Below are 69348 nucleotides of genomic sequence, written 5' to 3' on the forward strand. Positions count from 1 at the left end.
GAGCGCCTGTGCCTCCCGCGGCCAGGGACCCCTCCCGGGACAGGGACCCTGCGGTGGGGGGAGGGTGCTGCCTGAGGACCCCGGGCATCGCCGAGGTTGGGGGGCTGCAAACCTAGAGGTGGGATCAGCTATTTCGGGGGACACTGAGCAGGAGAGCAACTTTTGAAGGAAACTAGAAACCTCGCGAGCGGACCCTCGCCAGCCCGCCGGCCCGCCCGCCGGCCCGCCGGCCCGCCGGCCCGCCGGCCGCGGGACGCCCGCACTCACCTCTCGGGGCCAGGAAGTCCCGCCGCCCCGGGGCCACCGTCCGTCCCGCGCCCCCAGCCGGCCCCCGACAGCGATGCGCCCCGGCCCCTCCCGTTCTGCGGGGCCGGCTCCACCCGCCACGCTGCGATTGGCAGGCCCGGGCCGTCCCGGGTTCCCATTGGCCGCCGTGCCTGCCGGTTCTCGGCCGCGCCCCGCCCCCGCGCCCGCGCATTCCTGCGAGGCCACGTGGCCGCCCGCGCCCCCCTTCCTCGGCCCAACGCCCCGCCCGGGCTGCGCACGCGTGGGAGGGGCTCGGGGCAGGGGCGCCCGGGTCTGCGGAGCATCGCCTGCACCCTCGTGACGCGTCGGGGTGCTCCCTGGGGTGGGGGCGCTGGGTAGACAACCCACCCCGGCCCCCCGCACCGGCGAGTCCGCCCCCACAGGCTGCGCTCACCCGGGCTCGGGCGTCCGCGGCGCCCCTCTGAGTCCCGGGCGTCGGGGAGCGCGGCCGGACCGTCCCTGCCCTGGGCAGTTTGGCCGCTGGGAGCTGGGCAGCCGCAGTCCGTCGCAGGACCCCCGCAGAGCTGCGCCCTGGGGACCCTGGCCTGGGGCACCTGGGAGGCCGCAGGTGCGGGGCCTGGCGCGGGGACTTCCCATGCTGTGTGCGGGCTCCCCGTATCCACTAGGCTGCACTGGAGAAGCGGCGAGGGAGGAGGCTGTGCCACCCGGTGCGGGTGCCGGCAGCCTAGTCCTGACCTCTGCTCCCTGGAGTCCCCGAGCGATGCGCAGCTGGGCTTCTAGACCTGGGGCAGCAAGCTTGTCCCTGCGCAGGTGGCGGGGAGCCTGCGTGCGCTGGCGCGGCGGCCTGCAAGTGGACGAGTGGTGTCCGGGCAGTGGGGGCTCGTGGCACTGCGAGTACAGGGCGTGTGTCCCTCAAGGCGGCTCCCCTCCCCTGCAGGGTGCTCCGACTTCCGCAGGGACAGTGGAGGGTGAGGCGTAACCATGGTGAGAAGTCCAGCTCTCAGTCCTTGTCCACCCCACGCCCCCGGGAGCCTGGCACTCAGCACCTTTCCTGGTCCAGGGGACCAGAGGCAGGAAATCGGAACAAACTGCATTTCCTCGCGAGGTCAGGCAGCTGGGGTGGGACCACAGGGCAGTGCCCGCCGCAGCTGGCAGAGGACCCTGCTGGGGCGCGAGAACCCCGTCAGCTGCCACACTCTCCCCATAGGGGCCGCTGCTTCCGGAAGCGCTACGTGGAGAAGCTGGGATCCTCTTGGGGTTCCCTCTTTAACTCAGGGTGTTGTGAAAAGGTTCTAACATGTAAGGCCAGTCAGTTCTTGCTGCTCAACTAAAGCTTAATTCCACTGCAGCTGAGAAAGAAAAAACTGGGATTTCAGTCTTAAAATTCACAGACTGGGGCTGGCACCACGGCTTAGTGGGTTAAGCCGCTGCCTGCAATGCCAGCATCTCATATGGGCGCTGGTTCAAGTCCTGGCTGCTCCACTTCTCACCAGGTGCTAATGCGCCTGGGAAAGCAGCAGGTGGCCCAAGTGCTTGGTTCCTGCCACCCACAAGGGAGACCTGGATGGAGCTCCTGGCTCCTGGCTTCAGCCTGGCCCAGCCCTGGCTGTTGCAGCCATTTGGGAAGTGAACCAGTGGAGGGAAGAGCCCTGTCTCTCCCCACCCCCATGGCTCTGCCTTTTAAATAAATAAATAAAATCTTTGAAGCAGTTCTTTATCCGTCCATGCAGTGTTAGCACTTGTCATTTATCTAGTGCTTTAAGACAAGGCAGCAGGGACTGGCGCTGTGGCTCAGCAGGTTAAGCCACTGTCTACAGTGCTGGCATCTCCCAGGGGCGCTGGTTCCAGTCCCAGCTGCCCCACTTCTGATCCAGCTCTCTGCTGTGGCCTGGGAAAGCAGCAGAGGATGGCCCAAGTCCTCAGGTCCCTGCACCCACAGGGGAGACCCAGAAAAAGCTCCTGGCTCTGGCCTGGCCCAGCCCAGGATGTTGCAGGTATTTGGAGAGTGAACCAGCAGTTGAAAGATTCTCTCTCTCTCTCTCTCTCTCTCTCTCTCTCTCTCTCTCCTCTCTCAACTTGCCTTTCAAATAAAATAAATAAATTAATATTTTTTAAAAGATAAGGGAATAGAGGTAGAAGGACCCAGCATGGGGGAGTGTACAACTTCAGAGACGACATGAGTGTGTACATAGAAAACCCCAAATAGCGTACAACTAACCATGAGAACCAAAACTGGAGTGTGGGAGTTTGAGATGGATCAGAGTCCCTGGAGAGAAGCCAGCAAACGAGCCGCAGAGCTTCAGGACACGGAGCACACCAGCCGCTCAGGAAGGACTGAGTGGCACGCGGCTGAGGCTGAGTGGGGTCCCCTCCTCTCATAATGTGGTCGAGGAAGAAGGCGAACCTCAGGCTGGGAGCGGACAGCGGGCGCCTTCCCTGCCCCGTGCTGTGCGGCCAGAACAGAGTGCCTAGACCCGGCCATTTACAATGAACGGAAACTGACGGCCGCGTCCTGGAGTCCGCTGGCTCCTACTGGGGACTTCCTGCAGGCCATCCGTGCAGAAGGCAGAGCGGGGGGGGGGGGGGGGGGGGCAGAGCGGGGAAGCAGGGGAAGCCTTCCGTGCATCTGGGAAGACCCACTGCTGGCCAGGGAGAACAGGAATCAGAGCTCAGTGTTCTTACGTCCAGGAAAATCCACGCTAAAATCACGATGCGATGCCACAGCTCCCACACGGAGGAACTGGAATCAGGGCCCGAGAGAACACACGTGGGCGGGGCTGTGGTGCACCTGCAGCTGCTACGTGGTGCTGATGGGATGAGGCATGCACACCACACATGTAGAACTGGCTGGCTTGCTCTCAGAGATCAAGATCATGGAAACTCAAGCCCCTAAAGAGACTCTTGGGGGGAATTTTCTATCGGATCAACTGTCCAGAAGAGGCCAGAACTACTGGAGAGAACCCAAATTCCACACACAGGCGAGAGCATCAACAAAGGGCCGCCCATCCAGCAGCGGGGTGGAGGGTGCTCGGAGGCAGGGCTCAATCTCCAAAGCATGGAGCTTATGGACCGAGAGAGAGAGTGCACTTCCCCTGCCATCCATGGGTTCACTCCCCAGCTGCCTGGGGCCTCACCCGGTTTCCCCTGTGGGTGGCAAGGACCCAAGACTGGGGCTGTCACCTCGAATCCCAGGGTCTGACCAGTGGACTGAACCCAGGACTGACAGCAGGCGTCCTGACCAGTGGGTGAACCCAGGACTGACAGCAGGGGTCCTACCAGTGGGTGAAACCAGGAGTGACTGCAGGGGTCCTACCAGTGGGTGAACCCAGGAATGACAGCAGGGGTCCTACCAGTGGGTGAACCCAGGAGTGACTGCAGGGGTCCTACCAGTGGGTGAACCCAGGACTGACAGCAGGGGTCCTGTCCAGTGGGTGAACCCAGGAGTGACAGCAGGCGTCTTGACCAGTGGGTGAACCCAGGACTGACAGCAGGGGTCCTGTCCAGTGGGTGAACCCAGGAGTGACAGCAGGGGTCCTACCAGTGGGTGAACCCAGGAGTGACAGCAGGGGTCCTACCAGTGGGTGAACCCAGGACTGACAGCAGGGGTCCTACCAGTGGGTGAACCCAGGAGTGACAGCAGGGGTCCTACCAGTGGGTGAACCCAGGAGTGACTGCAGGGGTCCTACCAGTGGGTGAACCCAGGAGTGACTGCAGGGGTCCTACCAGTGGGTGAACCCAGGACTGACAGCAGGGGTCCTACCAGTGGGTGAACCCAGGAGTGACTGCAGGGGTCCTACCAGTGGGTGAACCCAGGAGTGACAGCAGGCATCCTACCAGTGGGTGAACCCAGGAGTGACTGCAGGCGTCTTGACCAGTGGGTGAACCCAGGAGTGACAGCAGGCGTCCTACCAGTGGGTGAACCCAGGAGTGACAGCAGGGGTCCTACCAGTGGGTGAACCCAGGACTGACAGCAGGGGTCCTACCAGTGGGTGAACCCAGGAGTGACAGCAGGGGTCCTACCAGTAGGTGAACCCAGGACTGACAGCAGGGGTCCTACCAGTGGGTGAACCCAGGAGTGACAGCAGGGGTCCTACCAGTGGGTGAACCCAGGACTGACAGCAGGCGTCCTGTCCAGTGGGTGAACCCAGGACTGACAGCAGGGGTCCTACCAGTGGGTAAACCCAGGACTGACAGCAGGTACCAGTGGGTGAACCCAGGAGTGACTGCAGGGGTCCTACCAGTGGGTGAACCCAGGAGTGACAGCAGGCGTCCTACCAGTGGGTGAACCCAGGAGTGACAGCAGGGGTCCTGACCAGTGGGTGAACCCAGGAGTGACTGCAGGGGTCCTACCACTGGGTGAACCCAGGACTGACAGCAGGCGTCCTGTCCAGTGGGTGAACCCAGGAGTGACAGCAGGGGTCCTACCAGTGGGTGAACCCAGGACTGACAGCAGGGGTCCTACCAGTGGGTGAACCCAGGAGTGACAGCAGGGGTCCTGACCAGTGGGTGAACCCAGGAGTGACTGCAGGCGTCTTGACCAGTGGGTGAACCCAGGACTGACAGCAGGGGTCCTACCAGTGGGTGAACCCAGGACTGACAGCAGGGGTCCTACCAGTGGGTGAACCCAGGACTGACAGCAGGGGTCCTACCAGTGGGTGAACCCAGGAGTGACAGCAGGCGTCCTGAACAGTGGGTGAACCCAGGAGTGACAGCAGGGGTCCTGACCAGTGGGTGAACCCAGGAGTGACTGCAGGCGTCTTGACCAGTGGGTGAACCCAGGAGTGACTGCAGGGGTCCTACCAGTGGGTGAACCCAGGAGTGACAGCAGGGGTCCTACCAGTAGGTGAACCCAGGAGTGACAGCAGGCGTCCTGTCCAGTGGGTGAACCCAGGAGTGACTGCAGGGGTCCTACCAGTGGGTGAACCCAGGAGTGACAGCAGGGGTCCTACCAGTAGGTGAACCCAGGACTGACAGCAGGGGTCCTGTCCAGTGGGTGAACCCAGGACTGACAGCAGGGGTCCTACCAGTGGGTGAACCCAGGAGTGACAGCAGGCGTCCTGTCCAGTGGGTGAACCCAGGAGTGACAGCAGGGGTCCTACCAGTGGGTGAACCCAGGACTGACAGCAGGGGTCCTACCAGTGGGTGAACCCAGGACTGACAGCAGGGGTCCTACCAGTGGGTGAACCCAGGAGTGACTGCAGGGGTCCTACCAGTGGGTGAACCCAGGACTGACAGCAGGCGTCCTGTCCAGTGGGTGAACCTAGGACTGACAGCAGGGGTCCTACCAGTGGGTGAACCCAGGACTGACAGCAGGGGTCCTACCAGTGGGTGAACCCAGGACTGACAGCAGGCGTCCTGACCAGTGGGTGAACCCAGGACTGACAGCAGGGGTCCTACCAGTGGGTGAACCCAGGAGTGACAGCAGGGGTCCTACCAGTGGGTGAACCCAGGAGTGACAGCAGGCGTCCTGACCAGTGGGTGAACCCAGGAGTGACAGCAGGCGTCCTACCAGTGGGTGAACCCAGGAGTGACAGCAGGGGTCCTACCAGTGGGTGAACCCAGGAGTGACAGCAGGGGTCCTGACCAGTGGGTGAACCCAGGAGTGACAGCAGGGGTCCTACCAGTAGGTGAACCCAGGAGGGACAGCAGGTGTCCTGTCCAGTGGGTGAACCCAGGAGTGACTGCAGGGGTCCTACCAGTGGGTGAACCCAGGACTGACAGCAGGGGTCCTGACCAGTGGGTGAACCCAGGAGTGACTGCAGGGTCCTACCAGTGGGTGAACCCAGGAGTGACAGCAGGCGTCCTACCAGTGGGTGAACCCAGGAGTGACAGCAGGGGTCCTACCAGTGGGTGAACCCAGGAGTGACTGCAGGGGTCCTACCAGTGGGTGAACCCAGGACTGACAGCAGGCGTCCTGTCCAGTGGGTGAACCCAGGACTGACAGCAGGGGTCCTACCAGTGGGTGAACCCAGGACTGACAGCAGGGGTCCTACCAGTGGGTGAACCCAGGAGTGACAGCAGGGGTCCTACCAGTGGGTGAACCCAGGAGTGACAGCAGGCGTCCTGACCAGTGGGTGAACCCAGGAGTGACAGCAGGGGTCCTGACCAGTGGGTGAACCCAGGAGTGACTGCAGGCGTCTTGACCAGTGGGTGAACCCAGGACTGACAGCAGGGGTCCTACCAGTGGGTGAACCCAGGACTGACAGCAGGCGTCCTGACCAGTGGGTGAACCCAGGAGTGACTGCAGGGGTCCTACCAGTGGGTGAACCCAGGAGTGACAGCAGGCGTCCTACCAGTGGGTGAACCCAGGAGTGACAGCAGGGGTCCTGACCAGTGGGTGAACCCAGGAGTGACTGCAGGGGTCCTACCAGTGGGTGAACCCAGGACTGACAGCAGGCGTCCTGTCCAGTGGGTGAACCCAGGACTGACAGCAGGGGTCCTACCAGTGGGTGAAGCCAGGAGTGACTGCAGGCGTCTTGACCAGTGGGTGAACCCAGGACTGACAGCAGGGGTCCTACCAGTGGGTGAACCCAGGAGTGACAGCAGGCGTCCTGACCAGTGGGTGAACCCAGGAGTGACAGCAGGGGTCCTGACCAGTGGGTGAACCCAGGAGTGACTGCAGGCGTCTTGACCAGTGGGTGAACCCAGGAGTGACTGCAGGGGTCCTACCAGTGGGTGAACCCAGGAGTGACAGCAGGGGTCCTACCAGTGGGTGAACCCAGGAGTGACAGCAGGGGTCCTACCAGTAGGTGAACCCAGGAGTGACTGCAGGGGTCCTACCAGTGGGTGAACCCAGGAGTGACAGCAGGCGTCCTGTCCAGTGGGTGAACCCAGGAGTGACTGCAGGGGTCCTACCAGTGGGTGAACCCAGGACTGACAGCAGGCGTCCTGTCCAGTGGGTGAACCCAGGAGTGACAGCAGGGGTCCTGACCAGTGGGTGAACCCAGGAGTGACAGCAGGGGTCCTACCAGTGAGTGAACCCAGGACTGACAGCAGGGGTCCTACCAGTGGGTGAACCCAGGACTGACAGCAGGGGTCCTACCAGTGGGTGAACCCAGGAGTGACTGCAGGCGTCTTGACCAGTGGGTGAACCCAGGAGTGACTGCAGGGGTCCTACCAGTGGGTGAACCCAGGACTGACAGCAGGGGTCCTGACCAGTGGGTGAACCCAGGACTGACAGCAGGGGTCCTACCAGTGGGTGAACCCAGGAGTGACTGCAGGGGTCCTACCAGTGGGTGAACCCAGGAGTGACTGCAGGGGTCCTACCAGTGGGTGAACCCAGGACTGACAGCAGGCGTCCTGACCAGTGGGTGAACCCAGGAGTGACAGCAGGGGTCCTACCAGTGGGTGAACCCGGGAGTGACAGCAGGGGTCCTACCAGTGGGTGAACCCAGGAGTGACAGCAGGCGTCCTGACCAGTGGGTGAACCCAGGAGTGACAGCAGGCGTCCTACCAGTGGGTGAACCTAGGACTGACAGCAGGGGTCCTACCAGTGGGTGAACCCAGGACTGACAGCAGGCGTCCTACCAGTGGGTGAACCCAGGACTGACAGCAGGGGTCCTACCAGTGGGTGAACCCAGGACTGACAGCAGGGGTCCTACCAGTGGGTGAACCCAGGACTGACAGCAGGCGTCCTGACCAGTGGGTGAACCCAGGAGTGACAGCAGGCGTCCTACCAGTGGGTGAACCCGGGAGTGACAGCAGGGGTCCTACCAGTGGGTGAACCCAGGAGTGACAGCAGGCGTCCTGACCAGTGGGTGAACCCAGGAGTGACAGCAGGCGTCCTACCAGTGGGTGAACCTAGGACTGACAGCAGGGGTCCTACCAGTGGGTGAACCCAGGACTGACAGCAGGCGTCCTGTCCAGTGGGTGAACCCAGGGCTGACAGCAGGGGTCCTACCAGTGGGTGAACCCAGGACTGACAGCAGGGGTCCTACCAGTGGGTGAACCCAGGAATGACAGCAGGGGTCCTACCAGTGGGTGAACCCAGGACTGACAGCAGGCGTCCTGTCCAGTGGGTGAACCCAGGACTGACAGCAGGCGTCCTGTCCAGTGGGTGAACCCAGGACTGACAGCAGGGGTCCTACCAGTGGGTGAACCCAGGACTGACAGCAGGGGTCTTACCAGTGGGTGAACCCAGGACTGACAGCAGGGGTCCTACCAGTGGGTGAACCCAGGACTGACAGCAGGGGTCCTGACCAGTGGGTGAACCCAGGAGTGACTGCAGGCGTCCTACCAGTGGGTGAACCCAGGAGTGACAGCAGGCGTCCTACCAGTGGGTGAACCCAGGAGTGACAGCAGGGGTCCTACCAGTAGGTGAACCCAGGAGTGACAGCAGGCGTCCTGACCAGTGGGTGAACCCAGGAGTGACAGCAGGCGTCCTACCAGTGGGTGAACCCAGAGGTGACTGCAGGGGTCCTACCAGTGGGTGAACCCAGGAGTGACAGCAGGGGTCCTACCTGTGGGTGAACCCAGGAGTGACAGCAGGCGTCCTGACCAGTGGGTGAACCCAGGAGTGACAGCAGGGGTCCTACCAGTGGGTGAACCCAGGAGTGACTGCAGGCGTCCTGACCAGTGGGTGAACCCAGGAGTGACAGCAGGCGTCCTGACCAGTGGGTGAACCCAGGAGTGACAGCAGGGGTCCTACCAGTAGGTGAACCCAGGACTGACAGCAGGGGTCCTACCAGTGGGTGAACCCAGGAGTGACAGCAGGCGTCCTGACCAGTGGGTGAACCCAGGACTGACAGCAGGGGTCCTACCAGTGGGTGAACCCAGGACTGACAGCAGGTACCAGTGGGTGAACCCAGGAGTGACTGCAGGGGTCCTACCAGTGGGTGAACCCAGGACTGACAGCAGGCGTCCTGACCAGTGGGTGAACCCAGGAGTGACTGCAGGCGTCCTGACCAGTGGGTGAACCCAGGAGTGACTGCAGGGGTCCTGACCAGTGGGTGAACCCAGGACTGACTGCAGGGGTCCTACCAGTGGGTGAACCCAGGACTGACAGCAGGGGTCCTACCAGTGGGTGAACCCAGGAGTGACAGCAGGGGTCCTACCAGTGGGTGAACCCAGGACTGACAGCAGGCGTCCTGTCCAGTGGGTGAACCCAGGAGTGACAGCAGGGGTCCTGACCAGTGGGTGAACCCAGGACTGACAGCAGGCGTCCTACCAGTGGGTGAACCCAGGAGTGACTGCAGGGGTCCTACCAGTGGGTGAACCCAGGAGTGACAGCAGGGGTCCTACCAGTGGGTGAACCCAGGACTGACAGCAGGCGTCCTGTCCAGTGGGTGAACCCAGGAGTGACAGCAGGCGTCCTACCAGTGGGTGAACCCAGGAGTGACAGCAGGGGTCCTGACCAGTGGGTGAACCCAGGACTGACAGCAGGGGTCCTACCAGTGGGTGAACCCAGGAGTGACTGCAGGGGTCCTACCAGTGGGTGAACCCAGGAGTGACTGCAGGGGTCCTACCAGTGGGTGAACCCAGGAGTGACAGCAGGCGTCCTGACCAGTGGGTGAACCCAGGAGTGACAGCAGGCGTCCTACCAGTGGGTGAACCCAGGAGTGACTGCAGGCGTCCTGACCAGTGGGTGAACCCAGGACTGACAGCAGGGGTCCTGACCAGTGGGTGAACCCAGGAGTGACAGCAGGCGTCCTGACCAGTGGGTGAACCCAGGAGTGACAGCAGGGGTCCTACCAGTAGGTGAACCCAGGACTGACAGCAGGCGTCCTGACCAGTGGGTGAACCCAGGAGTGACTGCAGGGGTCCTGACCAGTGGGTGAACCCAGGAGTGACAGCAGGGGTCCTACCAGTAGGTGAACCCAGGACTGACAGCAGGCGTCCTGACCAGTGGGTGAACCCAGGACTGACAGCAGGGGTCCTACCAGTGGGTGAACCCAGGACTGACAGCAGGGGTCCTACCAGTGGGTGAACCCAGGAGTGACAGCAGGCGTCCTGACCAGTGGGTGAACCCAGGACTGACAGCAGGGGTCCTACCAGTGGGTGAACCCAGGACTGACAGCAGGTACCAGTGGGTGAACCCAGGAGTGACTGCAGGGGTCCTACCAGTGGGTGAACCCAGGACTGACAGCAGGCGTCCTGACCAGTGGGTGAACCCAGGAGTGACTGCAGGGGTCCTGACCAGTGGGTGAACCCAGGACTGACTGCAGGGGTCCTACCAGTGGGTGAACCCAGGAGTGACAGCAGGGGTCCTACCAGTGGGTGAACCCAGGACTGACAGCAGGGGTCCTACCAGTGGGTGAACCCAGGAGTGACAGCAGGGGTCCTACCAGTGGGTGAACCCAGGACTGACTGCAGGGGTCCTACCAGTGGGTGAACCCAGGACTGACAGCAGGGGTCCTGTCCAGTGGGTGAACCCAGGAGTGACAGCAGGGGTCCTACCAGTGGGTGAACCCAGGAGTGACAGCAGGGGTCCTACCAGTGGGTGAACCCAGGACTGACAGCAGGGGTCCTACCAGTGGGTGAACCCAGGAGTGACAGCAGGCGTCCTGTCCAGTGGGTGAACCCCACCCTGAGGATGAATCAAACCAACCTGTGTGATGAGACCAGGGGATGACCAACTAGGAAGGGACACAGAGGGATTTGGGGAGCTGATGAAAATACCGGAGACGTAGACACGGACGTGTTCCCTTTGGAAGAGAGGACCAGAGGCTTGATGGACAGGAGGTGGAGGAGGGTGGGGGGAGGGAGGAGGCAGCTTGGAGCCTCTTTGTGTGCAGAGGCGCCTGTCCTGGCCCCGCCCTCGCTGCACCACAGGGGAGCCCCTGGCACACTGTGGGGAGGGCATGGGATGGGGCTCCCTCCCACGCGGCCCTCTCCTGCCCTCGCCCTCCTGGCCATGGACAGCGGCTCTCTCTGCTCCGAGCTTGCTCTCTGCCTCCTGTTTGGCATTGAGCAAAGCAAGAAAGCAGGCTCAGTTGTTGCAAGAGCTGTGGAGACAAAACGGCCACTGTTCCCCTCCCGGAACAATGCTTCCCTCTGCCGTCCTCCTGACCCTCGGGACAGCGGCCTTATCGCCGAGGCCGCCCACCCCCAGCCCCTGCGCGGCTGCTCCTCGCTCCGTCCTGTCCTCCCCCACCCGCCGCTTCCACGGAGGGCCCGGCTGGCGGGCAGCCGGGAAGGACAGCGAGCACAGGGACGGGCCATGCCAGGGTCCCCGTTCTGCTCCCTCCACGCCAGCACTGTGGCCTGGAGCTGAGGGGCGCAGGGGCTCCTCGGGAGGCACAACAGCTTCCTTGGGCAAAGAGTCTGCACCGGCGCTTGTGCAGCTGCCAGGCCCAGCCGGCCATCGGCCATCGGGTGCCTGGTGGGGGCCCAGAGCTGGATGCCGCCACCAGGCCCCTCCTCCCTCAGAAAGGGAGGATCGCGCTCCACCCCAGAACCCTGCGTTTCTCCGAGCTGGGTGTCCTGTGATACGGCTCAGCCCTGCATCCCACTCAGATGGTCACAGTGTGCCCAAGGCTAGGGGAAGGCCAGGCCGGGGAGCAGCAGCCGCCCACACAAAGACCGACACACGGAAGACCCAGCCAGTGTCACCAGCTGGCCGTCCTGGAGAGCGCAGGACACACAAGGGCTGAGCCGGAAGTGAGGCTAGCAGAGACTCAGGGAGAGGTCCGCACGGCAGAGAGGCCCTGAGAATGGGTGGCCACTGCCACCTTTCCTGCCCAGCACGTCCCCCCAACGCAAAGGCCAACACGGGGACAGCGCGCTGTGCCTCAGGGTCAGGGCCCTCACCCGGGGGCGTGGAAAACACAGAGACCTTCACGCTCGAGCACGCAAACTCCCCTCAGCAGCACCCAAGGCAACTTCTGGGAGGACTGGGGCCCAGGATCTCAACAGTACTCGACCAGAACTAGATATGGTGCGTCCCTCCTGCAGAGGGCACTCCTTGTCCATTCCAGGGTCCCCACAGCCCCCGGGTCCCTCCTCCAGGGGCTCTTCCTGTCCCCCAGGGTCCCCACAGCCCCGTGTCCTCCTCCAGGGGCTCCTCCTGTCCCCCAGGGCCCCCACAGCCCCGTGTCCCTGCAGAGGGTCCTCTTCCTGTCCCCCAGGGTCCCCTCGGCCCCGTGTCCTCCTCCAGGGGGCGCTCCTCCCATATCTCGGCATCCTCTGTATCTGTCTCCTGGTGTGGATGCTCCTCTGGTTTCAGGATCCTCTCCCTTTTTCTGGTCACCACTTCCAAGTTGTATTTTCCTTTTTTTCTAAAGATCTTCAACCACTGCCTGTCCCGGGTCGGGGGGCCTGTGTCTGAACACCCTCTTAGGTGTGTGTGTGGCCCCCAGTCTGTTGCACCCAGGCCATCCCAGTGTGGCTGAGAGCCGCTTGGGAGACGCTGGCCGGGACCCCTCCAGCTGCTGAACGCTGCTCCGGCCTCGGCCTCTTGCTGGTGTCACTTGCGGCTCCTGCTGAGGTCTGGGTGGGAATGTGAGAAACCAGACCGACCCAGACACACGCAGACCGACCCCTCTCCTCTGATTCCTGCTTCTCTCTGCTCCTCCTCCTGGCCTGGCCTCACTGCACTGCTGACCCCTCTCAGTGTGCCACGGTGGGGTCTGGGGGTGGGGCACAGCAGTAGGCGCCCTCCCCCCTCCCCCACCTAGGATTCTGCACTGAGAAGCCTTGGCCGGCACTGTGCCGGGGCTTGCCTGGTCACGGTCTGCCCAGAGCAGCCCGTCTCTCTCCCCACATTCCCACTGGAGCCCCCTCTTCCCTCTCAGAGTCTGTTTCCCAAGCATTTGCTGCACAGACGCCGGCCCGTCCAGCAGGCATGTCAGACGGGCACTCAGAATCTAGAGGCTGCCAGGGCCCTGCGCACTGCCATGAGGACACAGCCCAGGCTCTGCCTTTTGGTGACGCGGCTTCCGTTAGGAGTAGCTGCAGCGAGTGGGTCCTAGTGGTTCCCTTTTGTTCGTCTGTCTCCATCTTGTATCCGTGGCTGCAGCAGTGGAGCACATCAAACCGTGGCCTTCGCGTGCCTCTCCCACGGCAGCGTCTGCAGATCCCGCCACATTTCGGCGGTAATGACACAGAGGCCTGCAGGTTTCAGATTCCTAGGGTGCGTGCAGTTGGGAGGAGAAAGGCCAGCAGCGGATGAAGCTGGGGTCACGGCGTCCCCGTGGGCGTGCGTGTTCCAGCCTCCGATGTGCCCGGGATGCCATGGCCAGGGCTCCTGCTGGACAGGAGCAGAGGAAGCCGGCTGGTGCCCTCCCCCACGGGGCACAATGGGCCACTGTCCTTCCTTTTTCTTAATCATCTTTCTTTTCTTGTTTTGCCCAAGTCACACATTGTTCCCTTTGGAATCCTCCACAATGGCCCTACTCCGCGTTTATCTGAGGCGCGACCCTAGGGCTGTGAGGTTAGACTCCCCAGCCCCGCTGCGGCAGGGCCGTGGAGCAGCGGGCATTCTGACTGCGTGGGAGTGGAGCCAACGCACCTCGTTCTTCTACTGGGAAAACGGCCTGCGCTCCACGTGACTAAGCACACGCTCAGCACACACACAGCAGTTCCACGCAGGACACGCGACACTTGCACCGGAAGCGTTCACAGCAGCTTTGTCGTCCTACCCCAGCGGGACACAGCCCATCAGCAGGTGAAGGGCATACGGCCCAGCGACAGGAACGGACAGGATTGATAATCCCAAAGAGCCACACACAGGCCACGGGGCTGCCTGGAGGCGGGGTCTGAGGGGAGGGTGTGCCTCTGGGTAGGGGTACACACCCCTGTGAACACGCCCCTGAGAACACCATGTGAGCACCCCTGTGAACACCATGTGAGCACCCCTGTGAGCACCCATGTGTACACCCAGTGAGCACCCTGTGTACACCCCTGTGAGCACCCCTGTGTACACCCCTGTGACCACTCTGTGAGTACCCTGTAAGCACCCTGTGAGCACCCCTGTGAGCACCCTGTGAGCACCCCTGTGTACACCCCTGTGAGCACCCCTGTGAGTACCCTGTGAGCACCCTGTGTACACCCCTGTGACCACTCTGTGAGTACCCTGTGAGCACCCCTGTGTACACCCCTGTGACCACTCTGTGTGCACCCTGTGAGCACCCCTGTGAGCACCCTGTGAGCACCCCTGTGTACACCCTGTGAGCACCCATGTGTACACCCAGTGAGCACCCCTGTGTACACCCCTGTGACCACTCTGTGAGTACCCTGTGAGCACCCCTGTGTACACCCCTGTGACCACTCTGTGTGCACCCTGTGAGCACCCCTGTGAGCACCCTGTGAGCACCCCTGTGTACACCCTGTGAGCACCCATGTGTACACCCAGTGAGCACCCTGTGTACACCCCTGTGAGCACCCCTGTGTACACCCTGTGAGCACCCCTGTGAGCACCCTGTGAGCACCCCTGTGTACACCCCTGTGAGCACCCCTGTGAGCACCCCTGTGAGCACCCCTGTGACCACTCTGTGAGTACCCTGTGAGCACCCCTGTGGACACCCTGTGAGCACCCTGTGAGCACCCCTGTGTACACCCCTGTGAGCACCCATATGTACACCCAATGAGCACCCTGTGTACACCCCTGTGAGCACCCCTATGTATACCCCTATGACCACTCTGAGCAGCCCTGTGAGCACCCCTGTGAACATGCCCCTGAGAACACCATGTGAGCACCCCTGTGGACACCACTGTGTGCACCCCTGTGAGCACCCATGTGTACAACCCTGTGACCACTCTGAGTACCCTGTGAGCACCCCTGTTTACACCCTGTGAGCACCCCTGTGGACACCCCTTGGACACCCCTGTGAGCACCCTGTGAGCACCCTGTGGACACCCCTGTGTACACCCTGTGGACACCCCTGTGAGCACCCCTGTGTATACCCTGTGAGCACCCTTTGTACACCCTGTGAGCACCCTGTGGACACCCCTGTGAGCACCCCTGTGGACACCCTGTGAGCACCCCTGTGAGTACCCTGTGAGCACCCTGTGTATACCCTGTGGACACCCTGTGAGCACCCCTGTGGACACCCTGTGAGCACCCTGTGAGCACCCTGTGTAACCCCTGTGAGCACCCCTGTGGACACCCTGTGAGCACCCCTGTGGACACCCCTGTGGACACCCTGTGAGCACCCCTGTGGACACCCCTGTGGACACCCTGTGAGCACCCCTGTGGACACCCCTGTGGACACCCTGTGAGCACCCTGTGTATACCCTGTGGACACCCCTATGAGCACCCTGTGTATACCCTGTGGACACCCTGTGAGCACCCCTGTGAGCACCCTGTGTATACCCTGTGAGCACACTGTGAGCACCCTGTGTATACCCTGTGGACACCCCTGTGAGCACCCTGTGTATACCCTGTGGACACCCCTGTGGACACCCTGTGAGCACCCTGTATATACCCTGTGAGCACCCTGTGAGCACCCCTGTGAGCACCCTGTGTATACCCTGTGGACACCCCTGTGGACACCCTGTGAGCACCCCTGTGGACACCCTGTGAGCACCCTGTGTACACCCTGTGAACACGTCCCTGGCTGTGGGGTCCTGGGGACCCCTGGCCATCCCTGGGTGAGTTCCTTTCATGTGAGGTGCAGCCGTGACTCCCGGATGCCAGGCGCAGGTGACCTCACCACAACAGAAGCTCTGTGCGTGACGACGGCTGTGACGCCTGTGACGCCCCTGCCTCCCTCCAGACCCCTAACAACTTTCTTCCCATGGCCCCTAATTAAACTTACCTTCTCCGACACCAACATTTAATTTAAATTTAAAATAACTTGTGATTCAATTGTTGCTTTCTGTTGCTTTTGTCTTTGCCTTACGTGTAAGAATCATTTTTTTTATATATTTCTTGCAATTTCAAATGTATGAGATTATAGCTTTGTTAGGTTTGTGTGCCCGCCCAGGAAGAAGACAGTTGGAGCAGGGCTGCACGGGAAACTCACGGCTCACCAACGCCTGGACCAGAGGCCTGCGGGCAGCCCCGTGTGGTGCCGGGAGCCCAGCGCCCCGGTGCTCCCCTGCAGGCGCCACTGCTGCGGGCATCAGCTCCGGCTCAGGCCTGGTGCGTCCATGTCGCAGCTGCAGCTTCTGCCTTCTGGTTTCCACCTCGTGGTACTCAGACTAACGCTGACCCAGCTGACATCCAGCAGACGGCCCTCCGGGAAGAACGGAGGGCAAACCTGGCCGCCCTGCCCAGCTGCAGCCGGAGACTTGCAGAACCACCGTGACTGCCTCCGTGCTGTCCACAGCTGTGTGGCCTTAGCCCCTTCTCCTACCTCCTTGCCAAGCAAAACTCAGACAGGAGCTTCCTGGTGCATTGCGGAAGGAGAAATGTATCATCGCTGGGGTAATTTTTGGCGGGGAGGGGGTGGAGAATGGTTCCATTTCTAAAACCTCCTGCACTGCCTCTTCTACAGACATGGTCGTCTGAATTGAAATAAGGGCCAATTAAACAGGATTTCCTGTTGTGATAAATGTGCACTTGGTTGAAAACAAGGCTTACACATCTCAGCCATGTGCCAACAGCCTGGACAAAAGCAGATAAAGCATCTACCTTCTTGGGGCCGGCATGATGGCGTGGTGGGCAAAGCCGCCACCTGCAGCACGAGCATCCCATATGGGCACCGGTTCTCGTCCCGGCTGCTCCACTGCCAATCCAGCTCCATGATCATGCGCCTAGGAAAGCAGCAGAAGACGATCCAAGTGCTTGGGCCTCTATACCCACATGGAGAGCTGGAAAAAGCCCCTGGCTCCTGGCTGCAGCCTGGCCCAGCCCTGGCCATTGTGGCCATTTGGGCAGTGAACCAGAGGATGGAAGACCTCTGTCTCTCTCTGTGTAACTCTGCCTTTCAAATAAACAAATAAATCTTTATTTAAAAGTACCTGGCGTCTTAGGCCTGCAAGCTCCCACCGAGCCGACACTTCTGTAGCACGTCTGTCACCGTCCCCTGCACTGACAACCAAAGCCTCATCTCGGATGATACCAGCACGACACAGGGACGTATGATGCATTCCACACGTGCAGAAAACTGGACAGGGTACGTGCACAGGGCAGGACGCGCCGCCTGATGCATGCCCGCCCACTCCCAGGGCCTGTGAAGCAGGACCTGGCGGCGCATCACCAACCCAGCTGCACCCCTGCTGGAACCCCGTTGTGTGATTGCTGCCCCCGTGCCTCCGTCGAGGGCCCCTGTGCTCCCAGCCCGCCCCCGCCCCGGCCGGCCTCTCGTCCATGCCCGTGTTGCAGGTCCTGGCACCACACCACAGCAGGGTGCGTTTTCTGAGATCCGGCTGCTCCTCCGTTTTCCCCCATCCCCATAACAACAAAACCCGCTGACTCCCCCTCCACGCCACGGGCAGCTCGGCCCTAGCTCGGCGTCTGCGTGAGCCTCCGCGTCCCAGCAGTGTGGATCTCCGAGGGCCTGGGGACACAGCTGTGCACACCCGCGCTCCGTTCCCGGTCCTTACTGCCGTCCATGCGAGGGTGGACGCTCTTCACCAGGTTCGAGACGTAGGGAAGCTCCATTGTTCACGGAGTTCTTTCTTCAAGTCTACTTTCTGCAGTTTAATGAACAAACACACTTCTACCTTGGGTGATGACGGGGATTTGCAGTAACAGACTTTCTGAGCTTAGCCGGCCTGGATTCCCACAGCACGTTACCTTTCTAAGGGATCGCTGCGTGTGACCGGCTGCTTTGTGGGGTTTGCTCCATCTGCGCTCACGGGTGAGCGGGTCTGCAAGTCCCTTCATACTGCCCTAGTGAAGTCGGGGTGACCGCACACAGCTGCGTTTAGCTAAGGCTAAACTCTCTTCCTTGACTTCGATGTACGTAACCATAAAACCACCTGAAGGCGGTATCTTGGGAAACTGTTATCTGCTCAGTTTTAAATAAAGATTTGTTTACTTGAAAGTCAGAGTTCCACAGAGAAACACAGACAGAGAGAGGTCTTCCATCTGCTGGTTCACTCCCTAAACGCCACAATGCTAGGGGCTGTGCCACACTGCAGCCAGGAGCCAGGAGCTTCCTCCAGGCCTCACACATGGGCGCAGGGGCCGGACTTGGGCCGTCGTCCACTGCTTTCCCAGGTACATTAGAGGGAGCTGGATTGGAAACGGTGAACATACTATTTTCCCTAAAATCCCTTGAAGTTACACTCTTAGGTGTCGTGTGTGAGCACACATGGGAGTCACGGGTGTCTTAGGTGTCGTGTGTGTGAGCACACGTGGGAGTCACGGGTGTCTTAGGTGTCCCGTGTGAGCACACATGGGAGTCACGGGTGTCTTAGGTGTCCCGTGTGAGCACACATGGGAGTCACGGGTGTCTTAGATGTCCCGTGTGAGCACACATGGGAGTCACGGGTGTCTTAGATGTCCCGTGTGAGCACACATGGGAGTCACGGGTGTCTTAGATGTCCCGTGTGAGCACACATGGGAGTGCACGGGGGCCTCAGGTGTCCCTGTGTATGTACACACAGGAGTGCACGGGGGCCTCAGGTGTCCCGTGTGAGCACACATGGGAGTCACGGGTGTCAAACGTTCTCAGAGCAAAGAACTGCAGACGCATCATGATCCCCTCCCGGCAGCCCCAGCCTCGTGCTCGTGGGGGCACAGCAGTCCCCACCCTCCTAGCAGGTGCCAGGGCACCACCCCGTGGCAAGGCAGGAGGGGTGGCGTGGGCGGGAGGCCCACGGGCTAGGAGTGGCCTGTCCACTATCTTGGGGTCCGAATGCCAGGGTCTTGGGAGAAAGGTGGACCCGGCACTGTGGCAGGGGGCAGTGCCTCTTCTCTACCCCAGGGGCTGCAGCAGGCCCCAGCCAGCAAGCCTGGGAGGAGTTCAGCATAGACACATGTGAGGACAGCATGAGCTGGGAGCTACCAGACCAGAGAGAAGGCACAGGGAAGCCGTGAGCCCGCTGTTGTAACTGCAAACAGACAGGCAGCGAAGCTCCTGATATAGGCACTGCTGTGGCGGACACCGGGCCGGGCGGAGGGGGCGCGGGGGCGCAGGACTGAGGCACGATGCAGCTGGTGGTCAGTCGGGCGACCAGGCAGCACCTTCTGCTCGTGAGCGATGTGGCCACCGCCAGCAAGGGGCAGAAGACAGACCAACGCCCCAGCGTGAGAAGTCTCCAACAGGACAACACACACAGTCCCAGGCTTCTAACTCGAATCCCACCTGGACCGAGGAGAGAGGCCCGGCTCCCACCCGGACCGTGCTGCAGGCCGGGCGGAGAGAGGCCCAGCTCCCACCCAGACTGAGGAGAGAGGCCCGGCTCCCACCCAGACCGAGGAGAGAGACCCGGCTCCCACCCGGGCCGAGGAGAGAGGCCCGGCTCCCGCCTGGACCGAGCCGCAGGCCGGCCTGGACAGACGCATGTTCCGTAACAGCTGCTGGTATTTCTCAGGGAAGGTACAGCCGGGCAGAGAAACCGAGGCAAAGTCGATGTCAAAGCGGAGCAATTACTGACTAGTCTGTGGCCGTGAGCAGTCCTGGGCTGGGGAGAGAGAGCTGGAAGAAGTGTCCGGTCGGAACGTAGACTCTGCGAGAATGGAGGCCCGACTCCTGCACTGGTGACTGCTGTGGCTACACAGGGGGCGTCTTTCACGCGGGAAGCAAACACCAAGGCCCTGATGGGCACAGGGCAAGCAGAGAAGGGGGGAGACAGGGATGGGGAGAGACAGGGGGAGGGGTGGCGGAGAGATGGAAGAGAGAGGGAGGGAGGGAGAGAGGGAAAGGGAAAGGGGGAGAGGGGGAGGGGGAGAAAGGGGGGAGATGGGGAAGGGGAGGGAGGTGGGGGAGGGAGGGAAGGGGAGAGAGAGAGAGAGAGAGAGAGAGAGAGAGAGATGGAAAACCTGGGCAGAGAGCATGGGAAGTGTGGGGTTGGAACGACCACTCTCCCAGTTTTCTGTAAGTTTAAGTCGGTTCACAGTAAACACAAAACAGAACGGAGCAGAGCAACTCAGTGTCACAGTGGCGCGGCTCCTGAGACCCCAGGGAAGACCGCCAAGGCTGCAGGTCCCCCTGGTGCTGCCCCGAGGGCGCTCCGACCCTGGGCCAAGGCTGCAGGTCCCCCTGGTGCTGCCCCGAGGGCGCTCCGACCCTGGGCCAAGGCTGCAGGTCCCCCTGGTGCTGCCCCGAGGGCGCTCCGACCCTGGGCCAAGGCTGCAGGTCCCCCTGGTGCTGCCCCGAGGGCGCTCCGACCCTGGGCCAAGGCTGCAGGTCCCCCTGGTGCTGCCCCGAGGGCGCTCCGACCCTGGGCCAAGGCTGCAGGTCCCCCTGGTGCTGCCCCGAGGGCGCTCCGACCCTGGGCCAAGGCTGCAGGTCCCCCTGGTGCTGCCCCGAGGGCGCTCCGACCCTGGGCCAAGGCTGCAGGTCCCCCTGGTGCTGCCCCGAGGGCGCTCCGACCCTGGGCCAAGGCTGCAGGTCCCCCTGGTGCTGCCCCGAGGGCGCTCCGACCCTGGGCCAAGGCTGCAGGTCCCCCTGGTGCTGCCCCGAGGGCGCTCCGACCCTGGGCCAAGGCTGCAGGTCCCCCTGGTGCTGCCCCGAGGGCGCTCCGACCCTGGGCCAAGGCTGCAGGTCCCCCTGGTGCTGCCCCGAGGGCGCTCCGACCCTGGGCCAAGGCTGCAGGTCCCCCTGGTGCTGCCCCGAGGGCGCTCCGACCCTGGGCCAAGGCTGCAGGTCCCCCTGGTGCTGCCCCGAGGGCGCTCCGACCCTGGGCCAAGGCTGCAGGTCCCCCTGGTGCTGCCCCGAGGGCGCTCTGACCCTGCACGCTGCTGTCGCTGCTGTCGGGCCCCAGCAAGGGCTGAAGTGGGATTGGTGGGTGGCTGAGACAGGAGGGTCTTCTCTGGGACCAGGGACTGGGAGGCCGGCCAGGGCGGAGCTGTGTGATGCTGGGCTGTGGCCGTGTCCCCAGGAGTTCCCTCAGGAGGCTGGCAGGTGTCTGCAGCCCTCAGGACTGCATCTTAGGCAGAAAGGAGACAGGAAGGCAGCAGGGGGCCCTGCCCTCCGAGCCCACTTTCATCTGCAACGGAAATGGCACTACCCAGGGGTCCCCATCCTGTCTAGCCAGAAACCCCATGGCCGGGGAGCTGAGCAACCAGAGTCCCTGGAACACGCGCAGGGTGCAAGGTGAGACGCCCTCGCTGCCGATGGCTCTGAGCTCTGGGGCGCAGGTAAGCAGGACACCACTCAGGAGGCACGGTGGGCGCTGGCACGGCAGCCTGGCCCTCCCAGGCCTGCTCGCTCTGTCCAGGCGCTGCCTCCAGCTCCCCTCTGGGTGGAAGCAAAGTCCCCAGGGCAGAGCAGATCTGAGACAGAAGCACCTGCCGCCCCGTGCCGGTGCCCGGGGATGTGACGGTCCAGGTGTCGTTTCTGACGGCTGCTCAGCCTCCCCTGCAAACGCCCCAAGGGCCCAGACACAGCACCTGTGGCGACAACGTGGGGCCCCTCGGCTGGTTTGGGGTTCCAGGTGTAAGGGCTGGGAGCACCCTGAAACCGACACAAACAAAACGCTGTGGGCTCGAGGCGGGGAAGGCTGGAGCATCCTGAATCGTCTGAGAATGCCTGGCCGGTTTTCCGGAAGCACGGGTGTGGCCGAAGGCAGGGCGGCAGGCCCCGGACACCCCGCAGCCGGCAGCCGGCTGCGGACCCGGGGCTGTCAGCAGAGCGAGGACAGACACGCCACACCCTGACACACACTGATACAGCAGTTTGAGAAGTGAGAACACCCCGCATTCTGACACGCACAGGCAGGGTGTGGGCTGAGTCGCTGGTGCCCAGGTTCCAGGGAGCCCCTGCTCAGAGTCAGCGGCCTCCAGCTCTCTCCTATGCCGGCTGCAGCAGAGCGGCACCTGTCACCCCGTGCAATCTCACCATCTTTGTCCCACGGATACTGATGTCCAGGGAGGGACACAGAGGCACAGCGGGCAGTCCCCGGGAGCCCTGCAACGGCCAAGGTCTTCCTCTCCACTGGAGCTGCTGTGTGGGTGGGTGGCCATAGTGCCAGGGCTGCCCCTGTCTACCACAGTGCCATGGCCCTGGGCTTCTGTGAGCCTGTGTCTGCCCCTTCTCTAAGCTTGCAGGCTATGTCAGAGGAGGGGCTACGAATACACCCAGTGCCGCCTGTGAGTCCCAGCGCCCCGCCCCTGGCATGCATTCCTAAGCCTGCACCCCAGCTGTGGGGGTGGTGGTGGGGGGAGGGGCAGGGTCACCGCAGCTGCGCTTGTGTGCAGAAGGGCGGTGTCCACACGGCAGCAGCCCAAGACCGCATGTCAGGAACATGTCAGACACATCCGACAGGAGAGGCATCCACACGCCATCGGCTGGCACCCTCCTCCAGGCTGGACTGGATCTCGGTGCCTGGAGGTAGCCACTGAGAAGGTCCTCTATGGCCACAGGCCTTGCCTGAAGACACCCAAGGCCATGTGCACCCTCCGCCATTCACACGCACTCGCTGGCCAGGCCCAGGCCTCGCACGTCAGGCCCCCCAGTGCACGTGGGGCTCCCGCTCCAGTGGCCTGGGGCATGGCTGCATGTCTGTCTGTCTCCCATTGCATGCGGGAGCCTGGCTCCAGGGCAGAGGGGTGGCTGCTCGGCTGCAGCGTCACCCTGGGAGTCGCGACCTCCCTGAGCCTGGAGATCCCTCGGCTGCCGGGAGAATGCATCAGCACCCGTGTGCCCCTGGGCATTGGCCCCGCACAGGAGACAGAAAACCCACGTGCAGCACGGTCCCAGCTGTGTCTGGCGATGCCACGGCAACTCGGGCGATGCTTTGAGACCGGGTCCCGTCAGAGTAACGGGCGTGGGGCTCAATACAGAGAGGTGGAGGGGACACAGGCACCGCGGCCTGGAGGCCGGTGACGGGGGCACAGCCCCACCCCCGCGAGAATCCGCACTCACTCCACCTGCTGTCACTCAGCCTCCGGGCCCGCTCTGCCCCGGGTTTGGAAGAACTACCCCTGGGTAGAGCAGTACCCCAGGGCGCAGAGAGAACACGTGGTGCCCAGCAGGGGAGCACAGCCAGGCCCAGGGCGGCCGCTTCCCACCGTGGACGCCTGTGGCCAGTGGGGCTTCGAGGCCAGTAACTGCCCAATCTTCTGGCTTCCCAAAAGACCCCTGAACTCCCAGGGTTCTGTGAATTCTTCCAGTTAACAAAGGCTGTGCCAGTCACGCCAGGCACACAGGGGCCGCTGGCCAGCATGGGCAGGCCCAGGCTCACACGGCGGGGGCAGGTGCCGGCTGCGGACGAGGTACCAGTGCTGGAAGCCCGGCCGGCACGGGCAGCGGTGCGATGCGGGCTCTGGTGATGCTCCGGGAAAGACCTGAGGCCTTCCCACGTTAGGAAGCCCAGGCAGGCAGGGCTGAGCAGGGCCCCTCTGGGGGCGAGCTGGTGCTGGCGCTCCCGGCTCCGCACGGGGACCACGCAGCTGCTTATGGTGCACGGTGAAGGCTGAGCCCGGGGAGGCCAAACCCTGCAAACTGCACCCCGAACCCGAGCCGGGGAGCTCTGCCCCCGCGTGAGCCTCTGAGGTGCCACTCCCTCTGAGTGACAGGAACCGACAGCCGCACAGGCTCTGCACACAGCAGGTACTTTATTAAACTTCAGCTGGCCGAGAAGACACGGCTCTCGCTGACCCCACGTGGAGGGCGACACTGCACGAGAGCCATCCGGCGCCAGGGGCGGGGTTCACAGTCCCAGCAGGTTTAAAATGAGATCCGCAGGTAACGTCAATCTTGACCTAAACGTTATCAGCAGTCAAGAGTCCAGCAGTGAGACAGCCTCCTCCGAGGGCCCACAGTCCACGAGTACGGCCACGCGTGGTGCCCTCTGCAGACACCTCACAGGTGCGTTCCCATCGCACACACACGGCACACAGAACTCCCGCGTGCCATGGATAACAGTGCAAGGCTGCTGTACAAACTCCTCCTGGGCCCCACCGTCGCCAGGCAGGGGAGCACGGGGTGGCTGTGGCCTCTCTGGGTGGCCAGGGAGGCTGCAGGCTTATAGGGAAAGTCGTCTGGAGACCCACAGAGGAACAGAACTGGGGGTGAGCAGGTCAACGCAGCTCCCAGAGCTACGCACCTGACCGCTAGCCACCGGCCTTGCTGCCAACTGAATAGCATGGCATAAATAAATAATTCATATTTCAGAGTAGGGTCCTTAATTAGAAAAAAACTTACAAGACTTCATTTCAACCAGGGCAAGGGGGTGTCCATAGGACCCCCCCACCCCACCCCCATGTAAGGGCAGGGGAAGTGGGGGGCTCTGCTCTCACAGGATCCCTACTCCACCCCATATCAGGGCAGGCATGTGGGGGGCTGTGCTATCACAGGACCTCCACCCCACCCCCACATCAGGGCAGGGAAGTGGGGGGGCTGTGCTATCACAGGACCCCCACCCCACCCCCACATCAGGGCAGGGAAGTGGGGGGCTGTGCTATCACAGGACCCCCACCCCACCCCCATATCAGGGCAGGGGGTGTGGGGTGGCTGTGCTAACACAGGACCCCCACCCCATGTCAGGGCAGGGCAGGGGAAGTGGGGGGCTCTGCTCTCAGGACGCCCCCCACCCTACGTCAAGGCAGGGAAGTGGGGTCTCAAGGCTCCCTCAGGAGGGCAGTTACCCCAAGATGTCTTCATACCATTTGCCACCAGATGGCGCTGTTCTACAAACGGTTTTCAGCTTCTGGACACGGGAATTTTGCTAAGGGTAACAAGCTGTATTATTTCCTTGGGTTAATTCTTTCCAACTGAGAAGCGTATGGCGTCTCAAAGCACAAGATGTGCACATGAGACCGAGTGCTCCATGGCACTTGCCACGTGAGCATCAAACACGGCTCCCCCAGCAGCCACCACAGCACCACGTCCCACGCACAGCCCTCATTAATGCCAAATGTGTCCAATGCGGGCCAAGCTCGCACGCCAGCCCACAGTCAGGATCGAGCTCCTGAAGACACTGCGGCTACTCAGTGTTAATGCTACAAACAGCAAGTTAGTGTTCACGTAGAACCAGACAAGTTAGTGTCCACGCAGAACCAGACGGTGTCCATGGCTCCATAGGCTGCTGGGGTCCTCGCGGGCAGAGCTCCCCAGAGCCCGCGCGCCCTCGTCCGCAGGGGTCCCGGCCGCCCCGCGCGGGCAGCTATGGCCTCTTCTTCTGCAGCACCTGGCCGTTGGCCCTTTCTGGGCGGCTGCTCTTGGCTGCCGGCTGTGCGAAGTTCCAGTCCACCGGGTTGAGGAGCTGCTGCGTTTTCTTGTGGGTCCAGTACGGATTCAGGACGAGCGTGAGCAGGGCCAGCCCCACGAGGAAGAGCGCGAAGTGGGGCAGGTAGAGGCTGCCCACGAGGCCATCCCAGTGCCAGAAGCACACCCACCACATGTGGTAGGTGAGCACCATGCGGCAGTGGAACATGTGGATCATCAGCCACTGATTGAGCTTCCAGAACAGGGAGTCCGACCAGCCGGCCTGCGGGACACAAAGCGCACGGTCAGTCCACCTGCCCGGCCCCCCGAGCTCCCGCCACCTCATCTCCCCAACACAGGTTTCCTTCAAGGCCACAGGGCCTTCCTGCCCCCACCTGGCCCTCGCCGCAGAGGGGCTGTGCGTGCGGAGCGTTGGGGCCAGCAGGTGGCCTGGGCTGTGCTTCCCTCCATGTCCGTTCCCGAGAGCAAGTTCAGTCCTGCTCCCCAGCGCCTTCTGTCCTGACGGCACATGCGGGAAACAGCGCCTCTTCCTTAGCCGAACCTGCAGCCACGTCACCAGCCCTGAGCGGATGCCGGGAGAAGAGGCTGAGGATGCCCGCCCCCGTGCCAGCAGGACACAGGCCAAAGGACTGGCCTCAGGGCCATGCTGAGTCTGCAGTACCACTGGTTTTAGCAGTCACGGCTAACGCCGAGCGGGGGACCGGCCGCACCCGACCACGGGCCTGTCCAGTGGCTACAGACCAAGGGCCTCGTCCGAGGCCTCTGACTGCAACTGAGTGCCAAGTGCCCTGGGCAGCTCTTTCCCGGAACAGGGACAGAGACAGGGACAATGCCCCACACTGGCTGAAGGGAATCCAGCAGTGAGAGACCAGGGCTCGGGAGCCTGGAACACGAGGCAGGATGGGGGGGGGGGGGGCACAGCCAGGCTGGTCAGGGACCACACGGGGATTGCACGGAAGAGCTGCAGAGGCTGTGTCCTGGGGAAGGCACGGCCACCCACGCTGACAGTCACCAAGTCCACATCACTCAGCAGCAGTGGAAAGCAAATCAAAACCCCCAGGACCTACTCCAGTCAGACCAGCTGTTATCTGAGAGGCTGAGTGCTGGAGAATGTGGCGAGGGAGCCATGCACGCCGTGGGCAGCGTGGAGAGGGAGCCCTGCACGCCATGGGCGTGGGCATCCGTGAGCGTGGCCAGCGTGGAGAGGGAGCCCTGCACGCTGTGGGCGTGAGCGTGGCCAGCGTGGAGAGGGAGCCCTGCACGCTGTGGGCGTGAGCGTGGCCAGCATAGAGAGGGAGCACTGCACACCGTGGGCGTGGGCGTCCGTGAGCGTGGAGAGGGAGCCCTGCACGCCGTGGGCAGGGGTGTCTGTGAGCGTGGCCAGCATGGAGAGGGAGCCCTGCACGCCGTGGGCGGGACTGAGGGACGGCGCGGAGTGGCGGCTGCGCAGGACTGAGTCACTGCCCCACTGCGCAGAAAGGGGAAGGCAGATTCTGCACGCGTGCCGTGCACGTCTCTCAGACAACCTGGGAGGGAGGATTCTGAACGTCTCCCTGACAAAGACAGGCTAAGTGTGGAGGAGAGAGCCGTCCGTCCTGACTGGCGCTGTGCAAGAGTCACATAGGGACATTTCACGTCAGCTGAGAGAGTGGAGAAAGTAGTTCTGCCCTCGCAATATGATAAAACGTGCACACAGCTCTGACCAGAAGGCAAACAGAGCCACCGAATCGATGCCTTAAGGGATGGCCTCAGAAATGTATCGAACAGGAGTGGTGGGCGCTGTGGGGCAGCTGTGAGCCGCAGCTGGGCTGCCGTGGCCCTGTGGAGCACAGCCGCTAGGCTGCCGTGGCCCTGTGGAGCACAGCCGCTGGGCTGCCGTGGCCCTGTGGAGCACAGCCGCTGGGCTGCCGTGGCCCTGTGGAGCACAGCCGCTGGGCTGCCGTGGCCCTGTGGAGCACAGCCGCTGGGCTGCCGTGGCCCTGTGGAGCACAGCTGCTGGGCTGCCGTGGCCTATGGGAACACAGCCGCTGGGCTGCCGTGGCCCTGTGGAGCACAGCCGCTGGGCTGCCGTGGCCCTGTGGAGCACAGCCGCTGGGCTGCCGTGGCCCTGTGGAGCACAGCCGCTGGGCTGCCGTGGCCCTGTGGAGCACAGCCGCTGGGCTGCCGTGGCCTGTGGAGCACAGCTGCTGGGCTGCCGTGGCCCTGTGGAGCACAGCTGCTGGGCTGCCGTGGCCCTGTGGAGCACAGCTGCTGGGCTGCCGTGGCCCTGTGGAGCACAGCTGCTGGGCTGCCGTGGCCCTGTGGAGCACAGCTGCTGGGCTGCCGTGGCCCTGTGGAGCACAGCTGCTGGGCTGCCGTGGCCCTGTGGAGCACAGCTGCTGGGCTGCCGTGGCCCTGTGGAGCACAGCTGCTGGGCTGCCGTGGCCCTGTGGAGCACAGCTGCTGGGCTGCCGTGGCCCTGTGGAGCACAGCTGCTGGGCTGCCGTGGCCTGTGGAGCACAGCTGCTGGGCTGCCGTGGCCCTGTGGAGCACAGCTGCTGGGCTGCCGTGGCCCTGTGGAGCACAGCTGCTGGGCTGCCGTGGCCCTGTGGAGCACAGCTGCTGGGCTGCCGTGGCCCTGTGGAGCACAGCTGCTGGGCTGCCGTGGCCTGTGGGAACACAGCTGCTGGGCTGCCGTGGCCCTGTGGAGGAGGACCGGCCCAGACCAGAGACTCTGAGGACGTGAGGCTAAACCCAACACTGTTGCTGCCGAGACACTACGCGGCCAGGCTGCGGGTCCCGTGGCCTCTCGGCCTGTCCGCAGTCGAGGCCACACAGGCAGCTGGTCCTCGGTTCACACTGCCTACAGTCCCGGGCGTCCCCTTTAAATCCCAAGTGGCCGAGTCTGGGTGGCAGAGGCTAAGGTCACTGCCAACCGCCAGTCACCAGGTCTGAAGGTGGTGTGGCAGGACCAGGCTGGGCACAGCTGCGTCCTCGCTGTCACGGCTTCCTCAGGCCCAGCAGGGTGGCCCCAGGGCTTGCCCCTTGGTGCAGGCGCCCAGCTGTGCCCGCCAGGGGCACTCCTGACCGGCGCAGCTCGGGGCGAACATGTGAGTTCCAAGTCTAAAGACGTTGCTATTCTCTACTTCCGTCCTTTAAGAAGACATTGTTCATTTTAGTAGAAAGGCAGAGACGTCGTCCATCTTCTTAAAAAATGGAACACACACATCAGGAAGTGAAAATCACGGGCGCATGCAGAAGACAGCACCCACACGGGCCCAGAGCGACCGCCACAGCGAGGCGGCCCGCGGCTGCCCGCTCACCCCGAACATCTCCCCAGGACGAGCACAGTCCCTCGTGGAAAAGTGAAGTCGATCGACTTCCATTAAAAAAATCAAGTTGAGGGGCCAGTGCTGTGGCGTAATGAACTGAGCCTCCACGTGTGGAGCCGGCATCCCATGTGGGCGCCGGTGCAAATCCTGGCTGCTCCACTTCCGATCCAGCTCTGCTATGGCCTGGGAAAGCAGTAGAAGATGGCCCAAGGACCCCTGCACCCATGTGGGAGACCTGGAAGGAACTCCTGGCTCCTGGCTTTGGATTGGCCCAGCTGCGGTCATTGTGGTCATTTGGGGAGTGAACCAGCAGGTGGAAGACCTCTCTCTGTCTCTCCGCCCCTCTGCTGTAACTCTGCCTCTCAAAAAAATACAATTTTTCAAAAAATTCAAGTTGAAACTTACAGGGAAATAGTTTACATATTCTTTTGAAAAGAATACCATAAGTGTACTAGAAGAAAGCACAAGGAATAATTGTGGAATTGTTGAGTGGGTAGTGGCTTTCTGAATGTTATGTTAGAAGTCAAGAATCTCAGAAATAAAACCTGAGCTCCTAAGTGATAAGGAAAGCTGGAAGAAAGTGTGGCGAAACACTTTGAAGTCTTCACAGCCAGCAGAGAAAGCACCCCCACAACTGGACAGGGACGAGCCTGGGTCCAGGGCGAGCCCAGCAGCCCCCCACGTCCCTGAAACACGGGCCTGGGTCCAGGGCGAGCCCAGCAGGCCCCACGTTCCTGAAACACGGGCCTGGGTCCAGGGCGAGCCCAGCAGCCCCCCACATCCCTGAAACACGGGCCTGGGTCCAGGGCGAGCCCAGCAGCCCCCCACATCCCTGAAACACGGGCCTGGGTCCAGGGCGAGCCCAGCAGCCCCCCACGTCCCTGAAACACGGGCCTGGGTCCAGGGCGAGCCCAGCAGCCCCCCATGTTCCTGAAACACGGGCCTGGGTCCAGGGCGAGCCCAGCAGCCCCCCACATCCCTGAAACACGGGCCTGGGTCCAGGGCGAGCCCAGCAGGCCCCACGTTCCTGAAACACGGGCCTGGGTCCAGGGCGAGCCCAGCAGCCCCCCACATCCCTGAAACACGGGCCTGGGTCCAGGGCGAGCCCAGAAGCCCCCACATCCCTGAAACACGGGCCTGGGTCCAGGTTGAGCCCAGCAGCCCCCCACGTTCCTGAAACACGGGCCTGGGTCCAGGGCGAGCCCAGCAGCCCCCCACATCCCTGAAACACGGGCCTGGGTCCAGGGCGAGCCCAGCAGCCCCCCACATCCCTGAAACACGGGCCTGGGTCCAAGGTGAGCCCAGCAGCCCCCCACATCCCTGAAACACGGGCCTGGGTCCAGGGCGAGCCCAGCAGCCCCCACGTCCCTGAAACACGGGCCTGGGTCCAGGGCGAGCCCAGCAGCCCCCCACGTCCCTGAAACACGGGCCTGGGTCCAGGGCGAGCCCAGCAGCCCCCCACGTTCCTGAAACACGGGCCTGGGTCCAGGGCGAGCCCAGCAGCCCCCCACATCCCTGAAACACGGGCCTGGGTCCAGGGCGAGCCCAGCAGCCCCCACGTTCCTGAAACACGGGCCTGGGTCCAGGGCGAGCCCAGCAGCCCCCACATCCCTGAAACACGGGCCTGGGTCCAGGGCGAGCCCAGCAGCCCCCCACGTCCCTGAAACACGGGCCTGGGTCCAGGGCGAGCCCAGCAGCCCCCCACGTTCCTGAAACACGGGCCTGGGTCCAGGGCGAGCCCAGCAGCCCCCCACATCCCTGAAACACGGGCCTGGGTCCAGGGCGAGCCCAGCAGCCCCCACGTTCCTGAAACACGGGCCTGGGTCCAGGGCGAGCCCAGCAGCCCCCCACATCCCTGAAACACGGGCCTGGGTCCAGGGCGAGCCCAGCAGCCCCCCACATCCCTGAAACACGGGCCTGGGTCCAGGGCGAGCCCAGCAGCTCCCCACATCCCTGAAACACGGGCCTGGGTCCAGGGCGAGCCCAGCAGGCCCCACGTTCCTGAAACACGGGCCTGGGTCCAGGGCGAGCCCAGCAGGCCCCACGTTCCTGAAACACGGGCCTGGGTCCAGGGCGAGCCCAGCAGCCCCCACGTTCCTGAAACACGGGCCTGGGTCCAGGGCGAGCCCAGCAGCCCCCCACATCCCTGAAACACGGGCCTGGGTCCAGGGCGAGCCCAGCAGCCCCCACGTTCCTGAAACACGGGCCTGGGTCCAGGGCGAGCCCAGCAGCCCCCCACATCCCTGAAACACGGGCCTGGGTCCAGGGCGAGCCCAGCAGCCCCCCACATCCCTGAAACACGGGCCTGGGTCCAGGGCGAGCCCAGCAGCCCCCACGTTCCTGAAACACGGGCCTGGGTCCAGGGCGAGCCCAGCAGCCCCCCACATCCCTGAAACACGGGCCTGGGTCCAGGGCGAGCCCAGCAGCCCCCCACATCCCTGAAACACGGGCCTGGGTCCAGGGCGAGCCCAGCAGCCCCCACGTTCCTGAAACACGGGCCTGGGTCCAGGGCGAGCCCAGCAGCCCCCACGTTCCTGAAACACGGGCCTGGGTCCAGGGCGAGCCCAGCAGCCCCCCACGTTCCTGAAACACGGGCCTGGGTCCAGGGCGAGCCCAGCAGGCCCCACGTTCCTGAAACACGGGCGAACACTGCTCAGCCGGCAGCAAGGCTGAGTGGCCTGGAAACCAGTCTTCACTCACACCCTGCCCTCTGCAAAGCTCCCAGCCAGATACACCCCGGGCACACCCTCAAGGCTGCCGTGCGCCCCAAGAACAAATCAGAAGGTTGGGAAGACACACGCACAGCACAGGCTCCGGGAGGAAGGCAGGCACCACTGCTCGAGGGTCTCCCAAGGGGCTGCGCTGCAGAGACCCCCAGGGATGCAAAAGGTACCGCGACACACAGCGTGCGGCGAAGGATGCACACACCCAGGGGCCCACGCAGCCTCACGGGTGGGCAGGAAGCTTCCCCTTGCCCCTCAGCCTGCCTGTGTCACTCCCAGCCACAGGAGGAGCAGCGTCTGCGGTTCTCTGTTCATCCCAATAGGAATCAGCTTCCTTTTTAAATGTACACGGAACCCAGCCGTCCGCTGGGGCTCTCCCTGCGGGCTCAGCCGCAGCACCCAGAGATGGGGTGGCGAAGGGGTCCCTGTCGCCATCACCCGGCTCCGGGGGTGGGGGACATGCCCTCCTGAAGAAGCCTCTCTGACAACGCGCACGCCCTGCCCCGGCAGGTTCCGACCAAGGGGAACAGCACGGGGCAGCGGGCGGCCTGGGCTGGGGGCGGGGCTGGTTTCTGCCCAAGACCCTGGTTAGCCACAGATGACCCAGAACACGTCTGCACAGGACTCCACAGCAGCGGTGCGCCATGGACAGCGGAACGTCAGCGCCCGCATCCAGCGGCGTCCATGCCGCACAGGTGCTGCCAGGAGCCGCCCCTCACCTGGAGGCCTGCCGGGGACACAGGCGCCAGGCCCAGCTCCACCAGGAAGCGGGTGCCCGCAGTCAGCCACGTGGCGGCCTCGGCAGCTCTGGTCTGCTCACCACCACCCGACACCTCGACAGCTCGCTGAGGTGCAGGCACTGCCCCACTGGCCGCTCCCTCACACTTCACATTCACAGACCAGGGGCGGGCGCTGTGCCGCAGCAGGTTAGGCTGCACCACTTCCCATCCAGCGCCCTGCCAGTGCGCCTGGGGAAGCAGGGGGAGGGCCCCGTGCCTGGAGCACCCACGTGCCAGACCAGGGCGCAGTCCCAAGCTCTTGGCTTTGGAGGGCACTGCAGCAATGCAGGGAGTGAACCAGTGGACGGAAGTTCTCTCTGGCTTTGTCTCACGCTCGCTTCCTGTCACTCTGCCTTTCAAATAATAAATCAATCTTTTAAAAAATTCACAAAATAAAGGGCACCTCCCCACAACCTTCGTCACTGAAAGTGTTCTTAGGTACCGACACTCGCATCCGAGACCGTAATGACCTCGCGCTGAAGACACCCAACACCACGAGAGCCAAGAGCTGGCTCCTGGAGTGGGGCTCCTGGTGTGGGGCTCCTGGTGTGGGGGTTCCTGGAGTGGGGCTCCTGGTGTGGGGGCTGCAGGTGTGGGGGCTGCAGGTGTGGGGGCTCCTGGAGTGGGGCTCCTGGTGTGGGGCTCCTGGAGTGGGGCTCCTGGTGTGGGGCTCCTGGAGTGGGGGCTCCCGGAGTGGGGCTCCTGGAGTGGGGGCTCCAGGTGTGGGGGCTCCTGGTGTGGGGGTTCCTGGAGTGGGGCTCCTGGTGTGGGGGCTCCAGGTGTGGGGTTCCTGGTGTGAGGGCTCCTGGTGTTGGGTTCCTGGTGTGGGGGCTCCTGGTGTAGGGTTCCTGGTGTGGGGGCTCCTGGAGTGATGGCTCCAGGTGTGGGGGCTCCTGGTGTAGGGCTCCTGGTGTGGGGGCTGCAGGTGTGGGGGCTCCTAGAGTGATGGTTCCTAGTGTGGGGGCTCCTGGTGTGGGTTCCTGGTATGGGGGCTCCTGGAGTGATGGCTCCTGGTGTGGGAGCTCCTGGAGTGATGGTTCCAGGTGTGGGGGTTCCTGGTGTGGGGGCTCCTAGAGTGATGGTTCCTGGTTTGGGGGCTCCAGGTGTGGGGGCTCCTGGAGTGATGGCTCCTGGTGTGGGGGTCCTGGAGTGGGGCTCCTGGTGTGGGGGCTGCAGGTATGGGGGCTCCTGGTGTGGGGTTCCTGGTATGGGGGCTCCAGGTGTGGGGGTTCCTGGTGTGGGGGCTCCTGGAGTGATGGCTCCTGGAGTGGGGGCTCCAGGTGTGGGGGCTCCTGGTGTGGGGGTTCCTGGAGTGGGGCTCCTGGTGTGGGGGCTCCAGGTGTGGGGTTCCTGGTGTGAGGGCTCCTGGTGTTGGGTTCCTGGTGTGGGGGCTCCTGGTGTAGGGTTCCTGGTGTGGGGGCTCCTGGAGTGATGGCTCCAGGTGTGGGGGCTCCTGGTGTGGGGGCTCCTAGAGTGATGGTTCCTAGTGTGGGGGCTCCTGGAATGATGGCTCCAGGTGTGGGGTTCCTGGTGTGGGGGCTCCTAGAGTGATGGTTCCTGGTTTGGGGGCTGCAGGTGTGGGGGCTGCAGGTGTGGGGGCTCCTGGTGTGGGGGCTCCTGGTGTAGGGTTCCTGGTGTGGGGGCTGCAGGTGTGGGGGCTCCTGGTGTGGGGGCTGCAGGTGTGGGGGCTGCAGGTGTGGGGGCTCCTGGTGTGGGGACTGCAGGTGTGGGGGCTCCTAGAGTGATGGTTCCACATGTAGGGTTCCTGGTGTGGGGGCTCCTGGTGTGGAGGTTCCTGGTGTGGGGTTCCAGGTGTGGGGGCTCCTAGTGTGGGGACAGCTGGCAGCCAGGACGCACACCGAGCTCTGGGGCCTCACAGCCCCTGAGCACATCTCCAGGATGCTCAACTAGCTCATGGAAATACAACAAAAATTAATTCTATTTGGTGCAAAAAGATGACAATAGTCAGAAATCCACGCATGTGAGGCTATTAAAAAAGTTTGCAGAAATGGCATTTTCTGAAAAAACTACTTGTGGATTTCAAAATTTTTCTGCACACAAACTTATTTTAATTTCAGTTTTCCACAAACTTATAAAAATTATTCATTTATTTGAGACACAGAAACAGAGAAAGATGAGAGTGACAGAAAGATCTCCCATCCACAAGTTCATACCCCAAGTGCCCACAGTAGTGGGGAGTGGGCCAGGCAGAAGCCAGGAGCCAGGGCTCGGTCCAGGTCTCTTAGAGGGGCAGGGCCCACACTGGGCCATCACTGCCCCCTCCCAGGACCTTCACCAGCAGGGAGCTGGGCTCGGGAGCCAGAGGCAGGGCTCAGAGCCAGGCACCACACTGGGGCATCAGCAGCTAAGCCAGTGCCTGCCCCTCCGAGAGCTTCTGGCAGGCCCTGGTATGAGTGTACACACACACAACACGCACACACAACACACACATACACACACAACACACAAAACCACACAGCTCTTTATGTCACCTCATGCGCACCAGGGCCTAGTGAGTCTGCTCACACTTATGCTCAAAGGCCTGCTCACTTCCGGATCCTCTCCACCTACCCTGGCTCCACCCTCGCCCTGGCAAAGCCTGCCCAAACCAGACTCGGGACCACCTTTGGGGTCACCCCTTGCCCGCAGCCTGAAAAACCCCGTGCAGCTCACCCCACTCACTCACCGTGACTCAGCTGGGCTGCGCCCCCTCCTCCCAGGCAAGGCAGGGCTCAGCTGGGCCTCAACACCCCAACCGTGTCACAGGCAGTCTGGCACCCGACCGCGGTGGCCTTGTGGGATGTCGGCAAGGTTTCTCACTGAACCCCGGTCCCCATTTGGTCGGTGGGTGATGCCAGCGGGGGCTGCAGTGACGTGTGCACAGCCAATTGCCTCCTGGGCGCTTGTCCTGCCACCCAGCTGGGTCTGCAGGCAGGGTGGCCTCTCAAACCTCCCACAGCGCCAGTAACTTCGCCCACTGTGGGAACGCTTAAACATCAGCCACGGTTCTTACGGTTCACACAGAACTTGTGAACAATGTCATGTGTCATGAAAGATGGCAACAATCTACGCTAAGAAATAACTTTAAAAGTTTAGGATGAAAAATATTTTCTTTTTCTTTTTTTTTTTTTCTTTTTTTTTTTTTTTGACAGGCAGAGTGGACAGTGAGAGAGAGAGACAGAGAGAAAGATCTTCCTTTGCCGTTGGTTCACCCTCCAATGGCCGCCGCGGTAGCGCGCTGCGGCCGGCGCACCGCGCTGTTCCGTTGGCAGGAGCCAGGTGCTTATCCTGGTCTCCCATGGGGTGCAGAGCCCAAGCACTTGGGCCATCCTCCACTGCACTCCCTGGCCACAGCAGAGAGCTGGCCTGGAAGAGGGGCAACCGGGACAGGATCGGTGCCCCGACCGGGACTAGAACCCGGTGTGCCGGCGCCGCAAGGCGGAGGATTAGCCTGTTGAGCCACGGCGCCGGCCAGGATGAAAAATATTTTGACATCAAAATGAGAATCAAGATTATATATGAAAGTTGGACAACTATAAAAAAATACACTTTAAAAACAAAAAGGAGTACGTTCCAGGCAAACTACAAGACCCCAATATTATCTGTCTTATTCAAAAACAAAAAAGTAGGGTGGGAGTTGTAGCACGGGAGGTTAAGCCACAGCCTGCGACACCTGAGTCCCAGGTCGGAGCGCCAGGGTCCGAGTCCTGTGCTGCCTTCCCAGCCACTCCCTGCTGATGTGCTTGGGAGGCAGAAGATGACGGCTTGAGTGCCTGGGCTCCTACCCTCACTGGGAGACCCACAGCTCAAGTTCCTAGGCTCCTGCCCTCACTGGGAGACCCACGGCTCGGGTGCCATGGCTCCTACCCTCACTGAGAGACCCACGCTCAAGTGTCCAGGCTCCTACTCTCACTAGGAGACCCATGACTCCAGTGTCCAGGCTCCTACCCACAGTGGGAGACCCACGGCTCGAGTGTCTAAGCTCCTGCCCTCACTGGGAGACCCACGGCTCGGGTGCCTAGACTCCCACCCTCACTGGGAGACCCACGGCTCGGGTGCCTAGACTCCCGCCCTCACTGGGAGACCCACGGCTCGGGTGCCTAGACTCCCGCCCTCACTGGGAGACCCACGGCTCGGGTGCCTAGACTCCCGCCCTCACTGGGAGACCCACGGCTCGGGTGCCTAGACTCCCGCCCTCACTGGGAGACCCACGGCTCGGGTGCCTAGACTCCCGCCCTCACTGGGAGACCCACGGCTCGGGTGCCTAGACTCCCGCCCTCACTGGGAGACCCACGGCTCGGGTGCCTAGACTCCCGCCCTCACTGGGAGACCCACGGCTCGGGTGCCTAGACTCCCGCCCTCACTGGGAGACCCACGGCTCGGGTGCCTAGACTCCCACCCTCACTGGGAGACCCACAGCTCGGGTGCCTGGGCACCTACCCACAATGAAAGACCCAGAAGGAGTTCCTGGCTCCTGACTTCAGCGTGGCCAGTTCTGGCTGTTAAGGGCATTTGGAGACTGAACCAGCAGATATAGATCTCTCTCTTTCCAAAAAACAAAACAAAAACAAAAAGGAAAAGCAGAAAGAAACAATGGCTTTTTAAGATCTACAAACATCACATCTTTAAAAACAAATAATAAAATAAAATTTAAAAAGGGGCCGGCTCTGTGGCACAGTGGGTTAAAGCCCTGGCCTGGAGCACCGGCATCCCATATGGGTGCCAGTTCGAGTCCCGGCTGCTCCTCTTCTGATCCCGCTCTCTGCTATGGCCCTACACCCACACGGGAGACCCAGAGGAAGCTCCTGGCTCCTAGCTTCGGATCAGTGCAGCTCTGGCCGTTGTGGCCAATTGGGGAGTGAACCAGCGGATGGAAGACCTCTCTCTCTGTCTCTACCTCTCTCTGTAACTCTTTCAAATAAATAAGATAAATCTTTAAAAAAATAAAAATAAAAGAGATTTACAAACATCAAGTACTGAGTTGTAAAATCCACTGAGATTTCTTTTAAGGAACAGGAAGCCCTAAAAGATGTAAAATTAAGAAAACAGCATTTAACCCTTCTCATGGAACACGCACGCTGTGACACAGCCTGCCATTGACTCTGGCACGGCCAGGGCTGTCCTGGCCACTGACCAGCGTGCAGGACACACCCACTTACGCTGTGGCACAGCCTGCCAATGACTCTGGCCCGGCCGGGGCTGTCCTGGCCACTGACCAGCGTGCAGGACACACCCACTTACGCTGTGGCACAGCCTGCCAATGACTCTGGCACAGCCAGGGCTGTCCTGGCCACTGACCAGCGTGCAGGACACACCCACTTACGCTGTGGCACAGCCTGCCAATGACTCTGGCCCGGCCGGGGCCGTCCTGGCCACTGACCAGCATGCAGGACACACCCACCTTTAAGAGCATCCAGGAAGTGCATGTGAAGGGGGTGCTCATCTCCAGGAGCAGCGTGGTCATGGCCAGGTAGTGGCCAGCTCCAAGGTTGGTCACCAAGCCGAGAAACCCCAGGAAGGCAAAGAGATGGTGGACAACCAGGAACACGTCGAAGGTCCGGAAGAACAGGTTGGACAGGTGAACGGCGACGTTTTCAAAGAAAAAGAAGCCGGTCGCGGTTGTGATGTGAAACCAGCACCAGTCCTGCTGGCCGAGCGCTTTGTCCGCCTGGAGCACTGGGTCCCCCAGCAGAGCCCACAGGCCCGCGGCCGTGCTCTGGACACCAAAGACGGCACGTGTGGCCGCCAGGTCCCAGAAGACCTTCTCTCTGGCTGCCAGAGAACGGTAGGTGGCGTTCAGGGAAGAGGACAGCTGGTGGCAGACCACGAAGACGCCCAGGTAGAAGACAAAGCCCGCGACCACCAGCGTCGAGCGGATCTTCCAGGAGGCATAGTCCAGCTCCAAGATGCTCTCCGAGGGGCCCCCACTGCCGGCCGATGTCATTGTCCCACACGGCGCAGCTGCTCAGCCCCACGCTGTGTCCTGTCCAGGGAGCAGAGCCGGGGCAGCCGCGTCGGGGGTCTTCATCTGCCCATCTTCATCTGCAGAAGACAAGGCAGTTAACGCACTCAGTGCTGGCTGACAGAGCTGGGGCACGCTGCTGCCCCAGGGACACAGAAACGTGCTAACAAGGGCGAGCGTGCGCTGCAGCCCCGTCACGCTGCTCCCGACACCTGCATCTCACACAGCGGTGCCTGGCTTTGGGCCCGGACCCAGCTCCCTGCTAATGTGCACCCTGGGAGGCAGCAGGTGACGGCCTGAGTTCTTAGGGTCCTGTGATGCAACTGCCGGAGCCAGAGTGCATTCCAGGCTCCTGTCTTTGGCCTGGCCCAGCCCCAGCTCTCGAGAGCATTGGGGAGCGACCCAGCAGATGGAAGAGCACCGTTTCTCTGACTTTCAAATAAATCAACATAAAAAATATTACATTCAGTACCTTACTCTTCTGCATTTACAAAGATACTCAAATACAGCAAGATAACATCAACTGGTAGTACAGGAGGACCACATACAGTAAACTGAGGGCAGATGGGCCCAGCCCTGAACAAGCCGAGGAATGTGGCTGCCGTACGGCCGCTGTGGACACTGGGCCTGAACTGTAGCCATGGTCCACACGCTGGGTGCTCCCTTCAAAGCACCTGTGAGCCTGCTGCACGTTTGGTTTCATGGGGAAAACAGAGTGGATCACACAGAATACACTCTGGTAAAGTGTCTTCCAGAACCGGGAATGAGAACATCACCTCGGCCATTTACGAGCCACGATCAACACAGTCCACGGCTCAAGGTCATGTCAAGCTGGGCGTGTCTGGGTTCAAAGCCCTGCTCTTCCGTGTACTGGTCACGTGGGCTCTGGACTGGGGCTCCTCAAACAGAAGTCAGCAGGAGCGGCAGAGCAGGTAGCAGACACCAAGGGACTGAAGCCAGGTCTGGCACGCGGTGTGGCCTGAGCACCTGATCCACAGGTCTGTAACGCCTGAGCCCCAACAGGAGATCTAAGTGGCAAATGCTCATCTGACCTCATTGGGCGGAGCGCCATCAAAACACATGTTGTGCCGAGTACTGTGTATTTAGGGTACTAAACACTGCAAAATTACCCTCAGGCTACGGTGTGAGGGGCGTTCAGTCATCCCCAAGGTATTTCCATCTGTGTGTGCAAATGCTCCACCGTGGAACTGCGGACACTCAGCCTTCCAGGAAGGTGGCTCTCGGCCTGCAGGTGGGCGGGAGCAGCACCCAGCTGTCCTCAGACAGCAGAGGCAGAGTGGGCCTCAGGCGCAGTGGCAACTGGCACAGCGTGAACCCACCGTCCTCAGTGCCCACCTAGGAGGAGCCCTGGACAGCCTGAGACCCAGCCACGCGTGCCGGCTGCAGAGCACGGACAACACAGGGCTCTGGTCCATGGAATCTGCTCCCATTCCACCCTCCTGGTGCCACACGGTTCTTGCCACACTGAGAGGCACCTGCCAAGCAAAACCCCACCCCCAGATGAGAAAATCTTGACACATTTCTCTAGCTCTCAGATGCGAGGTGCGACCCTTCTCACTGCAACTGTTAGGTAGGAAGTCAGTTATGAGCTTATGTGTGTGTAACAGGCACAAAGAGAAGACGTCTATGTCCAGCATATGCATCTGCATCTCAAAGTCATCCTGATAATGTTTCAGGGGCAGCCCAGAGTTCACATCCTGCCCTGCCCCTTCTACCTGATAACCTGCCAGGTGGGGGTCCCCACCCCTTCTGCCTGACAATCTTCCACAATCTGCCAGGTGCAGCCCAGTATCTGCATCTCAAACACCCTGCTCCCTTCCTCTGGTCTGATAACATTTGCATCCATAAAGTCCTTTGTTTCAGACCTTCAAGAGAAGTTTTTCTATTTACATCCAAAAAGCCCTTTGTTCCAAGAGGAGCAGAGGTGGGGAAGCAAGACCCATCTCCTTAAAACCCCCAGCCTCAACTGGACTGTGCACTCAGCTCTGCATCTTTGCTGAGCCGCCCGCCTGGCCTGGTCAGGTGTAATCTCTCCACTCAACATGTTACCTCCCTCCTTCCTCCTCCCCAGTCTCTCAGGCTCTGTCTGGAGAGGTGCCCATCCGTCCTTACGGATGTCCCTTCCCTAATAAACCTTGCTATTTTGCCTCCCGCTGCTCTCTGTCTCACGCCTGAATTCTTTCTTGCACGAAGACAAGAACCCTGCAATTTCTCTGGTAACACAACCATGAGAAAAACGCCCTGCCCTGATCAGCACACAATGACCTCACCTATCCAAACACACCTATCCTGACAACAGCGGCTGCACCCGAGAGCAGCGCGATCCACTGCAAGCCTTTCCCACTCCAGACCTAAGCGAAAGGAAAGGCAGTCAGCGAGCCTCCACAACGTAAACGCCGAGCTTCTTCTTCGTGCGCTGCACCCTGCACAGCTCAGCTATTCGCCATCAGCCCATTTTCCATTCCAACTGAAGTCTGACTTCCTTAAACTCTGCCGCCTGCACTCGACCTTCTGCTTGTTTCACTCCAGTCATCACCCTACGCACGTCCTGAGAATCCATGTTCCTGCTCCCTGCTGGTTCTTGGCTGGGACCCTGGAGGGGCTCCCCAAGTCTGCATTCCTGCCCCGCGCCCCAGCAGTCTCTGGGACACTGGCCCACACTCGCCACCCCCCCACCCCGCAAGGACGCCCGTTCTCCTTGCCTCTGGGCTTCCTGAGGGGCTGTGCTGACCTCAGCTGCTGCAGACACCCTCCCAGGCTCAAGGGGCACCCGACGCGCCCTGCGTTCCTCCTCTGCTGTTCCTGCAGCGCCACACATCCACTGGACACCCCGCTGTCCCAGGGCCCAGGCCACACCTGCCCGTCCACCTCCACACGCCGCTGCCCAAGAGAGCAGGCTGTCACGGACTGCTGGACACATTTGCAGATCCACACTCTGCCCAAGTGGCCACATTTGCCTAAATTTGCAGTTTTGGTTTGCAAAAGGACTGTGAATGCCCAGGAGCCCCTGCAGAAAGAGGAGGCCTGAGCTCAGAGGCCTGGCCTGCAGCTCCCACAGCCCCAGGGCGCACCTGCCCCTCACTTCCTCACCCCTCCTGTGAGTCAAGGGCAGGAGCACCCCACCCCCACTGGAGCCCGGGGCAGTGCTGGACTGGCTGCTTCAGCGAGCTTTGGCCGCGCCGTGGCGGCTGCTGGTCACACAGCCCGAACCGAAGCTCTCTCAGCCAGCAGAGTCTGAACGCTGGGACCTGCTGCACAGACTCCTAATCTGGCAGTGGGCACGCCATGGAGGCACAGCCACAGAGGGTCTGCACTACCCTTCGAGACAGGCAAGCTCTAGTGCAGCTAACCTGGTTGTGTATTCTGTCACAGTCCTCCCTGGACCTGGGCCGGCTGCAGGGTGGGTCTGCCCTGAGGTGGGCGTGACCTCTGCTCCACCCAGGGCAGCATGCCCCACCCACCTCTGGCGGCGAGGCTCCAGTGTACTTACACAACTATACACACTTGAGGGTTAGCCTGTGCCCAGAGCATGTTTAACACTGCTGCAAGGGGCTGGCAAGAGCTCTTGGCTCAGGCTCCTTGTCTCAGAGTCACCCATCACTCTGCACTCCACAGATCCAGCGTCAGCCAGGGAGGAGGGCGGCCTCCCACCCGGCCCTGCACAGCCACCCAGCACGACGGCAAATACAGCACAGTGGGGCATAAAGCACCTACTATGTGCCAGAAACATTGCCCTTGTTTGTCTAACTTCGCAAGACAGAGAATGGTTTCCAGGTTTCCAGGCCTTCTGGGCCCCATTTGGAGATGTTATCATTGACAGAGAAAGAGCCACAGACAAGTGACAAGTTACCGACAGCCAGGCAGAGCTGAGCCCAGTGGGCCTCCCTGCAGTCCTAGGGCAGGCGGCAAACACAGACCCCGAACAGCAGTCTCAGAATCCAATCTCAGGCCTTCACACCCTGCCACCAACTCCCCACCAACTCCCCAGCTCCGATGCCACCCAGCAGGCCTGGCCCGGCGCTCCCGTGTCACTCCGCGCACGCGTCTCGGGTCTAACCTGCGACTGGGGGCCCGCGGCGCTCCCGTGTCACTCCGCGCACGCGTCTCGGGTCTAACCTGCGACTGGGGGCCCACGGCGCTCCCGTGTCACTCCGCGCACGCGTCTCGGGTCTAACCTGCGACTGGGGGCCCGCGGCGCTCCCGTGTCACTCCGCGCACGCGTCTCGGGTCTAACCTGCGACTGGGGGCCCACGGCGCTCCCGTGTCACTCCGCGCACGCGTCTCCGGTCTAACCTGCGACTGGGGGTCCGCGGCGCTCCCGTGTCACTCCGCGCACGCGTCTCGGGTCTAACCTGCGACTGGGGGCCCACGGCGCTCCCGTGTCACTCCGCGCACGCGTCTCCGGTCTAACCTGCGACTGGGGTCTCCAAGTCTTCTGAGTGCCAATCAGCATCCTCCAGCCAGGGTGCAGGAGTGCGGCTCATCCCTCAACCGCCTGAGCTGTGCGGGTGGAAGGCCAGGCCCGAGCGGCAGCGGGCCAGCCCTGCCCGGGACTGCAGAGCCCATGCGCGGGCCCTCCCAGTGCTACACTGGGAACCACAGCAGTTCACCCGGAGTCACAGTCAGGCGGCCACAGAGCAACAGCGGGCAGTGCAGACGGGCGTGGGAAGAGTCCCAGTTCTCCTTTTGCCTCTATTTCTGCTTCGCACCCCGACCACATCCCTCTCAGATTTGATGGACATAAAGGGACGCTGGGTCACCACCATTCCACGCCTCGAGCCTGCGTGAGGACTTCCATAGGAAGCCGTGGGCAAAACCAGAGGAGACCAAACGGCACAGTCTTATCACGCCCTTGCAACCCTGAAGGCTTCAACCGTTCAGACCAGCGCTGCAGGCACCCAACCGGACCAGGAAAGCGAGTCCTGGAGGGCTGCCAGCCGGGCTCAGCCCAGCCCAGCCCAGCCCAGTGTGAGTGTGGCCCAGCCTGGCCCAGCTCGGCCCAGCTTAGTGTGAGTGTGGCCCAGCTCAGCTCGGCCCAGTGCAGCCCAGCCTGGCCCAGCTCAGCCCAGCCTAGCCAGGCTCAGCCCAGCCCAGCCTGGCCCAGCCCAGCCCGGCTCAGCCCGGCCCAGCCCAGCCAGGCTCAGCCCAGCTCAGCCCAGGTCAGCCAGGCCCAGCTCGGCCCAGCTTGGCTCAGCCCAGGTCAGCTCGGCCCAGCCCAGCCCGGCCCAGCCCAGTGTGAGTGTGGCCCAGCCTGTCCCAGCTCGGCCCAGTGCAGCCCAGCCTGGCCCAGCTCAGCCCAGCTTAGTGTGAGTGTGGCCCAGCTCAGCTCGGCCCAGTGCAGCCCAGCCTGGCCCAGCTCAGCCCAGCCCAGCCCAGCCTAGCTTAGCCCAGCCCAGCTTAGTGTGAGTGTGGCCCAGCCTGGCCCAGCTCGGCCCAGTGCAGCCCAGCCTGGCCCAGCTCAGCCCAGCCCAGCCAGGCTCAGTCCAGCTCAGCCCAGGTCAGCCAGGCCCAGCTCGGCCTAGCTTGGCTCAGCCCAGCCCAGCTCGGCCCAGCCCAGCCTGGCCCAGCCCAGCCCGGCTCAGCCCGGCCCAGCCCAGCCAGGCTCAGTCCAGCTCAGCCCAGGTCAGCCAGGCCCAGCTCGGCCCAGCTTGGCTCAGCCCAGGTCAGCTCGGCCCAGCCCAGGCCGGTCCAGGGCTCCATGTCTGGACTCTGCAGACCTGCAGGGTCCTTGGGAAAAGCAGATCTGCAAACCTCACTGGACGCCCTCTCATGTAAGAGGCAGCAGTCTAACCACGCATTGCAGCAGACTGTGCCATCTGAAGACGAAAACGCGAACCCGTGGGTGAGAACAAGTCCATGGCCGCAGTGGGACCGGGGCTGTGTCCCGCGTCCCTCAGCTGCTGCTGCTCGCCGGGGCCAAGCCCGGACACCAGCCCCGTTCTGGGTGCTCCGCATAATTCCCCCAGACCCGAGTGCACGGGAGGATCGACGCTGCTCCCACAGCACCCGCACTCCCTGCTCAGCACAGAGGGGCCCAGTGTCTCAGTGCCCGTGAGTGACAGGCTCACCACCCAGAGAGCACTGAGGCTCAACCACCTGCTCTGCCCCCAGGAGGAAGAGAGAGCTCCCAAGGCAGGGCTTCCCGGCAGGGACCCCACAATGTGGCGCCCACAGGGCGATCTCCAGTCCCCCTTCCTCTCCCGCACTCTGTTTCTCTCTGGCACGGGGGCCCTGGGGAACGAGTTCAACAGGACGTGACAGGGACAGTGTGCTTCTACCATGTCGGCAGTTCTTAAAAACCATTCCGGAGTTAAAGGACACAAAACTAAAGAAGTGCGCTCCTCCTGGGAGGCTCCGGGCACCACCACCGCACCTTGGTGCCTGCTGGGTCAGAGATAAACAGAAGCCGCCAGCGCCTGCCCCCCAGGGGTCATCTGGCACAGCCCAGGGCCCTAACTGGATTTCTCCAGTTTGCTGCTGAAACAGGCTGTGGTGAACGCCTCGGAGGCCAGCTAGGGCATCTCGCCGGAGCTCCCGGGGCCTGCCACGGCCAGGCAGGTGCAGGGGCTGTCCCCAGCCCCTGACCCATAGACGTCCCTCCTCACAGTGCTCCTGGCACGCTGTAAGTGGAAACCACAGTGTGGGAACAGGACGCGTAGAAAATGGCCCCTTCCAGGCTTCACCGGGGCGAACTCAGAGAGTTAGGGATGGTCGCCTCTCCCAGCCTCAGGACAGGTCTGGAGCCAGCACCTCCCAGGGCTCAGGGCCCCTCCTCCCTGCCCTGCACACCACACCCACCTCCCACGTCCAGGGCAGCTGGCCACAGGGCCAGAGCTGACCCACCCAGCACCTGTCCCCCCACCCTCGGCTGACCCACCCAGCACCTGTCCCCCACCCCCGCTGACCTGACCCAGCGCCTGTCCCCCACCCCCGCTGACCTGACCCAGCGCCTGTCCCCCCACCCCCGCTGACCTGACCCAGCGCCTGTCCCCCACCCCCGCTGACCTGACCCAGCGCCTGTCCCCCACCCCCGCTGACCTGACCCAGCGCCTGTCCCCCACCCCCGCTGATCTGACCCAGCGCCTGTCCCCCCACCCCCACTGACCTGATCCAGCGCCTGTCCCCCACCCCCGCTGACCTGACCCAGCGCCTGTCCCCCCACCCCCGCTGACCTGATCCAGCGCCTGTCCCCCACCCCCGCTGACCTGATCCAGCGCCTGTCCCCCCACCTCCGCTGACCTGACCCAGCGCCTGTCCCCCCACCCCCGCTGACCTGACCCAGCTCTGTCCCCTGCAGCCCCAGCTGACAGCGGAAGCCACACCGACCTCCTGCATCCTGGAAGGAGGCCTCCGCAGCCTCACCAGCACACAGGTGTGCGCCCATACCTGCCCAGCAGGTCCCCGGGGAGCGAGGAGCGACATCGCCGCCTCATCGGCTGGTCCCCCTCCTCTGTCCGGCCGGTCGGCGCCCACCGGGCCGCCCACGCCCCTACACAAGCTCGCGCGGCTCGGCGCGCCCCGTGCAGGGTTCAGCACGGTCGGGGGGCTTCCGGCTCACAACCAGGGGGCCGCCGGGGACCTGGACCGAGCCCCAACTCCGCCCTCGCTGGGCTCCCCGCGCCCCTCCCACACCCCCGCCCCGCCTGCGAAGCCACTGCCCTCGGACCCCAGCTGCCCCGCGCGCCCCTCACCTGCCCCGGCGCCCCAGCTGGCGCCCCGACGCCCAGGGGACCCCCGCAGGCCGCCGGCGTCACGGACGGCACCGGCGCGCGCACGACTCGCCGGCCGCAAACACGCCCCGCGCACGCGCACAGGGCTGTGGCTGCGGCCGCCCATCCGGACGAGACCACGACGGGCGCGGGGGGGATCGCGGGACGTACCACGGGCGGGGGATGGGCGCCGGCGGCGGCAGGCCGGAAGGAGCTCCGGCCGCGTGGACGCCGGGTTCCCGTCTGGGCAGCGAGGACGCGGCCATTGCGCCTCCCAGCCGCATGGGCTCCGGGACGCCCGCCGCGGATCCCCCCAGAGACGCCGCCAAGTGCTCTGCCGGCGGGACTGGTCGCGGCCGCGCGCCGCAGGGCTCCCGGCTCCATCCCGGAGCTCAGGGACTGCGGCGCCACTGCGGTGCGCTGAGGTGTCCGCTCCTGCGAAATGGGCCCGGCGCTGACCCGGGGCCTCCGCGGAGGACGGGGGCCTGGGGCCGCGAGCTCGTGGTGCAGCGGAGCCGGGGGCGGGCGGCCGCCTGGTCAGCGCCTCAGGCCCCGCGGGCCCGGGGCGGCGGCGGCTTTCGCGCCACGGCCCTCGGCTGCCACGGATCCACGTGCGGCCTGGGCCCGGCGCTCCCGCGGGAGGGTTTTCTCAGTTGAGCGGGGAGCCTAGGCCCTGGGCGCCTGCCGTCTCTAGGGCAGGGCGCTGCTCTGCTCAGGAAGCCGAAGGGTCCGCGCCGCCCCTGTGGGCTTCAGCCCGACGCCTGCTCCCGCTCTGCTCACAGCCAAGCAGGCTTCCCCTGCCCACGTTGATCACGCACAGGGAGGCGGTCACGGCCACCCTGCCTGCACCGGGCACCGCGCACGGGGAGGGGGGAGGTCACGGCCACCCTGCCTGCACCGGGCACCGCGCACGGGGGACGGTCACGGCCACCCTGCCTGCACCGGGCACCGCGCACGGTGGGGGGGCAGTTAGGGCCAGCCTGCCTGCACCGGGCACCGCGCACGGGGAGGGGGGCGGTCACGGCCACCCTGCCTGCACCGGGCACCGCGCACGGGGAGGCGGTCACGGCCACCCTGCCTGCACCGGGCACCGCGCACGGGGAGGCGGTCACGGCCACCCTGCCTGCACCGGGCACCGCGCACGGGGGACGGTCACGGCCACCCTGCCTGCACCGGGCACCGCGCACGGGGAGGGGGGCGGTCACGGCCACCCTGCCTGCACCGGGCACCGCGCACGGGGAGGGGGGCGGTCACGGCCACCCTGCCTGCACCGGGCACCGCGCACGGGGAGGGGGGCAGTCACGGCCACCCTGCCTGCACCGGGCACCGCGCACGGGGGGGGGGGGGCGGTCACGGCCACCCTGCCTGCACCGGGCACCGCGCACGGGGAGGGGGGCGGTCACGGCCACCCTGCCTGCACCGGCACCGCCCCAGACGCTCCCCTGAAGGGGCTCACTCATCGCTGCACTGGCTGCGGCACCACCATCTGCTTTTGGCAGAAGGAAAGCTGGAGGCTTAGTCCCGCGTGCACTCCGGCCCCTGCTGAGGGGCGAAGCGGAGGTTTGAGAGCCGGCGCCACCGGTGTTTGGAGAAGACTGAGGTTTCCGGGGAGAGGCCGGCCGCAGACTCGGCCTTCTCTCCTGTTCCCGCTCAGGGAGCGACTTGCTCACTGCAGTGTTTCGAGGTCTCAGGGAGGTTCCAGCTCCTCTGCCTGCGGCTTTCCCCTCAGCTCAGCAAGGCGGCAGCTCTCTGGGGGCTGGCGTGGTGCAGCTGTCTGCAACTGACATCCCACGCTGTCAGTTCAAGTCCTGGCCACCCACTTCTGAGCCAGCTCCCTGCCAATGCGCCTGGGAAGGTAACAGAAGGTGGCCCAAGTGCTTGTGCCCTGCTACCCACGTGGGAGACCAGGATGGAGTTCTTGGTTCCTCTGTCTCTGTAACTCTATTTCAAATACATAAAGTAAGTATTTTTGAAAAATGACGGAGTTTGCAGAGGGTTGTATCACAGAGTGGAAGGAGAAGGGAAATTTCCTGATTTCTAAACTCATAGCGAGTGCCCCTGGTCCCGTAGTGGGAGCAGAGCGTGGCCGACTCTGGGACAGGTCTGAGGGCTGCTGGCCGTGGCTCAGTGGCCGACACTGGGACAGGTCTGAGGGCTGCTGGCCGTGGCTCAGTGGCCGACTCTGGGACAGGTCTGAGGGCTGCTGGCCGTGGCTCAGTGGCCGACACCGGGACAGGTCTGAGGGCTGCTGGCCGTGGCTCAGTGGCCGACTCTGGGACAGGTCTGAGGGCTGCTGGCCGTGGCTCAGTGGCCGACTCTGGGACAGGTCTGAGGGCTGCTGGCCGTGGCTCAGTGGCCGACTCTGGGACAGGTCTGAGGGCTGCTGGCCGTGGCTCAGTGGCCAGCACTGGGACAGGTCTGAGGGCTGCTGGCCGTGGCTCAGTGGCCGGCACTGGGACAGGTCTGAGGGCTGCTGGCCATGGCTCAGTGGCCGACACTGGGACAGGTCTGAGGGCTGCTGGCCGTGGGACAGGTCTGAGGGCTGCTGGCCGTGGCTCAGTGGCCGGCACTGGGACAGGTCTGAGGGCTGCTGGCCGTGGCTCAGTGGCCGACACCGGGACAGGTCTGAGGGCTGCTGGCCGTGGCTCAGTGGCCGACACTGGGACAGGTCTGAGGGCTGCTGGCCGTGGCTCAGTGGCCGGCACTGGGACAGGTCTGAGGGCTGCTGGCCGTGGGACAGGTCTGAGGGCTGCTGGCCATGGCTCAGTGGCCGACACTGGGACAGGTCTGAGGGCTGCTGGCCGTGGCTCAGTGGCCGACACTGGGACAGGTCTGAGGGCTGCTGGCCGTGGCTCAGTGGCCGACCCTGGGACAGGTCTGAGGGCTGCTGGCCGTGGCTCAGTGGCCGACACTGGGACAGGTCTGAGGGCTGCTGGCCGTGGCTCAGTGTCTGACACTGGGACAGGTCTGAGGGCTGCTGGCCGTGGCTCAGTGGCCGACTCCGGGACAGGTCTGAGGGCTGCTGGCCGTGGCTCAGTGGCCGACACCGGGACAGGTCTGAGGGCTGCTGGCCGTGGCTCAGTGGCCGGCACCGGGACAGGTCTGAGGGCTGCTGGCCGTGGCTCAGTGGCCAGCACTGGGACAGGTCTGAGGGCTGCTGGCCGTGGCTCAGTGGCCGACACTGGGACAGGTCTGAGGGCTGCTGGCCGTGGCTCAGTGTCTGACACTGGGACAGGTCTGAGGGCTGCTGGCCGTGGCTCAGTGGCTGACACTGGGACAGGTCTGTGTGGCTGGCCCTGAGACAGGTCTGAGGGCTGCTGGCCGTGGCTCAGTGGCCGACACTGGGACAGGTCTGAGGGCTGCTGGCCGTGGCTCAGTGGCCGACACTGGGACAGGTCTGAGGGGTGCTGGCCGTGGCTCAGTGTCTGACACTGGGACAGGTCTGTGGCCTGCTGGCAGTGGCTCAGCAGCGAGCACCTGATGCTTGGGGGTGTGTGGCACTCGGGCGTCAGGTGCTCGGCACTGGGGGCAAGGACCCTCCCTGACTGAACTCTGCTCACACGCCCCAGGCCATCGGGCCAGATGTGGACCAGACTCGGCAAGACCCCTGCTGTCAGCTGAGGGAGACCCCCCACACTCGGACCTGTCACGCTCGGTGTCTTCTCAGATGGCCTGCCTGAAGCAGACCTGTTGTGTCAGCTCCGGGGTTTCCTCGAGTCCTCTCCCACCCATGCCCCATCCGCCTTGCTCATAAACTGCCCTGGTCCTTGTTATGTTCAAAGCTGACCCAATCTCTCACTCCCTATAAAACCCCACGTGAGCTCCAGTACCTGTATAAAGTCCGCCTGACTCTTCGGCAAGTGCCGGAATGATTTCTTAACAACTGTGTCGAAAGTAAATCTAGGAAAAAAATGGGTCACAGAAAAATGTGCCGCCCTACACACATTTCAGCTTCCAGGAGCCTTCGTCGTGTCCATTTCTGATTCTGAACAGCACGTCCTGCTGAAAACCCGAGGGATTTTCAGCCATAAAATGATGCAGCGTCTATGGCCTGGCTCCAAGGATGTGGCGCAGGGCCCTGATCGTCCCAGCGCCCTTGCGCCCCCAGGATGCTGCTACTGCTGGCTGAGTGACCTCACGCAGGGGCGCAGCCTTTCTGAGCCACACCGGCAGAGGGAGGCACAGGCGTCTGAAGTGTGCAGACCAGATGAGAGCTGAGGTCGGGGGCGGGGCTTCCCTGTGGGAGACCCTGACCCTGGATGGATGATGGCCCTCAAGGAGTCCGTGGAGCTTGGGTGGCCAGAGGCACTGCCAGCACATCCGGAGTTTGAGCGACGCCCTGACCAGAGGATGCTGACCTCAGAGCTCCCAGGCAGGCTGTTGCTGTGGGGCCACCGGCAGTGTCTGGAGACACTTCTTGTCCCTAGAGATGGTGGTGAGCAGGGAGCTGCTGCCCAACGTCCCACAGCAAAGAACCGTCCAGCCTGAAATGTTAGCCGTGCACAGGCGAGACCCTCACCCAGAAAGGGAAACCTCTCCAGGTAACCCTAAGACCACACGGAGCGGGTCACGGTGCTCTAGGGACTCCCAGCTCTCCTGTTCAGTGACGGCCCTGGTGTGATGGCTGCGGGTCAGGTACCTGGGGAATTCCAGTGCAACGTTAAGAGACACGAGCTTCATATCCACAGAGTGTAATCGCCTGATTTCACCACAATTGCTATTTGAGGAACAGATTTACAAGCTCGGAATTCGTCTCCCCTTCCCCCAAAACAACGCGCCATCAAACAAGCCTGTAGGCACATTGGAATGTCGGAATGACACAAACTAGGCAGGCCCTGGCCGGACGGTGGGAACTTACCACAGAGTTTCCTTTCCGGATTTGTCTCCTAGGTGAGTTCAGACTTCGGGTCAGGCAGTCAGAAGTCACCAACAGTAGTCAAGAGACGAGATTCCAGGACACGACTGCTCCCTCTCCTTTAGCCAAGCGCAAGTCCTCAGGAAGGGACCAGATTCCAGAGTCAGAGCGGACCAGTCTCAGCGCCACGCCCACTTCCCAGGGAGCCAGGTGGAGCTAACTCTAATTCCAGCGAGGCCGCGGCCGGCCTGGTGCTCTTTACCCAGGAGGTGTGAGTCACTGGAGGCCAACAGAGGGTGTCAGGACGCAGGCCTCCCCCGGGTGCAGCGCTGTCACTGTGCCTCCCACAGGCTGGGCCACGCAGCAGCGTGTGGCCCTGAGCAAAGCTGGCAGACTGGTGTTTCCTGTGTCGCTGCAGGCGAGCAGGCTGCCAGGCGCTGGGCAGGCCTGGGACACGGCGACCCCTGTGCTGCCCCACGGGGTGGGGCGTGGCTGTCGGACAGAAGTGTGCTCACTCTGCCTTGTGGCTCAGGCAAAAGTGTAAGCGAGGCTTCTTCAGCTCTCTCTGCCTCTGCCTCGTGGTCTCCACCAATCACAGGAACCATGGAAATCCATTAGCTGCGGACTTCCAGGCACGCAGCAGAATTCTTGTCCATGTACTTGCAGAAAGTAAGATGCTTGTCCTTAGGTTTAAAAACACCAAGGAAAGGAGATATTAACCTTGAGGGCAACCACCACTCCCCAGGAAGCAGTAACAACCACGTCCACGGTGCGTCGGTTTATCGAGTGTTTCCTAATCACCACTTTATTACAGCGTGTGCTCAGGAAACAGCGATTAAAAGAGGAAGTCTAACCTACAGAATAGGCACCTACCCTTTGGGACGCAGGGCGAAGAGACAATGTTCTGTAACAGAAGCACTCCCCCGGCTTAGTGTACCGTTTCTGTTACATATGCACAGGGTCACGCCTCTTAACTCTGCATTTGAGCTTCTCTATGTTGTGCTGCTCCGACTTCTTGGGGCCTTGCCGCTCCCCTGCCCCAGGGCTGGCAGGCCCCTGGAGATAGCAGGTGCACCTCTGTCCACACTGACCGCCCCAGCCTGTGTGAGTTCGGCTTTATCTGGCTGTTCCACTGGGGAGACACAGCCTCCACCCTGCCTCCCGCACTGGGCTGGGCGGCAGACCGGGCGGTCAGCACCCTGGAGCCTGCTGTAAGGACTCCGCCCCCGTGCAAACTGGGTCAGCCAGCTCCTGCTTGCAGGTTGCTTCCCCCCAAAACCGCAGCGAAGGTCCTGCCCACGCTGCCCGCGCTCCGCCTTGCCCTGTGGGGCAGCTAGCGTGTGACTTCCTCCTTCCTCAGCGCCCTTCTCACGACTTCACCTCCACAGTTCCAGGACGGGTCCTGTCTCCCCGGCAGAAACTGACAGACAAGGAAACAGGGGCCACGCCGACCCAACAAGGCTGCCACCTCAACCAAACCTGCCGATGTACACTCGCACAGGAGAGACTGAGAGCGGCAGCTCCTGCTGAGCCCAGGACGGAAACCCGAAGGCCGGGTGTTCACCTGCTTCCTAGAATGGATGAGAAATTCCGAGAGACAAGGGTGCAGAGGCTTACCAAGAAGCAGCAGGACAGCCAGCCCCGGCCACCGCCCTGTGCACTGACAGTCGTGGAGGTCCCCAACTCCCCAGGGACCTGCATAGCTCCACAGTCGCTCCCCGAGTGGGGTATTCAGGTCCCAGCTGAGGGCTCCTGGGCTGAGGCCGTCACAGGCCTGCCCTGGTCACCACCCAGGCGTCCTGCACCGAGGAGATTCCTGTAGGGCACGAGGGGGTCCTGGGTGTCGGGTCTGCTTCTGTGCAGCCACTGTTGAGGTGGGTAGCCCAGGAGTGGCGGTGCAGCTGGGGGGAGGGGCAGCCCAGGGGTAGCTGGGCCACCTAGGGGGAGGGGTGGGTAGCCCAGGAGTGGCGGTGCAGCTGGGGGGAGGGGCAGGCCCAGGAGTAGCTGTGCCACCTTAGGGGGAGGGGTGGGTAGCCCAGGAGTGGCCATGTAGCTGTGGGAGGGGCAGTCCAGGGGTAGCTGGGCCACCTTGTGGGGAGAGGTAGGCCCAGGAGTGTCTGTGCCACCTTGGGGGGAGGGGTAGGTAGCCCAGGGGTAGCTGTGCCACCTGAGGGGACCCTGGTGTGGTTCCTGCAGAGCTGGGCAAGCTGCCCTCAAGCACACATAGAGTGTTCAGTGGGAGCAGCAGGGGCCTGGGGGCCTGGATGAGCCTGCAGAGCACGGAGAACAAGGGTAGGGCTGGAGCTGCCGGGACTCAGCCGACAAGGACAGCAGGGCATGGGCAGTGCATGTGGTCAGAAGTAGGCCTCAGGTGGTCTTTTAAATGTTTATTTATGTATACTTATTTAAAATGCAGAGAGAGAGGGAGGGAGGGAGAGAGAGTGAGCGCCAGGCTGAAGCCAGGAGGCAGAATTCCATCCAGGTCTCTCTGGAGAGAGAGAGAGAGAGAGATCCTTCATCTGCTGGTTCACTCCCCAGGTGTCTGCAGCACCCAGAGCCGGGCCAGGCTGAAGCCAGGAGGCAGGAACTCCATCCAGGGCTCCCTGGGAGGGTGACAGGGACCCAAACACCTGAGCCAGCCCTGTGCCTTCCAAGATGCGCACGGGCAGGAACTGCAGTCAAAGCAGAGCTGCGTTCCAGCCCAGGGCTCTCACACGGGACGCAGGTGTCCCTAGCAGGTACCACAGCACCCACCTCGAGGTGTTCCTCACCATCGCCAGGGCATGGAGTGTGGCCCCACCCAATACTGAGGCAGCAGCAGGCAAGCCTGGCCCACCAGGGTCGGCCCAGCCAGGGAGGCGGGAGCAGCTCCTACTCGCCGGACCGCAGGGGGCCAGGCTGTCCAGGGGGCCAGGCTGTCCTCACTGAGCTTGCACCAGCTCCTGGGGCTGGCAGTGCAGGAAGCGGCTGACAGGGGCTCCTCACCCCGGCCCCGCCCCTAGGCTCCTCTGCCACTCACCTGTGGAAGCAGAGCTTTGGGCCCACCCCGGCAGTGCCCAGGTACATGGGGCTGGACTCACTAACTGCAGTCAGCCCCTTCTGAGCCCGGTATCAGAAGCAGCAGAGGCCGGGGCCTGTCCAGAGCAGGCCCTTACAGCACAGGGGTCTGGGTCCCGAGACCAAGTGCCCAGCAGAGCCATGTCTGCTGGTTCATAAGATCCCCACATGGTGACAGGGTCTGGGAGGCTTCACCCATGACCTAACCACGGCCCAAGACCTCAGCCCTCCCACGACCACCTTGAAGGCTGGGGTGCCACCATGTGGATTGGTGAATTTGGGGAACATGGGCACCCAGCCATAGGGTAGACTGGAAACTCGCGATTGCTCTCTGAGGCCCCTCCCTCCCTGACTTGGGGTCACTGTGCTGTGCTGAGCCCAACTCCTCCCTCCTCCAATCCAGCCTCCTGCTAATGTGCACCCCGGGAGGCAGCAGGTGATGGCCCGAGTGCTTTGTCCCTGCCACTCACACAGGAGGCCCATCTGGAGTTCCAGGCCCCTGGCTTCAGCCTGGCCCAGCCAGGGCTGTTGTAGGTATTCAGGGGATGAACCATTGGATGAAAGCGCGCATGCTCTCTCTCTCTCCCAGCCTTCCTTCCTTTCCTTTTTAAAGATTTTATTTATTTATTTGACAGGCAGCATTACAGAGGGAGAGACAAAGAGAAAGATTTCCATCTGCTGGTTCACTCCCCAAATGGCCACAACAGCTGGAGCTTCTTCCAGGTCTCCCATGTCCACTGCTTCCCCGGTCAAAGCAGGGGGCTGGATCAAAAGTGAGCAGCTGGGACTCGAAGCATCACCCATATGGGATGCTGGCACCGCAGGTGGAGGCTTAGCCCACTACACCACAGCGCCAGCCCATCTAGGTATCTCTTTCTCTAAACAACGCCTGTGTGAACCCCGGGAGCCCCAAGACGTCCAGGTGCCTCAGTCCTGGGGGCTGTGGGTCCGAGGGGGCAGTCAGAGCTGGCCTGGATGCCTTGCTGGCCCGTGAGCTGCTCTGTGCCTCCTGTGACTGCTGTCTGCGGCGGAAGGACCTGCGTTCTGCCGCTGGGCAGTGTCGGGAAGGCTGGGCTCCCCATTCGCAGGTCCAGGCAGATCCAGACCGAAAATGTTTGCGAAGTCCTGAGCATCGGCTGAGATCTCCACTGCACAGTGCCGTGCCTGCTTGCTGCGCATGGGGTTTCCACGTCCCCGAGGGAGGCCTGCAGAGGTGTGCAGACACGGCGTCGTCTGTCAGAGCTGCTTGGGCACACGCAGGCCCTGAAACCGAGACGCTGTGGGCTCACATCCATGCGACCAGCTTGGGTGTGCTTCCATGGGGCCAGCGGCCTGGTTGGTGGTGCAGGTGTGCGGGGGTCAGAGCTGCCTGGGCACACGTGGGTGTGGGTGGCCGCTGGACCCTGGAACAGAGACGCTGTGGGCTCATGTCCATGCGACTGGCTTGGGTGTTCTTCCATGGGGCCAGCGGCCTGGCTGGCGGTGCAGGTGTGTGGGTTGGAGGATGGAGATGGATAAAACTGCCCTTCCCGCAATCCTGACGTGGTGGAGTGGGTGCACATTGGAAACAGATCACCAAGGCCATCTGCAGAGCATGGTGGGGCCCCTGGCGTGGGCCCAGCCCTCGCCTGTGCGTCAGCTCTGGGCGAGCCTCACCGTCAGAGGTGACAATGCTCAGGGACACCCGCTCCCAGGCAGGATTCCACAGCACTCACTCACCGGGCCTAGAGAGATGCCCGCAGCAGAGCGCAAGGAGCCGGTGACCCCACAGGGGACGACACACCACAAGGCTGGACACTGTCCCCTCCAACCGCTCAGGGACGAGAGAGGACCGTGCAGCCAGCCTGGTGTCCGCGCCGGGCCCCACCGCGCTCCCTACTGGAGATGGGGGCTCAGCCGCCTGGTTCCAGTACACCCCTGTCGGGCATTGCCTAAAACCTCCATTACAACGTGGCGTCTGGGGATGTTCGAGGGGCGCGTCTGCGGCCGCTGCGGTTAAGCTAGTAAGATCAGGCCACCGGCAGGGATAGGTCCGCTTTAGTGTGTGAGCCCTATACCTTCTCAAGATGCCCCTGTGCATGGTCCACCCACGCCTGCATGGCCTCTTCGCTGATTGGCTCCCCCACTGCGTATGTCCTTCGTAGGCTTTAGAAGCCTGCACACTTCCTCAATAAAGCGGTTCCTGCTTGGACAGAACTCACGGGTGCTTGTGCTGAGTTCATCACCCGTCGACCTCACCTCTCCCGTTCGCCTGGTTGGGGAGTGCTTGCGCTGCCCTGCTGGTCAGGGGCTAGCATTGGGCTTGAGACCCCAGCAGACCCCTGCCCCTCCACCCGGACCCCAGGACCCAGGAGCACCCAAACGGCCCAACGTTCTCTGGTGGTCCTGCCGCTCACTGAAGCCTCCCCGCACAAACAGGTACCTCCAAAGCCACGCCCACCGGAAGCCATGCCCACTGGAAGCCATGCCCAATGGAAGCCATGCCCAATGGAAGCCACACCCACAGAAAAAGCCACACCCACCGGAAGCCGCACCACACGAGAAGCCACACCCACCGGAAGCCGCACCACACGGGAAGCCACACCCACCGGAAGCCGCACCACACCGGAAGCCGCGCCCACTGGGTGTCCGCCCGCCATAAGCCCCTCAGGTCAGGCTGTGCGCGTGGTCTCCCGCTGGGGCGTCCCTGCTGGCCCAGGGCGTGCCTGGGACCGCGGCTGCTCGCTGTGGAGATGGGGAGCGGCTGCTGGGGCACCCCCGAGACCAGAGAGCAAACCACAGCTCTGGCGCAGCCTGCGGACCCGGCTTCCAGGCCGGCGTTTAGGGGACTGGACGTTGGGGAGCCACGGGCGCGGGCGCGGGTGCGGCCAGCGGGGGCTTCCTGAGAGGCTCACCCTGGGCTCCCTGGGGGCGCAGGGGCTTCTCCCCGAGATGCCGGCGAGGGAGGTGGCCGCGGCCAGACCCCTCCCGAGCGACCCTAGTCCCTGTCGCCTGCGGCTGCACACCCTCAGCCTGCTGTTTCCGGCCATGGCCAGTCTGAGGGCCGCAAGGCTGAGCCGCGCTCCTCTGGCGCAGGAGCCACCGCCGGCCACGGCTCCAGGCGGCCGGGTTTCCCGCGTCCATCTCAGGCTCAGTGACCGCTGCAGAGCGTGGTCCCCTGGGACGGCAGGGCGCGTGACCACGGCGAGCGCTGTCATGTGGTGGAACCCGCTCTCCGCGCCTGCCGAGGCTCTGCTGTCCGCCTCTGCGCGTGCGCTGGCCCCGGGGGACTCAGTCACGTCCCCCCGATTCCGCTGGGGCAGGGCCATCCTCCGTGGGTGCTGGGTCATGTTCCCCCGATTCCGCTGGGGCAGGGCCCGGAGGTGCGGTCTTCCGTGGGTGCTGAGTCACGTTCCCCCGATTCCGCTGGGGCAGGGCCATCCTCCGTGGGTGCTGAGTCTCGTTCCCCTGATTCCACACTGGGGCAGGGCCCGGAGGAGTGTGCACAAGGGCAGTCATACAGGCTAACAGAGGGACTGGGGCTGCTCATGAAGCCAGCTAACGAAGTGTCAGAGAAGCAGGCACAGCAGTGGAGTGGACACTACCTGCAGGACCACCCGCCGAGTGCCTCACACCACACACATGTTAGAGTGAATCCAGGCAGGGAAAGCCACAGAGGGGAGCAAACACATGCACTACAGGAGCCTAGGAGCACTGTGAGAGCAGCGTGAGGGCTCCCACGTGGGAGCACCGTGAGAGCAGTGTGAGGGCTCCCACGTAGGAGCACTGTGAGAGCAGTGTGAGGGCTCCCACGTGGGAGCACCGTGAGAGCAGTGTGAGGGCTCCCACGTAGGAGCACCATAAGAGCACAGTGTGAGGGCTCCCACGTAGGAGCACTGTGAGAGCAGTGTGAGGGCTCCCACGTGGGAGCTGTGAGAGCAGTGTGAGGGCTCCCATATAGGAGCACTGTGAGAGCAGTGTGAGGGCTCCCATATAGGAGCACTGTGAGAGCAGTGTGAGGGCTCCCATGTAGGAGCACCGTGAGAGCAGTGTGAGGGCTCCCACGTGGGAGCTGTGAGAGCAGTGTGAGGGCTCCCACATAGGAGCACTGTGAGAGCAGTGTGAGGGCTCCCACGTGGGAGCACTGTGAGAGCACAGTGTGAGGGCTCCCACGTGGGCGCTGTGAGAGCACAGTGTGAGGGCTCCCACGTAGGAGCACTGTGAGAGCAGTGTGAGGGCTCCCACGTAGGAGCACCGTGAGAGCAGTGTGAGGGCTCCCACGTGGGAGCTGTGAGAGCACAGTGTGAGGGCTCCCACATAGGAGCACTGTGAGAGCAGTGTGAGGGCTCCCATGTAGGAGCACCGTGAGAGCAGTGTGAGGGCTCCCACGTGGGAGCTGTGAGAGCAGTGTGAGGGCTCCCACGTAGGAGCACTGTGAGAGCAGTGTGAGGGCTCCCACGTGGGAGCACCGTGAGAGCAGTGTGAGGGCTCCCACGTAGGAGCACCATAAGAGCACAGTGTGAGGGCTCCCACGTAGGAGCACTGTGAGAGCAGTGTGAGGGCTCCCACGTGGGAGCTGTGAGAGCAGTGTGAGGGCTCCCATATAGGAGCACTGTGAGAGCAGTGTGAGGGCTCCCATATAGGAGCACTGTGAGAGCAGTGTGAGGGCTCCCATGTAGGAGCACCGTGAGAGCAGTGTGAGGGCTCCCACGTGGGAGCTGTGAGAGCAGTGTGAGGGCTCCCACATAGGAGCACTGTGAGAGCAGTGTGAGGGCTCCCACGTGGGAGCACTGTGAGAGCACAGTGTGAGGGCTCCCACGTGGGCGCTGTGAGAGCACAGTGTGAGGGCTCCCATGTTGGAGCACTGTGAGAGCAGTGTGAGGGCTCCCACGTAGGAGCACTGTGAGAGCAGTGTGAGGGCTCCCACGTGGGAGCACCGTGAGAGCAGTGTGAGGGCTCCCACGTGGGAGCTGTGAGAGCAGTGTGAGGGCTCCCACGTGGGAGCTGTGAGAGCACAGTGTGAGGGCTCCCACGTAGGAGCACTGTGAGAGCAGTGTGAGGGCTCCCACGTGGGAGCTGTGAGAGCAGTGTGAGGGCTCCCACGTGGGAGCTGTGAGAGCACAGTGTGAGGGCTCCCACGTAGGAGCACCGTGAGAGTAGTGTGAGGGCTCCCACGTGGGAGCTGTGAGAGCAGTGTGAGGGCTCCCACGTAGGAGCACCGTGAGAGCAGTGTAGGGCTCCCAAGTGGGAGCACCGTGAGAGCAGTGTGAGGGCTCCCACGTGGGAGCACTGTGAGAGCAGTGTGAGGGCTCCCATGTGGGAGCACTGTGAGAGCAGTGTGAGGGCTCCCATGTGGGAGCTGTGAGAGCACAGTGTGAGGGCTCCCGTGTAAACAGTTACAGGATGACCTGAATGAGCCGTCGTCTGCTTTCTCAGTGTGGAAAAGGAAGTGTGTGTATTATGTGGATTCTCTCATTCTTGTTTACTTGAAATACGGGGGAGGGAGACAGGGAGAGCCATCTGCCACCCACTGGTTCACTCCCCAGATATCCCTACAACGGCCGGGCAGGAGCCGGGCTGCAGTTGGTAGCTGGGCACTCAGTCTGGTCTCCCATGGGTGGCAAGGACCAAAGTACTTGGCCGTCACCTCTGCCTCCCGGGGTGTGCACCAGCAGAGAGCTGGAGTTGGAGGTCAGGCCTCAAACCCAGGCATGCGCTGTGGCGCGTTGTGCATCCCAGACACCGTCGTCTGTGAGAGCCCTGTGCTGAAGCTCTGGAGTCCCGTGGGTGTTTGCTTTCAGTTTGACACTGCCCAGCGTGGGAGTGTGAGGATGTGAGTGAGCCGGAGTGATGCAGTGAATTCGACAGAACTGTCGTCCCGGAACATGGTCTTTGGCACGTGTGTACTTAGCTTTGTCTTGCTTTTCTGAGCATGTGAAAACTTCCATGAGTGAGATGTGTGATTACTCAAGCTTTAGTGTGGCCCAACCACACGTGCATTTCTGATTGCAGAATTGGACAGGACGGTGTAGGGGTCAGAGGTGAGGGGTGGAGCCGTCTGTCCATGCACCTGCTCCGTCTGTGAGCCCCGGGGAGCACTGCTCTGTCGTCTGCTTCAGTTCCCTTTTGTTTCAAATGGCGCTAATGTGCCTGGCGCTGAGACCTCACCCGCATGGCTGTCCTTGTCAGCATCCGGACACTTCTCAGCCAGGTTGGTAAAGAGCCCATGCCCGGGACCCTCCCTGGGCCATGATCCAGGACCTCAATTTGCATTGAACTGCTCGGTTTTGTGAGTGCTGCCCCTGTGCACCCCTTGGGGGACTGGGGTGAGCACACTCCATGGGGGTGGCTCTGTGCGTGTGAGCTGCGGGAAGCAAGTCCTTTGGTTTTTACGGAAGCCTGGGGGTCCCGTCGTCATCTTATGGTCAAAGGGAAGATGGAAGGTTAATGTTGAGGTCGATAAATTCGTAGCTGAAGTGAATCATTAAAAAATAATTGGAAAGAAGGCGAAGTGGGTCTGCAGGAGGGCCGGACTTTCCTTCTCGGGCTGAAGTGTAACCAGTAAATTCCAGTTACCTGAAGTTCCTAAAGCAGGCAAAATCTTGTGTGCAGATGGCCCAGAGGTCGCCAGGTCAGCTGGGGCTGGAAGCTCCCAGCAGCCGTCACCGGCGATTTCAGACCCAGACTTTTTGTCCAGGTTCTTCAGGATGGCTTTGGGGAGAGATGCTGGATTATCGTGGGCACTAGGCAGAAACCCATAGATTTGTGGAGCACCCATGGCTGACCTGGAATCGTGGCCACTCTGGACAGGTAGGAGTAGGCTTGGCTAATGTGTGTGGCCAGGGACACGGCTGGGAAGGAGCCGTAGAGAGGGCACAGACAGCAGGGCAGAGGCTCAGGAAGTCATCAAGAACCAATATGAACTCAGTCATGTGGATCGAGCATTGAGAATTTAAGCGTTAAGCTGGAAGCTCTGTGTGCCCAATGTTTTGGGGGCCAGAGAACTTCCAGCAAGACTGGGAGCTTCCAACAGGCAGCAGCACCTGCCAGTTCATCTCCAGCCCTGCCAGGCCGGAGCCCGGAAGAGCCACTGCATGCCAGCTGGTGCCTGGGTTCAGCTGGGGTGGCAGCAGGAAGGCCTGAGGGGTCCTTACCGCCCTCTAGGAGTGCCAGGTGTATGTGGGGTAAGAGGGTGGACTTGACCCTTATCCCAGGTGGGTGCACCAATCACACGTCCACGCCTGTGTCTGTCTGTAATTATGTCTGTCCCTGTCCAAGCCCCACCCCCTCCCACGCCTGTGTCCATATCCTGTCTCCACCTGTCTGTACAGCAGCCATGTGTCTGTGTGTGTGGATACTCATCTATGTCAGGTGCGGAGAAACCACGTGGCTGCACCATGGGGCAGGCCAGGACCGGCTTTTGCATCTGTATCCACGGCCCCCTCAGCCCTCTGTGTCTCAGGGTCTGTGTTAGCTTCTGAGGGCACCATGGCATCCCACCCTCTGCCAGCCAGCACCGTGTGTCCCAGAGCAAGGCAGATGCGTGAGGGAGGGACCTGTCCAGGCCTGGCTTCTGTCCCTGGGGGCCTTGGCTGGCAGTGGCCAAACTACAGCTTCCCCGTGGTGCTCTTCCACTCTTGGGCCAGGTCCAGAATTCCCCTGCTTGTGGGGACGAACTCCAGTCGTGTTCAACTCGGATCCAATCTGATGACCTCATTTTCTTACCCGATGAGGTCTGTAAAGACCCAAACTCCATGTGAAGTCTCCCTCTGAGGTATGGGGGAGAGGCCGGGCTCCAACCCTGAACCATAACTGTCACTCATCGGCTCCATCTGTCTAGATCGAAGCCCCTTGACTAACCACTAGGTGGCGCCAACAGCAAAGTGCCTGGGCCTTCCCACAGCTGCTTGGGTCTGGCCAACTTGAGAGCATCCCTGCTGTCCTTCTGTTAACTGCGGCATGGGTCCTTGAATACTTACGTTTCATAAATAGGCACACTCCCATCGGGATCCACACTCTGCCAGGACCCGCATGGAGGCGTGACTCGGTGTCCACAGGGCAGGTCCCAGGATCAGGCGGCTCTGAGTCACAGGCCTGCCAGGGTGACTCATGGGTTCGAGCTGGGAGGGAGGAGCTCAGAGCTCTGCTGCTGTGGGGGGTGCGGTTCCTGCAGCCCAGAGCAGGAAGCCTTGCTCAGCAGTCACGCGGGCAGCAGCCAGGACCTGTCTTGCTTCAGCTCCTCCCGGGAGTCTTGGCGCTGTCTGCCTTCCCTCCGTGTGGTGGGAGTGGGTGGGACCATGTCTCAGTATGGTCATCACCGTGGGAGTGTGGCCCTGTGCCAGGCGCTGTGACTCAGGGGGGCAGCCCCTGCAGGCCCCAGTGCTGGCTCGTGGTGCCAGTTGTGTCACAGGGAAGCTACTGTGGGAGGAGGGCACAGGCTATGCGGGGGCCGAGCTTCCGTCCGGACAGACCGGATCCTCGTGTCCTGTTTGGGCAATGCTCTCTCAGGACCTCTGCTAGGGACAGCGCACGTGAGAGTCACGGCCTGGCCCGGGGACAGCCAGGAGGGCAGAGGACCGCTGGCGCCATCGTGTTTCTGCTGTCAGGCACAGCAGAGTCACCTTGTTTTTGTTTCTGGCTTCCAGAAGCGTTGGGCTGGAGGGAGTTGCCCATGGTGCTCCTGGGCAGAGATGTTGCTGCCAGGGTCTTCAGAGCAGAGCAGAAACAGCAAAGCAGGGACAGGCAGCATGGCCCTCACGTGTGGGCACGACCTCGGTCTGCACTGTACCAAACTTCTCCGGGTACAAAAGCACCCACGGGGGAGGGGGGCTGGAGGGGGTGGGGTGCTGGAGGGGGTGGTCTGCAGCCACCACTTCAAGAGCAGCCTCTGACGTGAAGCCCAGAATCCGGTCCCCGGAGCTTGTAACCCTGCGTGGTTTTTCATCACAGGAAGACTTTGTGACCCTCAGTAGGCACAGGCCACTGCTCCGGGCTCCCAGGGTGCTCACTGAGCCAGGCCCCGTGTGACCCTCAGTAGGCACAGGTCACTGCTCCGGGCTCCCCGGGGGCTCACTGAGCCAGGCCATGTGTGACCCTCAGTAGGCACAGGTCACTGCTCCGGGCTCCCCGGGGGCTCACTGAGCCAGGCCCCGTGAGACCCTCAGTAGGCACAGGTCACTGCTCCTGGCTCCCCGGGGGCTCACTGAGCCGGGCCCCGTGTGACCCTCAGTAGGCACAGGTCACTGCTCCGGGCTCCCCGGGGGCTCACTGAGCAGGGCCCCGTGTGACCCTCAGTAGGCACAGGTCACTGCTCCGGGCTCCCAGGGGGCTCACTGAGCCGGGTCCCGTGTGACCATCAGTAGGCACAGGTCACTGCTCCGGGCTCCCAGGGGGCTCACTGAGCCGGGCCCCGTGTGACCCTCAGTAGGCACAGGTCACTGCTCTGGGCTCCCCGGGGGCTCACTGAGCCGGGCCCCGTGTGACCCTCAGTAGGCACAGGTCACTGCTCCGGGCTCCACAGGGGCTCACTGAGCCGGGCCCCGTGTGACCCTCAGTAGGCACAGGTCACTGCTCCGGGCTCCCAGGGGGCTCACTGAGCCGGGTCCCGTGTGACCATCAGTAGGCACAGGTCACTGCTCCGGGCTCCCAGGGGGCTCACTGAGCCAGGCCCCGTGTGACCCTCAGTAGGCACAGGTCACTGCTCTGGGCTCCCCGGGGGCTCACTGAGCAGGGCCCCGTGTGACCCTCAGTAGGCACAGGTCACTGCTCCGGGCTCCCAGGGGGCTCACTGAGCCGGGTCCCGTGTGACCATCAGTAGGCACAGGTCACTGCTCCGGGCTCCCAGGGGGCTCACTGAGCTGGGCCCCGTGTGACCCTCAGTAGGCACAGGTCACTGCTCTGGGCTCCCCGGGGGCTCACTGAGCCAGGCCCCGTGTGACCCTCAGTAGGCACAGGTCACTGCTCCGGGATCCCTGGGGGCTCACTGAGCCGGGCCCCGTGTGACCCTCAGTAGGCACAGGTCACTGCTCCGGGCTCCCTGGGGGCTCACTGAGCCAGGCCCCGTGTGACCCTCAGTTGGCACAGGTCACTGCTCCGGGCTCCCAGGGGGCTCACTGAACCAGGCCCCATATATGACCGTCAGTAGGCACAGGTCACTGCTCTGGGCTCCCATGGGGCTCACTGAGCCGGGTCCAGTTGACCCTCAGTAAGCACAGGTCACTGCTCTGGGCTCCCAGGGGGCTCACTGAGCCAGGCCATGTGTGACCATCAGTAGGCACAGGTCACTGCTCCGGGCTCCCCGGGGGCTCACTGAGCCAGGCCATGTGTGACCGTCAGTAGGCACACGTCACTGCTCCGGGCTCCCTGGGGGCTCACTGAGCCGGGCCCTGTGTGACCCTCAGTAGGCACAGGTCACTGCTCTGGGCTCCCAGGGAGCTCACTGAACCGGGCCCTGTGTGACCCTCAGTAGGCACAGGTCACTGCTCCGGGCTCCCAGGGGGCTCACTGAGCCAGGCCCCGTGTGACCCTCAGTAGGCACAGGTCACTGCTCCGGGCTCCCCGGGGGCTCACTGAACCAGGCCCCGTGTGACCCTCAGTAGGCACAGGTCACTGCTCCGGGCTCCCTGGGGGCTCACTGAGTGGGGCCCCGTGTGACCCTCAGTAGGCACAGGTCACTGCTCTGGGCTCCCATGGGGCTCACTGAGCCGGGTCCAGTTGACCCTCAGTAGGCACAGGTCACTGCTCCGGGCTCCCAGGGGGCTCACTGAGCCAGGCCCCGTGTGACCCTCAGTTGGCACAGGTCACTGCTCCGGGCTCCCTGGGGGCTCACTGAGTGGGGCCCCGTGTGACCCTCAGTAGGCACAGGTCACTGCTCCGGGCTCCCTGGGGGCTCACTGAGCCGGGCCCCGTTGACCCTCAGTAGGCACAGGTCACTGCTCTGGGCTCCCCGGGGGCTCACTGAGCCGGGCCCCGTGTGACCCTCGGTAGGCACAGGTCACTGCTCCGGGCTCCCTGGGGGCTCACTGAGCCGGGCCCCGTTGACCCTCAGTAGGCACAGGTCACTGCTCTGGGCTCCCCGGGGGCTCACTGAGCCAGGCCCCGTGTGACCCTCAGTAGGCACAGGTCACTGCTCCGGGCTCCCCGCGGGCTCACTGAGCCAGGCCCCGTGTGACCCTCAGTAGGCACAGGTCACTGCTCCGGGCTCCCAGGGGGCTCACTGAGCAAGGCCCCGTGTGACCCTCAGTAGGCACAGGTCACTGCTCCGGGCTCCCCGGGGGCTCACTGAGCCAGGCCCCATGTGACCCTCAGTAGGCACAGGTCACTGCTCCGGGCTCCCAGGGGGCTCACTGAGCAAGGCCCCATGCCAGGAGAAGCTGTGGGTTTTTTGTTGTTTTTCTTTGTTCTGACTTGTGGGAGGGAGATTTCATCCTTGTGGTCACATTTGCACTGAGCGCCTCCCGTGCCCGTCCTGGGCCCGGTGCAGAGGTCAGAGCGAGTCTCTGCTCGGCAGACATTCTGTGCCCCCTGCTTCAGGGCCGCCCACCCAGGACCAGCCACTTGGCCAGTCCTGCTGTGCCAGACCTGCGCCTGGTGCTGTCTCCCTCCCAGCCCTGAGAGGGCCCGAGCTGCAGACCACCGTGTTCCCCTCAGCCCTTCTCTGTCACGAAGCAACCTGTGCCCAATGCTTCCGACCACGTCAGGCTTGGAATTCTGGGAACCAGGCTACATCTTTAAAAAAGTAGGACTAAATTGAATTTTGTTCTTATTTCTTTGTCTCAGCTGCGGCTGGGACCCTCGGAGGATCACTCACGCCCTCGCGTTTCCCCCGGAGCCACTCCCTGTCGTGGGTGTCATCACTGTGTCTTAAGTCGTAACTGCTGTTTACTTCCTGTTCTGCCCTCCTCCACAGCATAGGACTGTGAACTCCCTGCTGGGCACGCATGTGTGTGTGTGGGTGTGTATACGTGTGTGTGTGGGTGTGTATACGTGTGTGTGTGGCTGTGTATATGTGTGTATACGTGTGTGTGTGGCTGTGTATATGTGTGTATGGATGTGTGTGGGTGTAGGTGTGTATATGTGTGTGTGGATGTGTCTGGGTGTGGGTGTGTATATGTGTGTGTGGATGTGTCTGGGTGTGGGTGTGTATATGTGTGTGTGGATGTGTCTGGGTGTGGGTGTGTATATGTGTGTGTGGATGTGTCTGGGTGTGGGTGTGTATATGTGTGTGTGGCTATGTGTACCTGTGTGTGGGTGTTTGTGTGTATGTGTGGGGGTATATGTTGTCTGTGGATGTGTTTGTGGGTATATGTGTGTATGTGTGGGGGTATATGTTGTCTGTGGATGTATATGGATGTGTTTGTAGGTGTATATGAGGTGTGTATGAGTATGGGTTTAAGTGTGAATATGTGGGATGTATGTGTATACTGTCTGTGTGTGTATGTGGGAGTGTGTATGAGGGGGATATGTGTATGTGGGGGGTATATGTGTGTGGGCATAGTGTGTGGATATATATGTACGTGGGTGTATGTGTATGTGGAGATGTGTATTTGTGTATGTGAGGTGGGTATGTGTATGTTTATGTGGTATGCATGTATGTTTGTAGGTGTGTGTGGCTATGTGTACATGTGTGGATGTGTTTGTGGGTGTATGTGGGTGTCTGTATGTATATGTGTGGGTGTAACTGTGGATATGAGTGTGGGTATATATGTGGATGTATGTGGGGCATATGTGTGTATGGCTATATGTACATGTATGGATGTGTTTGGATATGTGTTTATGGGTATAATTGTATGGCTGTGTGTGTGGCCAGGTGTACATGTATGTATGTGTGGATGTGTGTATATATGTATGTGCATGGATATGTTTTTGTGTATGTGAGGGAGTATATATGTGTGTGTATGAATATGTTTGTGTTTATGTGTGTGTGGCTATGTGTACAAATATGGATGCATTTGTGTAGATGTATACATATATGGGTATATGTATGTGTGGACGTTTGTGTTTATGTGTGTGTATATGGGTATAATTACAGATAGTTGTGTGTATATCTGTACATGTATGGATATGTATGAGTGGATGTATGTGTATAAGTGTGTATGTGTGTACATGTGTGGATGTGTGTTTGGATGTGTTTGTGTTTATGTACGTGTATGGATATGTGTACATGTATGGATATATGTGTATGGATATACGTGTATATGGGTGTATGTGTGTGGATATGTGTATATGTGTGGATGTGTGTATATGGGTGTGTGTGGATAGTGTACATGTGCGTATGTGTGGATATATGTGTATATGGGTGTGTGTACATGTATGTATGTGTATGTGGATATGTGTGTATAGGTGTGTGTACATGTGTGGATGTATGTGGATATGTGTACATGTATGGATGTGGATGTGTGGATATGCATGTATATGGGTGTGTGTGGATATGTATGTGTGGATATATGTGTTTATGGGTGTGTGTGGATATGTGTCCATGTGTGGATCTGTGTGTGGATATGTGTACGGCTGTGTGCGGGAATGTAGACATGTATGGATGTGTATGTGTGGATATGTGTGTATAGGTGTGTGCACATGTGTGGATGTGTATGTGTGGATATATGTGTCCATGTGTGGATCTGTGTGTGGATATGTATATGGCTGTGTGCGGGAATGTAGACACGTATGGATGTGTATGTGTGGATATATGTGTGCATGTGTGGATCTGTGTGTGGATATGTGTACGGCTGTGTGCGGGAATGTAGACATGTATGGATGTGTATGTGTGGATATATGTGTCCATGTGTGGATCTGTGTGTGCGGAGTATCGGGTGTCTTTTCCCTTTGATACAGGAAGAGACTGTTTTCCTGCTAATCATGGAGAAGTTATTCTGCACACAGGACTTTCTTAACTTAGTTTAATTTACTTGAAAGGCAGAGAGACACCGCAGACAGAAAGGCCTCCATCCGCTGGTTCACCCACGGAATTCTCACCATGGCCAGGCTGGAGGCAGAAGCCTGAGTGAGCCTCCTGGGAGCCGAGGCGCGTTGGTAATGGCAGGAATGTTGATGCTGGCGGAGGCTGTGCGTGTGTGTGGTGGGGGCGTGGCACTGCTGGGATTTCCTTGCAATTTTCCTGTGAACCTAAAACTGATAAAAAAATGAAATCATTGAAAAAGTTCTGAGTGGGGGCAGCGTAGTGGTGCAGCGGGCAAACCATGTGCAGGGCCCACCCAGAAGCTGGGCAGGGAGTCCCGGTGTGGCCCTAGGCTGTTAGATGTGCAGAAAAGACCACACGCCTCTGGGGGACTGGGCACCGTCTCCGCCCTGTGGGGGTCTCCGTGTGGCAGGACAGAGGGACAAAGCAGAAGCAGAAATTCCATGTTCCAGCCACAGCCCCTGCCCATGTGCCTGCCTGGGCCGTGGGACCCAGCAGCAGTGTCCGTGTGTCTGTCTCTCAACGTTGGTTGACATGATGTTTGCTCTTCACGGAGCACGGGGTGATGTGTCGATTCCTGTGGCTGTGCCCTCTGTGTGGTGATCCAGTTGGGGGCCAACACACGCATGAGCACAGCCTCTCAGAGTCACGGGAGAGCACGCGTGGTCTCCTCAGCTGTGGGACAGAGCCCAGGTCCCTGCACCTCGGTCTGGTGCCGTGGTGGGTGGCTGCCGGGACAGCCTCAGCAGTGCCCTCCTCCCTGCTGCCTTGGAGCTGGCAGCTGTTGGGGGGCCGGGGTGGGAGGACCTCTGGGCCCCAGGTGGTCGTGGCCTGGACCCTGACAGCAGGCCCCTCGGGGTCCGTGTTGATTCTGTAGGCCGCTCCTTCAACGCAGGCGTGGACAGCACTTGCCCTGCTTGTCCAAGTCCGGGCAAAGGCAGCTCAAGGCTGGGCTTCCAGGGTGTCCTGGGGGAGGCTGCAGAGGCGGTGGCCACTGCCCTCACAGAAGTTAGGACAAGGTGAGCGGGACAAAGGCTTCTGGGAGAGACTTTGTGAAATGTGAAATCGCGTGGACCTAGGCAAAGCGCCTGTCTGCAGTGCCCGTTAGGTCTGTGGGATTCCATAGGAAAGACCCCCCCTTCGAGACGTCGGAAGCTCAAACACCGGGGTCTTTGGCCTCAGTGTCGGGTGTGCCGTCGGCTGTCCAAACCTAGGCACAGGCTGCAGGGCCCATGCCACGCGGGGCACTCACCCCAGGAGGCCGTCCCGACTGCCCAGCCAGAGGCTAACAGCAGGTGTCACACTTCCTGGAGATGTGTATGTTGGTGCTCACCTCACACTGAGCTGAAACCCAGCTGTCCCCTGCTCTGCTCCTGTCCCCGGGGACAGTGTCTCACTGCCCTTGTCCAAGGCTGTCACCCAGCCCTGAGGGACAGCACAGGACTGGGACCCTGTGAGGGCATCAGATACAGGAGGAAGAACCCCCTCCCTGCCCAGTGTCACCTGGAGCCGTCTCCACTTCACGGGGGTGACAACACTGTGTACGGCCAAGGTCAGATCAGAAGGGTGTGCCGCACTCTGTCCCGAGCTCCGGGACGGCCCCA

General features: G+C 62.3%; 1 protein-coding gene across 2 annotated transcripts; it reads right to left on the bottom strand.

Moving 5' to 3' along the window:
* Positions 1 to 23804: 23804 nt before the first annotated feature.
* Positions 23805 to 50883, bottom strand: CLN8 (CLN8 transmembrane ER and ERGIC protein). Of its 2 annotated transcripts, none has more exons than XM_062198855.1 (3): positions 50794 to 50883; positions 37645 to 38285; positions 23805 to 25692 (listed from the first exon to the last, which is right to left on the bottom strand). In XM_062198855.1, the coding sequence occupies exons 2-3, from the start codon at positions 38185 to 38187 to the stop codon at positions 25369 to 25371; spliced, it is 867 nt and encodes a 288-aa protein (XP_062054839.1). In that variant the 5' UTR covers positions 38188 to 38285; positions 50794 to 50883; the 3' UTR covers positions 23805 to 25368. The 2 variants fall into 2 exon arrangements, with proteins under 2 accessions (XP_062054839.1, XP_062054838.1); XM_062198854.1 differs by lacking the exon at positions 50794 to 50883 and adding an exon at positions 45918 to 46006.
* Positions 50884 to 69348: the final 18465 nt, after the last annotated feature.

The sequence above is a fragment of the Lepus europaeus genome, chromosome 8, assembly GCF_033115175.1.
Source record: "Lepus europaeus isolate LE1 chromosome 8, mLepTim1.pri, whole genome shotgun sequence".
NCBI lineage: Eukaryota > Metazoa > Chordata > Mammalia > Lagomorpha > Leporidae > Lepus > Lepus europaeus.

Bases quoted from the DNA above. Each gene is read 5' to 3' on its own strand.
- CLN8 (XM_062198855.1), bottom strand. From the start codon at position 38,187: ATGACATCGGCCGGCAGTGGGGGCCCCTCGGAGAGCATCTTGGAGCTG. The intron at 25,693-37,644 runs GTGGGTGTGTCC...TGTGTCCCGCAG, and splicing joins CTTCCTGGATGCTCTTAAAG to GCCGGCTGGTCGGACTCCCT.